General features: G+C 35.9%; 2 protein-coding genes across 9 annotated transcripts; one reads left to right on the top strand and one right to left on the bottom strand.

Annotated features, from left to right (window-relative positions):
• Nucleotides 1-26,742: 26,742 nt before the first annotated feature.
• Nucleotides 26,743-44,762, top strand: LOC111367292 (coatomer subunit beta'-2-like). Of its 7 annotated transcripts, none has more exons than XR_002697784.1 (26): nt 26,743-26,966; nt 27,216-27,236; nt 27,350-27,411; nt 27,815-27,869; nt 33,006-33,042; nt 33,144-33,469; nt 33,558-33,689; nt 33,777-33,925; nt 34,843-34,911; nt 35,240-35,390; nt 35,470-35,535; nt 36,387-36,575; nt 37,204-37,344; nt 37,443-37,517; nt 37,618-37,794; nt 37,883-37,974; nt 38,092-38,208; nt 38,836-38,950; nt 39,124-39,195; nt 40,244-40,440; nt 40,522-40,615; nt 41,705-41,811; nt 42,096-42,225; nt 42,535-42,779; nt 43,413-43,476; nt 44,428-44,762. XR_002697784.1 is itself a non-coding variant. In XM_022988093.1 (26 exons), exons 7-26 carry the CDS (start codon nt 33,009-33,011, stop codon nt 42,733-42,735), a joined length of 2,634 nt encoding a protein of 877 aa, XP_022843861.1. In that variant the 5' UTR covers nt 26,744-26,966; nt 27,216-27,236; nt 27,350-27,411; nt 27,815-27,869; nt 31,253-31,487; nt 31,643-31,771; nt 33,006-33,008; the 3' UTR covers nt 42,736-43,060. The 7 variants fall into 7 exon arrangements, 5 of the variants coding, with proteins under 5 accessions (XP_022843859.1, XP_022843861.1, XP_022843862.1 ...); XR_002697785.1 differs by having other exon boundaries at nt 43,406-43,476; XM_022988093.1 differs by lacking the exons at nt 43,413-43,476; nt 44,428-44,762 and adding exons at nt 31,253-31,487; nt 31,643-31,771 and having other exon boundaries at nt 26,744-26,966; nt 42,535-43,060.
• Nucleotides 44,763-46,573: 1,811 nt separating this feature from the next.
• LOC111366452 (thionin-2.2-like) lies at nt 46,574-47,660 on the bottom strand. Of its 2 annotated transcripts, none has more exons than XM_022987208.1 (3): nt 47,578-47,660; nt 46,975-47,076; nt 46,574-46,764 (listed from the first exon to the last, which is right to left on the bottom strand). In XM_022987208.1, exons 1-3 carry the CDS (start codon nt 47,636-47,638, stop codon nt 46,694-46,696), a joined length of 234 nt encoding a protein of 77 aa, XP_022842976.1. In that variant the 5' UTR covers nt 47,639-47,660; the 3' UTR covers nt 46,574-46,693. The 2 variants fall into 2 exon arrangements, with proteins under 2 accessions (XP_022842976.1, XP_022842975.1); XM_022987207.1 differs by lacking the exon at nt 47,578-47,660 and adding an exon at nt 47,249-47,380.
• Nucleotides 47,661-72,089: the final 24,429 nt, after the last annotated feature.

Raw genomic sequence — 72,089 nt, 5'->3', positions numbered from 1 at the left:
ATTAATTTATATTGCTTCATTGATTTTTTTATATAATAGGAGTTCAGTTTTTTGCCTTAAATGAAAAAAGCAAAAATTAATAACCAACGATATAAGAAAATTAGGTCGTTCAAAGTGATGGGTACATAAAATACATTCATATGATGTGGAAAAGTTTGACGGAAGTATCTATTTTGGCTTGTGCCAAGTGGAAGTCAATGATATTTTGACCAGTATGAATTGAGCAAGGATTCGAAGAAAAAAAAATTAGCACATGTTTTTGCAACGTGGATAGTTTGGGCACCCTAAGAAAATATCCAAAATTAGAGCGGGTGGCTAATCACTCGATTTCATAAATGGAAAAATTGGCTTTATCGCTAACAATGTATCTTCTTCTCCATCAAAAACAACAATATTTTTTGGAAAGAATATGTTCATCCTCGTGACATTTGTTGAGCCTACAAGTTGTCATGACAGAGAGGTGTTATTGTTAGCGAGTCCACAAATTTGCACATGGGCATGGTTTTGGCATGATATAGGGTGTGTTGTGGAATTTATGTCGATGGTTCATGAAACATCATAATTTTCGGCAAGGTTGTTTGATATGAGTCAATGAAATTCTAATAATATATTGGTGCTAAGTGCATATACTCTCTATGGTGAAGTATAGCAATTCTACATTTTAAGAATTTTGGCCGTAAATAAATAAATAAATAGATGTATTAAAATCTCCCAGGTAGCATGACCAAGAAGATAAAAATGACGGGATTGAATCAGACACAATTTTTCAACTTTGAGAAGACATGGAAGTATTCCCATTTGTGGTCTTAGACAATCTAAAGTGAATGTAAAGATTGTTTGAATTTTAACTCAGTATCGTCCTAATCAAACTATAAATTTGATTTTTTTTTTTTTTTTTAACTCAAGTGTCCAAACTTCACCTGATAAATTCTGAGGAGTGGTGGCTTTCCCCCCTGGTTCGCCACCCAGGTAAATTCGGATGATGTCACAGCTTATACATACTTAAGTCGGACATTCGGGAAGCGATTCTCTTTTCTATAGACCTCCCTTTACGATGTGCGGACAGGACTCCCGAAGGGACGACAAAGCTCAACATAACTTTGCCTCCACAGGACAATTGCTTTCTAACATAAATGTTGCCTTCCAGCTGCCGTGAGGATTCGAACCTCCGATGCTTCGTATATGAATTTGATTTTTTATTCTGTTTAGTGTTGGTTTTTTTATTATAGGAATTGTTTATTATTTTTCCACTTGGAATAGGATTAGTTAATCATGTCCTCATAAATTGGCGCTTCCCTTTAATATTTTATTTATCCCAATTTGTAAGGTAGTCATAAGCTACCTTAGCGTGGGCATTAGGTATCTTTTTTGTCCCACGCAGTTAGAATTTTTCTTGTGCGTTCGAGGGTTTTGCAAGGAAAACTGTAAGAGTGTGTTTGATTGACATGGAAAATTTCACCTAGAAAAGAAAATATTTTCCATTTTTTGTGGAAAATAAAAACCACCTCTACCCAAGGAAAATATTTTCCTTAAAAACAAGGAAAATTAGGCATATTTTCAAAAGTTGGAAAATATTTTCCATGGAAAAAAATGGCAATCAAACACTCCAAGTGAAAATTTGGATGGAAAATTGATATTTTTCATGGAAAATAAATGTAATCAAACACACCCTAAGTGTAGCATTGTAATTTTTCTTGTTCTCTTTGTGAGTTGTTCAAAAGTAGGAATTGATGAATGTTGTAAAATTTAGGATTTTTTTTTTCTAGAATACTTGGGGATTTAGAGAGTATGAAAGATTTATTGATTACATGAACTTTTCTTATAGTGTAAGTTTTTATCTTTGACAGCGTGTAGTTTTTCTCCTATTTGGAGGTTTTTGACATAAATCTTTGTGTTGTTATTTATTTATTTATTTATTTTCATTATTTTTCATTTTTATTGCTTCAAAAATCATGAAATGTGTAGTTGAAATCATGAAATCTTTACATTTACCTAAAAGTCATAATTCTAATAAATTTCGATAAGAATTGATTTAATGTGTAGTTGAAAAGTTAATAAAAATTGTGAATTACACGAAACATGTAGTTGAAAGTAAATTTAAAGAAAACCAAATTTTAAAAACGTCTTACTCATTAACATCTTGGAAATATTCTGTTATAGTCAAGGCAGCCAAACAACTCTCATACCAGCTACAGACGGTTAATTTATCTAGCCGTAAACTAGAGCCGCTTTTGATTCTGAAATATTTCTTCATTAATCACTCCAGATTCTTTCAATTCCATGTAAAGATCATTTCTTTCACGATTATGCTCACCCCACTTCCCCAAATACATCAATCATTCGATAACAGATCACTTCGTCATTGTCTGATTTTTGGTTGTCTATTCCCAATCAAAGTTATGTATCTACATATCGTTTTTTTACATTTGCTCAGTAGTTTTGCAGCAAGTTTTTTCATATGTTTTCTAGGAGCAAAACGAATCACTATAATAACCACCACATGCATTTCATTTCTATCTAAGAATTGCACAATAGATCTCATCGAAAATGTTTGAAGCTTCTTCGGGTTTCTTTGTCGATTGTGAAGTCACTGGACGAATTTTTGAATAAATTCGAACGTTGCTATTGCTCCGCAGCGATATAGATTTCATGGGTATTTGAACCCAAATATCCAGGAAAAAATAGAATAATTGTTGAAAGGTCAAAGAATTCTTTTGAACTACTTGTTCTAATAAGAATGTCTTATATATTGAAATTAATTCATCGAGTTGACGACAAAATTCATGGATGTTCCAGTAGACATTATGTTCTTATTAAGTGCTCACTTATATATTGAAATTTTTAATCGGTGCTTTTAGTCAATGAAAAGAAGATTATGCTAATGTAGGCCACGTAAATTTTGACAATGTACAATCACATACGAGTAAAGTTATTTATAGTGAACACTATCAGTAGTCGTCATACATGACATACACATGTCAATTTGTTATGTGATGCATTAAAGTGATCATTTTTAATTGCATCATGCATCAACTATGTATATTACGTATGACAACTACCGATAGTTTTCACTATGAATAACATTAATAATCACACGCTCCATCCATCCAATAAAGATTAATTTGCTTTCCTTTTTTTATTTGTCCCAAATTATAGGTCACTTTACTTGTTTATGGTATAGTTAATTTTTTAATTTTATAATATGCTTCTAAATGTGTCGGTCATCAAAAAATATGAACTAGTTCTATTTAAGTTATTATTTAATATAGGGTTATATCAAAAAAAATATAAGTAAAATTTATATTTTCAACTATATTATTTTTTTAATTTATGTGAAAATAAAAATAAACCTATCTTTATGATTCGAATTGAATAATATTATCTATGCCGGATAAGGAGTACTAATGTATGCCTGCAGGCCACACGAACCACCGAAAGTTGGGCAAAATGGATAATACTGTTTTGATATGGTAACTGATACAGTGAATAAAATAATGCTGAATTTTCACAAAGGTTGCAAAATATTGATGCAAACTTAAAGAAATTGGCAAATCTTTGCCATATCCCAGTTGTGGTCTAAACACTGATATAGTTTGACACCTACAGTAAGGTGGGGAATACAGGCAATTGAAAGATTTTTGTAATAGAAAATACTAAAGATTAGATACTTTTTGGTGTGTTCTTTTGAGTTTCTATTGGTGGATTGATTGTTGGTAGTGGAAAATTTATTCCATGAATATTCCACAACTCTTCGTGACATTGTTTTCGACACTTCACGATACCTTATTTAAAAGTTTACAATGTTAAACTTTTAAGAGATAAATTTTATATTGATTAGAATTCGGAGGAGTAGTTCAGTGATCGGGTGTTAGGTTTGCTCCCCAATGATCATCATTTTGAGTTCTCTCAGGATCATTGAGGTGAGTACCTGACTGTAAGTTTTAGGGTTTCGTGGAAATAGTGGAAGTACGCGTAAACTGGCTTGAACACTCACGGTCATAAAAAAAAATTATATTGATTAGATATTAAAATTACAACTAATGTGTAAGAATTTAAGATGCTCATTTGAATAAGATAAACCTTTCAATATGGAACCCCAAATTTAATATGATATTATAGACCATGGAGCTTAGTTGTTGAATATGATATGATATGAACAAGACTCAAACTAGTGCACAAATTTTAAGATTGGTGGTCTTAAAAATCACCATCTCGGAGTGGAATACATGCTAAATTTGGCCCTGTTTGGAGTGGATTAAAAAATATATTTTTTGTAATTTTCAAAAATAGTTGATGAAATGTGTGATATAAAAGTTATGGATTCCATTAAATATTTAATTATAATTAATTGTTGGCTTTGATTTAAATTTTAATCCAAATTTTAATTCACACTAGACAAGGACTTAATCTTTAACACGTTCCTACGTTTACATGCTAAATTTAGCCCCCGTTTGGACTTCATTTTCAAAAAAAAATTATCTTTTCAAAACTCATTTTCAACCGCACATACTTCATAAAATCATTATTTCTAAACACATTTTCGTCTGAAAATAGGGTCAAAGTAACACCTTTCAAAGCAAATTGTTCTATGCTTTTCAGTGCTACTGAGGTAACCATATGGCAAGTTGACCAATTTTTTGTTCATTTTAAGTCCTCAAATGAAGTCAACTTAGGCCAGTACTTGTTGCTACCTAGCTAGCTGTATATTATCAAAACAATCCCACATTTGACTTACCTAGCTAGCTTTATTGTTATCAAAATGTTCATCATAGTAACATGTGAAGATGATATCTAATGGAGATAGTGGGCATAAACCCATCAGCTTCTAGTTCCCCATGTGCCCTTGAATCCTTGATCTTACAATTATAGGTGTTATTTTACATATCAATACTAGCAATACAATTCATTCAACGTGTTTACTTCTCGTCAAATATATACGAAAACTCAAATATAGAACTCGGGCCAAATTTCTTTCTTCTCATCAAAATAAATTAACGTGAGATTAACAGCTCGACAAATAAAAAGAAGAGAAGAGCAAATGAGAGCTTCTTTACCTTTGAACTTCAATTTCTTTTTCTTTGTCATGGCTCTGTATTAAAACAAGAAATATAAGGAGAAGATAGAACTTCACTCAAGACCAAGACTTTTAGCCCATTTGGCGTGACTTTTGATATCTAAAAGTTGCTTTTGAACTAATTTTAATTTATTTTATTAAAGTGTTTCTTTTAATTACAAAAGTTTTTAGAGGAAAATGGTATAATGTGACCTCCCGTAAATTCTCTTTCGAAAAATGAAACTCTTTAAAAAAATTAGTTTCCAAATATCAAATAAGTAACAGAAACCATATCAAATAGACACAATATTGAGATAAGATATATAGAGGAAGATAGAACTTCGCATGCTAGGAATCCTCATGAAATAGGGGGTTTCCACTATTGGCGATTTTTAATGATTCCAAAAATTCTGACCAATATAAACTCCCCTTTTTACTTTATTTATTTATTTATTATTATCATCATCATCATCATCATCATCATCAAGGTTTGAATGCTTGACCATGAAAATGTCAACCAATTTTTCTTTTATTCATCGAAACTCATTCTAACCTCCGTAGAGATTAATGGCTTAGCCTCTCCCGATCGTTCGTCATTTAATTTATTGACATTTAATTTGGATTTGAAAGAAAAAGGACGGTATTTCCTATACAATTGATGAAATCCTTTCGCACTGTAATTTGGTAATATACTAGACAACATGTTGCGAACTTATAATTTCTTCATGATACCTAGTATGACAAACAAAATACTAGTAAATCATCATTAGTCTCTCTTTTTAAAATATTCACATCTTTAATGGATGAAAATTTCATGCTAATGCAATAATTAATTGCTTTAATGATGAGAATTGCACGATCAATGGATAAGTTGTGAGTGTAATTGTTAGGATCCAATCATATGATATATATGTCAATCATGTGAATGTTATAATGAACAATTTGGAAACACCTTTCCTTCACTAGTGGATATTGAAATCATGAGAAATTACACAAAAGAGATATTATTGTTCTTTTGAAATATTATATAATTTATGAGAACGCCGAATCAGATTATTGGAGTTGTTCATTCTTTTGTGGAAAAGTGCGTAACGCTTTTCTGCTTGATTGAAATTTTGGTTGTACGAAAATTATCAAATGTTTGATTCCAAAAATTGAAACTTTTTAATATATATATATATATATATATATAAATTGATGTTGTAATATATAACTTAGAAGAAGCTTTTGATTAAAGCCTTCAGTTACGAAATGTTTCCAAATCAAACACGGCTTACTTTCAACCCACTGGCCACTAATCAAAAGTGAAGAGTGACAGAGCTCTTGATGCCAACTTCTCAATCCTCACCGTCGAAATATGGCTCAATCAAAATCGGTGGATTATTGAGGTCACAAATTGGAAATCATTAGCAAAAAGGAGCAGATATTTTCAAAATTACAGTAACTGACATATTGTTTATAGAGGTAAGGAATTGAGTTTGGTCATCATCCCAAAATAATTTTGACCCTGTTCGAAGTCACAATTGGAGAATGAAACCATTCTATTGTAACCCGATCTTCCAATATTTTAGGTTACAAAATCGGTTGTTTCAATCGTGGATTACTATGAAGAAAAAATTGAAAAGTTACAATTGTCCTGAGTATGTGATTTAATATGAACTTGTTTTATGTCTAAAACCTTTGAATAGTTTCACAATTGTTTCAATTGTGACGTGTATTTAAGCTCTCTAAGACTTAGATTGTAGATATTGTGACTTGTATATAAACTCATACTTGTACTTAAATTCTATAAAATTTAGATCCTATGGCATATAGATGTTGTGACTTGTATTTAAGCTCTTTGTGACCTGTATTGTAGATATTGTGACTTCTATTTAAATCATGTAAAATGTAGATGCTATGACATGTAGATATTGTGACCTATATGTTTTTGTAACCAAATTTTTTCATCACTGTTTGCAAGCATTTCCTAACAATCAAACCATCTGTTTGACTGGTGATGGAAGCTCATCTTTTGTAATTGATATAGATCAATGTACGTGAACCTGTAGGATGCTACAATTGTGACCTATGACCAATTTATATCGACTTGTGACCTATAAGTAAATTGTGATCATTGCACATTGATTTGTGACCTGTGACCAATTTACATTGATGTGGCCTGTGACATAAAATCAAAATGTAAAATGTGAACATAAATAAGTTAATTGTGACCATTGTACATTGATTTGTAACCTGTGCACATTGTCCTATAACCTTAACTCGGAAAGTAAGATATGACACGTGACTAGTGAACTTGACTGTAAGTAATGCATGTTGAATCGTGGCAAGTGACATAAACAATAATGTAAAATGTGAAAATATGAATCAATGATCTGTGACTCATGACAAAATTAGAATGCAAAATATGAACATAACTTAGTGAACAATGACTTCAGACCCTTGACAATCACCTGTGACCTTAAATTAGAATGCAAAGTAAACCTGTGACTTATATCAGATAACAATTCAAATGACATATATGTACAAATGAAAAAGAACTTACAACCAGTTGAAAATGCAAATACCTTCAAAAATGAATAAAATTTCATCACCAACGTTAACAAACTAAAGCAATTGTATTATTCAAATCAAACACAAATCCCAGTCATAAATATTACAAATTTTTTAAACAAGAAAATTGATGTTGAAATGAAAATATAGTAGCCCATGTGGGAACAATCAATGTAGCATGGTGCTATTTTCCTTGTTCTTGCTGGCTTTGTGACCTGCTCGATCTGCTTATGTTTAAATAGTGGGGAAGCTATATCCAACCTAAACGAAACTCCAACAACTAGAATCTCACTAAGCGACCTACTATCTTGATCCGGATCTTATCAGGGTCCGACTGTTTCATATCTCTCAATAAAAAATAGTGGATCAATTGAGGTTAAACCACAATTTCATGACAGTCCATGAAATGTAAGAAACACGTATTTGTCAATATATCTCATTGGGCTTTGCATAATTTTGTTATGAAATTGGTCATAACACATTTTGACGCGCTTTTTTGTGAAAAACCAATGGTCTTCAAGAATAATGTACTTCCATTTCTACATTATTTGTATAGATCAAGACAACATTAAAATCAAATATGAAATGGTAAAACAATCATGTCACGGGTAAATGTACAATAATATTTCACTCAAGTCACATATATAAAAAAAACTCAATCAGAAGTTCTAGTTCTTAAAGCAATGTCACATAAGGTAGATCACAGTTCATCATATTGGCTTTTTCAACATACATTGAACATAGTTTATTAGGTCAAAATCAGACATGAGGTTACAATACTAGTTTATGTACACGTATAGACAATGTTAAAATCAAATATAGAATTGTAGAATAATCAAGCACAGATTATCATACAATAAGATATTTCTCAGGTCACATACATAAAAAATACAGTCACAAGTGCTGATTCTGAACACAATTCTAGATTAATGTCACAAACATTGAATATTATTCACAATACTTGTGACCCATCAACTGTGACTTTCATAAATGGTCTTCAAATAAAATAAACAACACAAAATTGAAATTACCTTCTCTGAAGTTGATTTACTTTAGATCCAAAACATTTCAATTTCTTGGTTTCAAGTTCTTTCTATATTTTATCTGTCTTTCTCTTATCTTTCCTATTTCCAACCTCATCTACCTTCTTCCCCGATCAACTCTCCTTGTTCAAACCATTGTGTAGATTTTTGTGTATATATGTATCACAGAAGATAATACAGAGAATGACATTAATAGGAGATGAAGTTGTGTATAAATAAGAGAGAGAAGTGAGGTTTGATGTCAAAAACTAAGAGGTCTCGTCGATTCTGTTTAATGGCGACAAACAAACGTGAGATTAGCGAACGCCGGGAGAACAAAACATGGATTTTGAAGTAGATGGAAGTTTTTAGAAATGGATTGTGAAAGATATTTTCCCCTTTTGAAAATAGAATCCCACTTACCCACGTCAATTACCTATAATTAGTTGAAATTGAATTAGTTAAACTTTATTATTAATTTATAATATTAATATTTAAAAAATGTTTTATCACCTGATTTGTGTATAAACAATTCTTGAATTTGATTTTTGAAATTGAAAGTTAAAAAATATGAGTGGGTGTAATTTCCTCTAATTATTTTTGCTAAGAAGTAACACTAATAAACTACTTTTAAATGGGTCCATTCTCGAGCCCATTGAAGGTAAGGACGAAGAACAAGTTGGGCCAGCCAACAACTCTTGAGGAGGAAATTAGATTATGCCTTGTTCGAGCTCATTCTTTAAATTTATTTTTTTAATTTTTGCAAATTCATTTTTAACTATATATTATTTTAATAAAATAATATTACACGTAAATTCAAAACTATTTTCTATTTTTTAATCATCTATTCTTCAAAAAATCACTATTCCTAAATTTATTAACCCAAAAATGGGGCTCAAATAAACCATGTATAACTTCTAAAGTTACATTTTCCCCAACAACTTTTCACGATTGAATTGAATACGATTTAGCAATCCAATAGATAAATGCTAAGCTTAGATTTTAACCTTTTTGTTATGAATTAGTTGAGGGATTCTTAACTCTCCAATCAAAGAGATGGACTCTTAACATGAATATATATTCATTAGTTTGCATACCATACTTCACCACATAATCACTCAACTTATATTATAGTAAAAAGTAAAAATCAAATTTATTTTATTATTATGAGGAGGTTATAACTTAATAGAGATATAGTTACATAAATTATTTTTTTGACTTAAATATCCTTAAGTATTAATAAGTAAATAATGAAACATGTCAAATTTAAGGTATAGAAATTGATAAAAGAGATAAATATATTTTAAAAATATTAGTATATTATTTATGTAGTGTTGAAAATATGTAAAGTCGTCTTAAAATTCTAAAATTTTGCTTTAAAAAATTTAGATAAATATTTTATTTAACCTTTAACGTAACATAGTATTTTTTTTATTTTTTTTTGTAATATACAATAATTAATACTGCTTGGAGCCTAGTTCCTTAAAATGGGACCTAGAAAAATTATAACTTATTTCAATGTAGAGTTTATTGTGATCCAAGATAGGATAAAAATTTAATCGCAATATTGAGCTATGTGGCCCTTTTATGTAGATCATTATTATTAGCCTCATCGGTCTCGACAGATCCAATAAATACCTCAATTAATTTCCTCCTTAACTTAAAGCAAGAGTGCATCAAAAAAAATTTCAAGAGGAAGAGTACCAACATTGAGATATTAGAAATTAAAATACCTATCCATGGGCAATGAGTGTCGATGAAAGTAAATAGATTATGAAGAGTTAAAATTGTAAGAATTATGTAGTATTGTCGAAGTGGGGCAATCTAGGATTGACCTGATTAAAATTACCCAAAAATGATCTACAATTTCAATCTCGAAATTTTCCTATTCATTGTGATGTTCAGTGTACGAGTAAACTTTCTTGAGCTAGACCATGCTGAAAAGTTGCACAAAATTCACTCATCACTACAAGTTTTCCTCGAACTAAATAATCAAATAGAATGGTTATCTACACCTACCAGAACAACCAAGGAGTCCATCAACCGAACAAGAGCTAAGGGGTCAGACTTCCTATATTTCTTGACGACCTCAAGAATCAAGACCTAAGACAAGTTTAGACCAGGATCTCCCATAGAGCTTTTCGTGAGATCCACAAAATATATCAATGGGTGATTCGTAGCTCACTGAGTTTCAATGGCTCTAATCTTCTCTATATCAAGTTTATCAATGAGATGATGTCCAACATCGATTGTCGGATTGGCCTTACATCTGAAGACTCATTGGGGTTTGATGTCCTCACCTCGATTGGGCACACTTGTCTTTCTTAGTTTGGCCCTTGGTAGGGGCTACACAAGGTATCGCCTTCTTGCTTGAGCAAAAAGCCTTTGAAGCTTTAGGGTCGAAAGTCATATCTAAATAAATAAATCAATATATGGTTAATGACAAGTGCATTTTATACACTTATTCGAAACCTAAAATAGTGATATTTGGTAGTTTTTTGACAAAATATATATTAAATTGTTGTATTTTATGTTATATAGGTAAAACTTAATAGTTGAATGAGGAATTGAAAGAAACAAACAAAATTTGGTGAAAATGTGAAATCCAAAGTATGGGGACTAAATTGCAACATTTCAATAGTTTCTTCGGGCTATGAAATGAAGATTGAAGATGTTAGGGTACAAATGGATGCAATTAGAAGTTAAAGGACTGAAATTGCAAGAGAAAATAACTTAAAAGGGTTAAGAATCAAATTTGGGGTCTAAAACGAAAAGTTTGAAAGATTTATAATTGGGCGACTGCACAGTTATAAATCTGAAAAAGCAGGGACTTCAAACTTGGCTTGGGCGGTCGGGGATCGCGGCTAATTTCCTTTTTCATTCCAAATTCTATATGGAAACCATTTTTTTGCACGATTTTTGACTTAATTTCATCTCTACAAATAGATAACATAGGTAGCCAACGTAAATCATCTCTCATGTACATATTATTCTCCAATATTCATCAATGATTATTATCAAAGGAGACAAAATTCATAGTTTTTGTAGAGAATTGAAGAGGATTTGCAAGAATTCAATCAAATGAAAATTCAAATTTAGTTCTTGGGCAAAGAAGAGAAGACGCAAGTGGAGATTTATCAAGAAACTATTGAAGAAATTTAAGATCTCAAGATTCATTTTCATCTTCTCAATTTATCAAGAAATCGGGTTATGTCTTTCCACTTAAATATGATTTCTTATAATTTTGCTATGTTAGGCTAGTTATTTAATTGTTAAGATGAGATGAGCTTTTGTTATGATATTTTTTGTTTTAATAAATTAGTTTGATTTTAATTTGCTTTTAAATTCTTGGATGTTTATTATAGTTTTTCATGTTTTTCCATTAATTGGCCTCTAGTTGAATTGTTTGTGAGTTTTGTTGTTATCAAGAGAGACAATAGCAACATTAACACAAAATAATAAATATTGTAAAGTCCGATAGGGTATAGAGATATACAGTTATACTTTACATGGTTTCTAATCTTGTTTTAGCACGTTAAATTTGTTTGCATGTTCGCATCTTCCATTAAGATATAGGAAGATTACATGTAGGAATAGATCTAATCGTTATCGAGAGACATTTTTTTATTAAAATAGGAACATTAACCAACATGAGTAAATTCAAATTATCATTTTAAATTGTTGAATTAAAAATGGATTAACAGGAGGGATTTGACATCTTTGCAATACTTCTCACATATTTGAAAAAGAAAGGAATTTTTTTTGTTTACGTGTAATATTATCTTATGAGAGATTGTGTAGTTAAAAATAAGAGTGAACAAAATTAAAATGTGAACTAATGGGGGAGCAAACATGATCTAATTTTAACTAGATCAAACATATAATCCTTATGAGTTTGACACACTATTCATCATTTTACTACCTAATTGAGATATTGTGCACTTGCGGGATTTCAAAGAGTCAGTTAAGATGAGCTTAAGTTAAGAACAGCAATACGAAAGCAAGTTTTAGGTCACTTCTCTATTCAATACTCAGTAATGGACATAGACATTTTGAGTTAGGAGGATGTTACGCCTCTGAACCGTCTCGGAATACCCACCACCACACATTCCGACCTGATAGACACCCATCCAAAGTGTTTCCGAAGTGATCTCACCAATGTCAATGACCTGATAGCACATTGCGAGACATAGACGATCCTGTTGAACTGACCGAAGCGCCCTCGCCCCCTGAGGTCGAGGCGAAGTGGACCTCTGTCAGAAGATCCGTCGCCAATTTCAGAAAAAGATTTTGGTCAAGATCCTCTCTGCACCTAAGGTTTAAATTGATTTGACGTCTCCATGAGGTTAGTTGGTGTGACTTATCAACTTTATGTTAACTCAACTCGGGAGAAACAAACTGTCCACCCACTCTACAGACGCGGCTGATTGATGCCTATAAGCACGCCTCATACCGTCAGATGTATACACGTGTCCCATATCCAACTGTTCATCCCACCTATAAATACCTAATGTTTGGCAAGAGACAAAGGTAATGAAACACTTACTACATAGCACTCCATAACAAGTTTAAATATTTTCTCCTCCCCCTTAGTATTTTTGACACAATCTCAGGGTACTGTTTCGACCACCCGAACCTGACTTGACCGTCGGAGTGTATACGGTCGCCCCACCCCCGCTAGTCCCGACCGTGTGCGTCTGACCGTGCTTTAATTGTGTGCAGGAAGTAATACGTGGAGTAGCTATCGGTTGGCCACGTGGAAGGTCCAATTTTCGAGGTCAACAGATTGGCACCGTCTGTGGGAAGTACTTCCCGTTCAAAGCTCTGCATTCTCCACCGGAGAAGTTATCGGAAAACTAGCGACTAACCCTGAAAAGGGTACGTTCTTGAAAAAGAACAAAGTTGAGTTACAATACAAGTTCTCACCACCCTTGAAAAAGGAGATAGGATGAGCTATAACCATGAAGACGACAACCCCATGAGAGAGGCCTCTGAAGAAGAGGTGCTCCATAACAATGTTACTCATCAGAGACCCCATCACCGGTGTCGCCGAGGTGGAAGAACAGCCATGCTCACTGAAGGAATGACTCAAATAGCTACGGGTATGAGAGACATCGCAGCTCAGAATATGGCAATGCATGAACTCCTCATGCAAGCCCGAGGTCACCCGGGCTCTCAAGTGCCCCAAGGATCTTACCTAGTGTAGGAAACCCCAGTATCTCGTTCCTGAGACCACACCAGTCAACACAGAGAACGCCCTCTCGAAAGAGAAGTGGGCACCGATGCCACATCTTATATGCAAGGGAGCCAGCCATCAGAACCCCACTTGGGGGATAACTTTCCTCAAGAATATGAAGAACAGAGATCCGTAAGTGTCTTCGATTGGATAGGGGAGGATCCTAGCAATAGGGTCCGCCCAGTGAGAATATCAGTTCGACCGGATCAGGAACAAGAACAGGCCCCTCCTCCTCCTAGAAATAGGAGGGACAAGAGGAACCTAGTTGATTGGGGGAGTTGAGGAGGGGCACATCCACCTCCCCAGGACATTCAAGATGATGAAGGGTCAAATGGGCCCTGTCGATCTTATGAGATTGACGATAATAATGATAACCTCTTTTTCTCAAGGGAGATCCGAAGCTTCCCAATGCCAGCAAATTTCATGCCCCCTAAGATCCCCAAGTATGAAGGAAAGAGGGACACGGAGAAGCACCTCACCAAGTACATGACGCAGATGAACCTAAGAGAAGTCTCGCCCGCTTTGAAATGCAGAGCCTTCCATTTAACACTAGGCGGAGCCGCCGAAGTGTGGTACAGCGGGCTTGCTCTCCTAAGCATTAGAAGTTGGCCAGATTTGAAGAAAGCATTCTTGAACCAATACCTCTTACACAGAGAATGAAAGGCACCAGTGCAACGCCTGCAAGATATGAGGCAGGCCCCTGGGGAGACACTGAAAAGCTATCTCGCCAGGTTTACAAACGAAATCACCTATTGTGAACAGGTCACTGATAGGGAAGCCCTTTTAGCTCTGAAAGGCGGGCTCAACATGAACACTTTGTTTTGGAGGGACGTGCACAGCAAGAATCCCTCCACGTATGACGAATTGGTGAAAATGATGAGAGTGGAAATTGTGAGTGAAGAAATGATTGATCACTGAAACCGTGCCACGCAGGGACTCCCTCCGCCTCAGAGGCAGGTAGGTCGAGGATCCGCAGCACACTTGTTACTCAGCAATGGACTTAGGCAGGTCACACAATAGCTCCTACCTCCGGACAGGCACTAGCTTCTGCCACACTAAATGCAGTGCCGGTATTGGCATATGAAAATGCTCCTGACGAAGTAGGGCCATCTGGAAGAACCGATAGCAAGAAAAAGAAGAAGAAACGATCAAACAGGCCCTTAGAAGGAGCAAGGTTTTGCACTTTCCATCAACTGTATAGGCATGACACCAATGAATGCAGAGACGCTCCTCGACGCTCAGACCGGATCGACCTACATCTCTCCAGGAGGAATGACTATCATCACAGATCTGTCTCCCTGAACAGGGGAGATTGAAGGCACAGAGAGCAGTCACCCTGGAGAAAAGAATCTCGGGATCGAGGAGAGTCCAGACAGAGAGATCATTCCCCATTTGCTAGGGGACAAGTCATCAGGGAAATTGACACTATCATTGGGAGACCTCACGTCGGTGGCAACACAAGGAATGCCTAAAGGAATTATACAAGGGAAGCGAAGGACCCACCAACGATCACTTACATTGTGAACGAGTCCCAAGAGGCCAATAGGATGGCCCCAATTACATTCTCCTAGGAAGATGCACAGGGAGTTCACCATTCCCATTGCGACGCACTGGTTGTGAGAGCCGTAGTGGCTAGAAACGGGCTTAAACGCATGCTCGTCGACAGTGGAAGTTTGATGAACATATTGCTCGGCTCCACCTTTGACAAAATGAAGATTGAATATGGGTTGATCCCCATGACCGACCCACTATTTGGATTCACTGGAGACAGTATCGTTCCACGAGGGCAAATCACTCTGCCCGTCGAGATGGGTTCAGCATCCCTAGTGGCCCAACACTTCATGGAATTCTTAGTGATGGACCACAGATCGGCCTATCATGGGGTATTGGGCAAACCCGCATTGAAAGATCTTTAGGCCGTTACATCCATCCACTACTTGTGCATGAAATTCCCAACTGAACATGGGATTGTGACGATTCGAGGTGACTAGATGGGCTCCAAGGCATGCTACTTGAACTCACTGCAAAAGTCGGAGCCCCGAACTGTTAATGTAATAAAAAAAGAAGTTCCCACTGAAGCCAGTACAGACATGAAAATGCTCGACACCCCTGAACAAGGGCATACCTTTGAGCAAGAGGAAGACATCGACATGGAAGAGGCCTCTGAACAAGGGCACCCTCTTGATGAGTTAGATCCCCGAATAATTGACTCTAAACCAAATACAACCCCAATGGAAGAATTGGAGACTTTCTTCGCCAACCCAGAAGACCCCAGTCAGGTATAGCGTATAGGGCAGGCATTGTCCCCTGAAGCAAAAGTAGAGATGATAAGCTTCCTGAAAAGGAACTTGGATGTCTTCGCATGGAAGCATGAAGATATGATGGGAATAGATTCGAGGATCAGTTGCCATCACCTTAACATCAACCCCTCTTGTGCCCTCCATAGATAGAAGAGACGTGCTCTCAATCCGAAAATATACGAAGCACTGAAAGACAAAGTGAGCAAGCTTAGCCGAAGTGGCTTCATAAGGGAAGTCATCTACCTAAAGTGGATATCCAACCCGGTTCTGGTGAAAAAGCCAAGCGAGAAGTGGAGGGTGTGCGTAGACTTCACAAACCTGAATAAGGCGTGCCCTAAAGACAGCTTCCCACTTCCAAGAATAAACCAACTTGTGGATTCCACTGCTGGACATGAACTACTGAGTTTCATGGATGCATACTCAGGGTATAACCAGATACCCATGTTCTGACCTGATGAGGAATTTACATCGTTCATTACAGGCAGAGGTCTGTATTGCTACAAAGTCATGCCCTTCGGATTGAAGAATGCCGGAGCTACATATCAGAGATTGGTCAACATGATGTTTACCGAACTCATTGGCAAAACCATGAAAGTCTATGCCCTTCGGATTGAAGAATGCCGGAGCTACATATCAGAGATTGGTCAACATGATGTTTACCGAACTCATTGGCAAAACCATGAAAGTCTACGTGGACGATATGTTAGTCAAAAGCCTCCATGCATCCGAACACGTAAGTCACCTCGACCAAACTTTTCAGATACTTAGAAAGTATAATATGAAATTGAATCCCCTTAAGTGCACCTTTGGAGTGGCATCGGGTCAGTTATTGAGGTATATTGTCAATCAAAGAGGATTGAAGTAAATCTAGTGAAAATAATGGCCTTGCTAGAGATGAGGTCACCTCAGAAACCAAAGGAGGTCCAAAGCCTCAATGGTCGGATAGCCGTACTCAGTCGCTTCATCTTCAGGGCCACAGATAAAAGCTTGCCTTTCTTCAATGTGCTGAAACAAGGAAAGAAATTCCAATGGACTTCGGAATGTGAGGAAGCATTCCAGGCGCTGAAAAAGTACCTCGGAGAGGTGCCTCTCTTGTCAAAACCTCAACCGGATGGGTCACTACTGTTGTACTTAGCGGTTTCGGACGAGGTAGTCAGCATCGTCCTAGTCAGAGAAGAAAGTGAGTGCCAGTTGTCAGTGTACTACATCAACAAAGCACTTCTCCCATCTAAAACACGCTATCCAGACATGGAGAAACTGGCACTCGCCCTTATCACAGCCTCAAGAAAACTGAGGCCGTACTTCCAGGCCCACTCAATTCAAGTTCTCACCCACTTCCCACTAAAGTAGGTGATGCAGAAAATAGACCCATCAGGACGCCTGCTAAAATGGGCAATCGAGCTCAGTGAGTTCGATCTAACGTTTCGACCTCGACACGCCATCAAGGGCCAGACCCTTGCTGATTTTATGGTTGAGTTTGTCAAAGCCCCAGAAATTGAGGCGATAATGGAACCAGCCGAGCCCCTCACATGGAAAATATTCGCAGATGGGTTCTCAGGAGAGATTGGCTCTGGGGCAGGGATCGTATTGAAAAGCCCGGAAGGCCACAAGCTAAATTGTACAGTAAGGTTCGGCTTCAAAGCCTCGAGCAACGCTGCTGAATACGAGGCCCTTCTGGCAGGTCTTAGACTTGCCAAGGAGATGCGGGTCAGAAGGCTCCTGGTGAGCAGTGACTCTCAACTTATCGTGAACCAGGTTAATGGAAACTTTGCAGCCAAAGATGGTAGCATGATTGCGTACTTGAAGTTGGTTCTGAACCTAGTTCCTTATTTTGAAAGGTTCGAACTGACTTAAGTCCCCCGCCTAGAGAATGCACATGCAGACGCCCTTTCAAAATTGGTCAGCAACAAGGATTCAGAGCTGCTAAAGGTCGTTCCTATTGAGCACTTATTGAAGCCCTCCATTTCTGGAGGTGAAGAGGTACTATGGATTAAAGGCACCCCATTATGGATGCAGCCTATCATCGCCTACCTGAAGGATCAAACACTGCCTACTTCTAGAAGCGAGGCGAAGAGGTTAAGAAGAAGGGCGGCACACTTCGTCTTGCAAGAAGATACTCTTTACAAGAGAGGTTTCACCTCGCCACTTCTTTGATGCGTGGAAGGCGAAGAGGCCACATACACACTCAGGGAAATCCATGAGAGAATCTGCGAAAATCACTTTGGAGGAACGATTCTGGCACACAAGGTTTCCCGTCAAAGCTATTCTGGCCGACCCTGAAAAGGGATGCTTGTTAGTTTGTCCAGAAATTTGACAAGTGCCAGCGCTTCTCAAACATATAAAGATAACCTGCTCAGAGCCTCTCCGTAGTAACCAGCCCTTGGCCATTCGCCAAGTGGGCTATTGACTTCATTGGTCCACTCCCAAAAGGAAGAGAAAGTGCAACTTTCGCCATTGTCGCCATTGACTACTTCACTAAGTGGGTCGAGGCTAAATCCCTTGCCAGGATCACCGAGGCAAATACTACCAAATTCGTTTGGAAGAACATCATTTGTAGGTTCAGCATTCCCCACTCCTTAGTGTCTGACAATGGAAGGCAGTTCGACAACAGGAAGATGCGAGACTTATGCGACGAACTAGGCATAAAAAAGGACTTCTCAACACCTCATCACCCCCAAGCAAATGGGCAAGTTGAAGCAGTGAACAAGACTATCAAGCACACCCTCAAAAGGAAGCTTGACACCTCAAAGGGGACCTGGGTTGACGAACTCCCCCACGTCCTCTGGGCTATCAGAACTTCTAGCCGAACTGCAACAGGTGAAACACTATTTTCCATGACCTATGGAGCCAAGGCCATGAGCCCCGGTCGAGGTCGGGGTCCCATCACACTGTCGGATACACTCAATGAGATCAGCAACGACGAGGGTTGAATAAGCGAACTGCACCTCCTTGAGGAAATGAGGGATGCCTCCCAAGTGAACTTGGCAAAGTATCATCGAAAGATGACCCTCTATTATAACTCCAAGGTCAGAAATAGAACTCTTCGCCTGGGCGACCTCGTCCTCAGAAGGGCCTTCCAATCTTTAAAACCGACCGGGTCAAGAGTGTTTGGACCAAACTGGAAGGGCCCTTACCGCATCCGCAAGGAATTTCGATCTAGTACTTTCGAAATTGAAGACATGGCAGGAAAGACACTGCCTCATCAATGGAACATCGAACACTTGAGGAAGTACTATCAATGATGAGCCTTTGTTCCAATCCGATCTCAATATTGTCTAATGAATCGATTGTTCTGATCTAATCTCAGTTGTAAATTCCCTAGCTTACTAAGTGCTGGAATTGCCTTGATAAAGTGTGGTGTAATTTATCTCAAGTAATGAAACTTCGGTTCTTGTCACATCGGTTAGTAAATAGTTTCCTCAGTCCTTCAATATGTTTACTTAAGTGATCCGATATTCAATTATTAACTGATTAACGTTAAGAGGCTCTTCATGTTTGCTTAAGTGGTCCACTTCATATTAACTTAAGTGGTCTGATCTCAAATTGTTAACCGATTAGCGTTAGAAGTCGCTTCATGTTCACTTAAGTGGTTCAACTTATATTAACTTGAGTGGTCCGATCCTCAATTATTAACTGGTTATTGTTACGAGGCGCTTAGTCTGATGTTTGTCATTCATACAAGTATAAACAGATCCAAAAGGTAAGAAAGCAGAAGCATAAACACTTAGCAAAAAATTTCATTTCATTTAATGAGAATTGAAGTACAAGAAGGCCGAAGCCATTACAAAAGATGACCCTATTCTGGTGGAGGGACCTTTGCCTCGACTGCTTCTGCATCGGCCACCTCTGGGGCCTCCGAAGCTTCCTTAGCAAGCCTATCAGGTCGACCTCCAGTTGGTCCCCCGAACTCTACCTCCAAAGAGGAGATGTCCAGAGTGGGGTGGACCTCTTTCAATCGACCCAATAAGCCTTGGGCACTTCAAGAGGCCCAAAAATTGGTGAAGTCATCATACGGGGGATGGTCTTCGAAATGGTCGATGAAGTTCTAAACTGTCATCTCCCCTGCAGACTTCAACTCCTCCTTTAAGGAGGCAATCTCCTCAGACCGAGCCTTCGCCTTCTGCCTTAGCTTCGCGTTCTCTTTATTTGAGGCCTCTAGAGCTTCGGTGGCTAGCTTGTGGTGCTCGTTGGCGTGATCAACTCGTCGAGTCATAGCATCCACTTGGCACTCCACCTCGTATAACTCCTTCTTTAGCCGCTCTACTTCTGCTTTGGTGGCAGTTAGCTAGGCCTCGGCCTCCTTCTTTCCCTCCTCCGCCTGCGTGGCCTTGGCTCGGGCCTCTCACACGACATCCCTATATTGCATCGCCTCCTCAAGGCGCTTGGCAAGGTCCTCCCTCTCGGAGTTCAGATCCTTCACCAGGCCCTCGAGTTGGATGCCTGTACTCAGGACCCGAGCCACGCAGGCGCTGTTGGCAGCCTCCAAGTCTTCAGCTGTGCAGGAGGCGGTGTAGTCCCTTCACTCCTCGATCCAGTATTTGTTGTGGACCACCGCTACTGCAACTGTTTCTGGAAGAAGGGCCTCCAACACTTCCCTCACCGGCTCCTCAGGATGTGTGACCAGAAAGTTGACCTCCTTAGAGGAACGGGCCCTCTTCCTCTTCTGCTGCCCCGGCACTTGAGCGATTGACACGGCAGCAAGTGGTGTTGTGGGCCGGGGCAGTGGCAGTCTCAGATAGCGTAGGCCTCTTCTCCGGAATGGTCACCCCGGTTGGAATTATGGTCTGCTTCAGAACGGGGGATGGCCTCGTCACAGTTGGGCATTTTGGAGGGGCAGCGCTCTTCTTGCCCTTCCTCCGTAGATCAGGCTCCGAGTCCTCTGGTAGCTCCTCCTCCGTCGGAGGCTGAAGCCTCTTACTAGCGTCCACCAGATCCTCCATTTGCTTTTTGTAGGAGGAGGATGAGGTCTTCAGTGCCTCTGCCTCTGCCATCATCCTCTGGATGGTCTTAAAGTCGAGGCACATGGGTATCTTCTTATTAAAATTATCTGCAAGGAACGAATGACGAATTAGTACAAGTGTTAAAAGTTTAGAATAAAGGGTAAAGACTTCGGTCTAGTTACCTTGGGATGCCATCAAGTCGTGTGTAACGAAGTGAATGTTCTTTCGGATCAGCCGATGGTATGACCTCCTCTTTTGAGGCAGCTGATAGATGATGCAGATGGTGTCGAAGTTTTCGAAAGACAGTTTGCACCAAGGAAGAGTACCTACAAAAGAAATGCAAATATTAGTCACGGTTCGAACCGAAGAGAAATATAAAGAAAAGCAACTACTATACTCACTAAGTGTTGAGTACTTCGTCGGGACCGTAAGAGGCACCAGGGGATCCCCTTCCATCGTGTCCCATCGCTCAGCGGCCCAACACCATGAGCTTTCCATTCTTTGATAGAGCTCGGCAGATCGAGTACGAATGGAGTGTGGGAACCCCATGAAGTAAGGTAGTACCACCCTCGGGTCTTATCTTCCCCGGCAGTTACCTTTGGTATGTAAAAGGTCTGGAAGACGGATAAGGGCATCTCCACCCCTAGTGACGCCTCTTTCCACAACATTTAGGAGCCCACCATTTGGCTCCAGGAGTTCGGATTGAGTTAGGTCGGGGCTAGCCCATAGGATCTAAGGACCATCCTAAAGAATGGGTGAATTGGCAGTCTAAGTCCGGCCCTAAGGATCGCCTCACTAATGGCCACACAACCTAGCCTAGGGTAGCAGGCCCACTCTTCGGGCTCGGGGATGATTAGATCTATGCTATCTAGGATCCTATACTCTATCCTAAGTCTCTCCAGGTCGGCCTTTCTTAGTTTAGATGAGTAGTCTGACGCCCCCCAATTTACAGAAGTATCTGTTGGGCTATCCGATCGCTTCCATTTATTTTCTCTCCTATTATCGCCTCGGCTATTTCTGAAGAGGTCGCCACAATGGGCTCGTCCATCCTCACTAGTTCTAATCCCATCCCTGAACTAGAACTCCCCTCAGAAGCCATTTTTCAGAAGTTAAAAATCCTAAAAGGTACTGAAACTTACGAGTTTAAAGGTTTTCCTAGTCGGAAATGGTGTAAGGTCACCGGATGTTGGTATTTCTCGTTGGAAGTTCAAGTTTCTCGCTGAAATTGCTTAGAAAATGTCGGAAACCGCAAATGGCTTGAGAGCAAAGTGTATTGTTTGTTTTCACAAGGATAGAAAGCTTGAGAAAAGCTCAGAGTCCGCCTTTTATAGAAAGACCCATCCGATCTCCACCGTTGAATTCAAATGTGATCAATCTAAGTCGTTCGTCGCATCTTCAATCTAGACCGTTGAAATAAAATGCCAGATTTGATCTACGCCCAAGATGTTGCTGTGACCTTCACGCTCGCTTAAAACGTGTCATCTCAGTCACCACCAGCCGTCAATAATAAGTAGCCGCAGTAGCCTTTTAGGAGAATGGGCATGGCACACAACTGCCACCTTGGAAATACACAACAGTTGTCAAATCATTTAACGTCTGAATCACCTCGGATCGAGCTTCTCACTCAACTTTACAAAGTTTAGACGCACCTAACGCGAAGTCCCCTGTGGGTCATCGCCTCGGCCGCTGCGTTCCCTCCTAACCTTTACAAATTTTTAGCCATCTCCCAACGCGTTGTCCCCTGTGGGTCAGCGCACCGGTGGTAGATGAGCTCCACACTCAATTTTACAAAGTTTGGATGCACCTGACGCGGAGTCCCCTGTGGATCATCGCCTCGGCCGCTGCGTTCTCTCCTAAGTTTTACAAAGTTTTAGCCATCTCCCAACGCATCGTCCCTTGTGGGTTAGCGCACCAGTAGCAGATGGGCTCCTCATTCAACTTTACAAAGTTTAGACGCACCTGATGCGAAGTCCCCTGTGGGTCATCGCCTCGGCCGCTGCGTTCCCTCCTAAGCTTTACAAAGTTTTAGCCATCTCCCAACGCGTCATCCCCTATGGGTCAGCGCACCGGTGGTAGATGAGCTCCTCAATCAACTTTACAAAGCTTAGACGCACCTGACGCGGAGTCCCCTGTGGGTCATCTCCTCAGCCGCTGCGTTCTTTCCTAAACTTTACAAAATTTTAGTCATCTCCCAACGCGTCGTCTCCTGTGGATCAGCGCACCGGTGGCAGATGAGCTCCTCACTCAATTTTACAAAGCTTAGGTACGCCTGACGCAAGTCCCCTGTGGGTCATCGCCTCGATCATCGCGTTGACTTTTTTTCCTACTAATCGTCCAGTCTTGCAGCGCTTCAACCTCACATCGGTTATTGTTTACTTTATGTATTAACGAAGTTTTGGCGCATTTGCATAAGATCATGGCTTCGGTTACTGCAGAAGATCGACCCACAAGCTCCCACGAGTCGCGGTCCCTAGTACCGAGGCATGGACATCCAGTCAGGAAAGTAAGTCCACCCATGATATAAATATTCATACCTGGACTTGGGGGACCACTGTTACGCCCCTATCTGAACCGCCTTGGAATGCCCACCACCACACATTCTAGTCTGATCGACACCCATCCGAAGCGTTTCTGAAGTGATCTCACCAATGTCAATGACCTGAGAGCACACTGCGAGACATAGGTGATCCTGCTGAACTGACCGAAGCGCCCTCGCCCCTCAGGCCAATGCGAAGTGGACCTTTGTCAGAAGATCCGCCGCCAATTTCAGAAAGAGATTTTTGCCAAGATCCTCTCTGCACTTAAGGTTTAAATTGATTTGACGTCTCCATGAGGCTAGTTGATGTGACTTATCAACTTTATGTCAACTCAATTCGGGAGAAACAAACTGCCCGCTCACTCTACAGACGCGACTGATTGACGCCTATGAGCGAACGTCTCATACCGTCAGATGTATACACGTGTCCCACATCCAATAGTTCATCCCACCTATAAATACTCAAGGTTTGGCAAGAGGCAAAGGTAATGAAACTCTTACTACATAATACTCCATAGCAAGTTCATATATTTTCTCCTCACCCTTAGTGTTTTTGACATAACGTCTGGGTACTGTTTCAACCACCCGAACCTGACTTGACCGTCGGAGTGTATACGGCTGCCACCACCCCGCTGGTCCCGACCATGTCCGTCTGATCGTGCGTTGATTGTGCGCAGAGAGGAATATGTGGAGTAGCTATCGATTGGCCACGTGGAAGGTCCAATTTTTGCTGTCATCAGAGGATATAATCAAACTTACAAAATAGTTAAGAAGAAATTGAAGCATTTGACATCTCTGAAACAAATTACATGAACATAATCCCTATGCATCATAATCTCGATCAAATTCATAAAAATCAGCACATACAAGACATTAGAAAAGCAAATTAAGTCGTCATTTCACAAATATACATGTGCAATATACTCCCGTTCACAAGTATACATGTGCAATATACTCCTGTTCAAACTTTAAATTAAATGGTTGGAATTTTAAATTTGTTGATATCATCTAAGAACAGTCAATAAATACAGTTTTGATTGCCACATTTCCTTCTCTTCAAGCTTTACCACACGTTTTCATCGGCCGAGCATAATGAGAATAAAGGTAGCTTCAATATATGTTGATGACTTAGCTTAGGAATGGAGAAGTTAGCCTCTTGCTTATTAATAATCAAAGTTTGGTAAGCAAAATATATAATCTCATTCATAAGAATAATAATAGTATTATTAGGAGCTAATTTGGCTCTTGGTCAAATTCACGAAAGTAATATTTTGATGCTTCTAATCTTGAGTTCAAAACTTGTGTACTAGGCAATTTACTATGTAATGGTTAATTGTGCTTCAATGGCTCCTATTATTTTTTTTCTCATTTAAACAAGTACTTCTTGCATCTATTATTTTTCACACACTAAGAAACAAGCTACATAACAACTCAACCCAATTCAATTTGGAGCTTTAAAAGAAAAAAAGAAACAAATTTTGCAAATTTGGTGGGTCAAGTGTCCCACTATGTCCCATAATGTGTTCGCCCCTGACCAACTACTCGTGTACATCTTCTGTCAGCAAGTGATCGACATTGGAGGCTAATAGTTGCAATTGTGTAGTTTCTAAGCACCTTGGCTACTACCTTGAAATAGATCTCTCCTTCAATATAATTATCAATAAGAGACATCCCAGTTCATCCTAAATAAATTCTTAGGTTCTCTCTTGCATGGCTTATGTAAAAAAAAAAAATGCTTATAACCTTGCAGAAAGCTCAGTACCCTTGGGATGATGAACCTTTCTTCAACGATGAATATACAAAAATATTTTGGTGAGGGAGGTGCTTCACGTTGAGCACTTGCCTAGAAAGGTTAAGCCTAGCGATCAGGAATAGGAAGCGGCAAAGATGAAGAAGTAGGTAACAACCTCAACCTGCTCAAGGCAATCTACCCTGAGGTAAGATCACGAGTGGTCAGAAACTCAATTACAACAGCATGGAGGGGCAATCTAAATCTCCTTCTTTAATCTTTGAAAACAATTGTCTAACTTGGCCAATACTAGCGTGGCTTATAATCGAGCCTCAAGGTTCATACCTCATATATATTCATTAGATAAATTTCTTGGCCAGGACTATCACTATGTGGTCTTTGTCAACACACACTGGGCGTTTTTAGCCCCATTTTTTCTGGTTAACAAATTTAGAAATAGTGATTTATTGGAAAATGTGTGATTAAGAAATAAGAAAAAGTTTTGAGTTTAAATATAAAATTATTTTGTTAAGAGAATGTGTGATTGAAAATGAATTGAGAAAAAAAAAAAAGAATTTTATAGAATGGAGCTCAAACAAGGGCTTAAATTCATATCTTTTCAAGTAGCTATTAATGAACTCGACTGGACTCATATAAACCAAATTTTCATAAATAAGCTTACGTCTGTTAAGTTTTGATCGATCATATTGACCTATTTGAGCCATATTTCGGTAAGAATGTTTTTTTTGGAAGAGCCTTTTTTCCTATAATATATAGTTAAAGAAGAAGGAAAAATTTTCGAATTATAAGAGAATACGTGATTGAAAATAAATTTTGAAAAAATAAAATTTTAAAAAAAATGGGAGCCAAACAAAAGCTATTATTAACCTCAAGTTGCGCAATAGTCATTGACATTCAACTTAACTCTCTCTTAAGTGAGATAATTAGTTGGAAGGATAAATAAGTCCTCGTTTGACCCCATTTTTTTTATTCGTTTTCATTATTTTTTTACAATACTTATTTTTAATCACATATTTTTTATTAAAATAATATTACATACAAAATTAAAAATTTTCTTTCTTTTTTAATTATACATTTTTCATCCATTTAATATTCTATAATACATTACAAGAAGTTAAAGAGTCTAAAATTCACAGGAGGCCCAACTTTTTTGACTTGTAAGAAAAAGTTCGTGATCGTTAGCAATTTCATTTTGTTCAATAATTAATTTGACCAAAAATACAGCAAACATAGATCTAGACCGTCAAAGTAATATTTGAGACTGATGAACGGCCAGAACAACAACAGATGACATCGCCATTTTTGCTTCTCTCTGAAGCATCATCCGCTTTAAATGAGCAAATCCTCTCTCTCTCTACATAAAATTTATAATAAAATAAAAATTCTTCCTCCTCTTCCTGTCTTACGGTCTCGCTACACCCAGACAGGAGGTCTCCGTATTGTATGATGAAAACCTCTCTTTCTACGCACAATTTATACTAAATTAACACTTTCTCTTGATCTCAGTATCTGAGTGAGTGTTTGACGACTCATTTAATCTTCGGTCTTACTCTCGGGCTGAAAATCTGTGAAAATGGTGAGTTTAATTGATTTAGAATTTTTTTTTATACGTTAGATCTGGTTGGGATCTGATTCACATTTCAATCAATTGAGTATAGCATTTTTCAAAATTTCGTAAGAAAATGGATATTCTATTATTTCAGTTTGAGTCAAATTTTTATCTATTGTTGATTCACTTTTTTGCGATCTGGAGCTTCTGTTATTATTTACTAACTCAAGTTTATCCACTGTTTTTGTTTTGAATTCTATTATTGGTGTGATGCAGCCGCTCAGATTAGAAATTAAGGTACTGAAACTATTAACTTTGGAACTTTTTAAGTTTAGTGTTTATTGTGTGTGAATGTTGGGTGCTCCTTATAAAAAGGATGTTGGATTCTGACATGGAATCATTTTATTCAGAGAAAACATGCTCAACGATCAGAAAGAGTAAAATCCGTGGATCTACATCCAACAGAGCCATGGTAAATATGTTTTTCCATTTAACCATGTAGTGTTTTTCATATTTCTTTGATATGTAGTAGCTGTGGCATTGAAAGTATACCATTTAACCTGCATTTTTACAATGTTATCCTTTTGTGTGGTAAAAGCACGCAATTTTTCCCTACTTTCTATTTTCTGTTTTTGAGGGATAAAAGCTGCAAATTTTACGGTGTTGGAGTTAATGCTGCAAATCTCAGTATGTTATTTATTCTGTTTACACTGTTTAATCTGGGTTCTGTACTTTCCATTTCTCGGTTTGTGCATGTGTATGAGGTGGAGGCAGACCTACTAGATATAGGAGAATGATTGTGGATGCTAGTGTCTTTGTTCGAAGTTAAATGTATGAAAATTCCCATGGTGAGATCATTTATTTTCCTTTTGCAGGATATTGGCAAGTATGTATTCAGGGACTGTTTGGATTTGGAACTATCAGAGCCAGGTATGGGAAATTCAGCTGATTTGATCATTTTCTATTCTCGTTGATGAATCATAACAATATTAGTAGAATAGTTTTATTGGATACACTGTGTTCCTTCGTCAACTTATTGCCCTTTTAATCTTCTGGAAATGTTAAAATATTTGGCAAAATTATGGGAATCTTGTAATCTGAAATGATGAAAATGCAATTCATAAGTTTAGATAAATTCTTTACGAATTGGATGAAGGTATACTTACGTATCTTTTAGATTTTAGCGGTTTAGTTGAAATGTAATCATTTATTAATATATAGATGAAAAAGAAGAGCTGCAATTTTGACAGTGCTGAGTCAAGCTTATCGACATTATAATCGACATGGTGGTTAGTTGAGACCTTCAACATGGATCAACCGGGATAAAAATATGATCACTTCTTTACATCTTGATAGTTTTTGTTTTTATCGCTCTTTTTTTCCCTTTAAAAAGGTGGTTGGAAAAGTATCTAATTTATTCTGGAAGAAAACAAACAAAAGTATTAGACTAATTGGGATATAAAGAAATCCGTATTGGGGATGTTCTTTTTGAAATCCTTGGCTTTCTTCAAGAGTTTATTATAGAAGAAATCACGAAATAAACGATGCCAAGTCGACACCAAATTTACTAAAAATTTCTCTAGCATTTGCTAATATTCTGTATACTCTCTTAGAATAAATAAAAAATGCACAAAAACAAAAATGTATATCGTGTTCTATCATCACGGAAGACTTGGGGTTTTTATGGCATTCTCTGCAGATTTCTGTGTAAAATGACTTCATTTACTGTTTTTTATAATGACATTTATGGACAATTAATGGTATTACAGTTGGAAGAATTGTAGGCTACATTTTCATGGTTCAAAAGTGCTTATGGTTGACTGCAGTTTTGGTGAAATTTGAAGTTGGCCACAAAACTTTAATACCGATTTGGTTACTCTACACCAGTAGTCAATCCTCTTGAGTACAAAGTACAAACCCTTAGTGGAATGCCACATCTAACTGAATCGCTGTAAAAAACAAAATGTCCAAAGTCCTACCCTTACCCCTTATGAAATAAAGAGCAACCTCAATACCTAGTCCAACTTCTACCCCCGTTTTGCCATCAAAACCTTCTACAGGGCTGCATGGTAATAAAGTTCATCCACCCAGAGAATGCCTCCAACCATCGTGCAGGCGCAATTTATTGCAGTCTATAGCATACAATTAGATGAAAATAGTTATATAGTTTAGCGAATGTTCAAACTAGAACTTGAATTGCCTCGGCATTTTCCTTTTTTCATTGTTATTGACCATAATTAATTATATATTTGGACCCATAACTACTACGCAATTATGATCCACATTAGGGATGTGGATCATATATATTTGGGCGAGCTTGGCTCGGTTCCGAGCCCGGCTCGTTAGTAGACGTCGTTTTTATATATATATATATATATATATATATATTTTTTTTTTTTGAGAACAAATAGGTAATTTGAAAAATAAAAATGCAATTTTTTTTAACTAAAAGAGAGAAAAAATAAATAAGAAAACTTTATTTTTTTATTTTTCTTTTTAAAATAGATAAAATATAAACCCTCCTTCTTTATCCGGGTTTGGGACCGGCTACTTAAATTTTCAATAGGCGGAGTTAAAAATTGTACACGAATAATTTTTTGTAGCGTGTACAATTTTTTAAAGAAAATTAAAAGTAACGATAAGAAAAGAAAAGTTTTATCAATATAATTAAATCAAATATCACTTACTTGACGACATGCAATTTCGGCATATTTATCTTGTAGTCGAAAATGAGCGTCTTGCTAATCCTTAACGCACATTAACGCTTCTAAAATATCTTCTTTCAGTCGGCTCCTGACATCGTTCAAAACTCTTTTACCTGTACTAAAAGCAGACTCCGAAACAACAGTGTTAACCAGAGGTGTCAGTAGATCTTTTGCAATTGCAGATATAACTGGCCAACATCGTTCATACCTTCGTTAGAATTCAATTACTTTGTCTGAACTTTTTTTAATTGTTTTATCTGTTGACATATTCTGGTTGAAGTAATCAATTAATTCAGCAGGCAATGCATTATGGCTTGAGCCCGTAGATGTATGATGAGAATGAGATACAGATGGTGATGACATGGCAGTGGCAGTGGTAGTAGATGAACACATTACAGATAAATCAAATCTATACAAATTAATGCCTTGAAATAAATTAAATATTAGCGCATCTTCTTCTTCAATTTCAGTGGAAGGAGTAGGTGCAGATGGTACCCGACTAATATTGGTACCCATTCGGTTCGCAAATAATTCATACATTTCACATAATGCTTGCTCTAAATTTCTATATGTGATAGGTGTATCAAATGTTAAGATATTTGAAATTTGATCAATTATATATTTAGTTCCCGATAAATTATATCGGGAGTCCATCACGCATGTTAAAGGAAATAACATAGGCAAATCTTCCCAATATTTTCTAAATTTTAATTCCATAACAATTATAATTTCACTAAAATTAGGGTCATTTCTGTATTTATGAAATGTTCTTGCAATTATATAAAGACGTTCAAGCACCATACAGTTGGTGGGATAGTAAACGCCCGATGAAATTTTAGTGGTTTTATAAAAAGATGTCAAAATTTTTTTAATTTTCAAAGCTAAATGCTAATCACGTTCAGTCAACATACCCTCGTCATCACTTCTAAGATGTCTATTATTATAAAAGTCAGTTATTAAATGTTCAAAATCTTCACATGAATTTAATAATAAGTAAGTAGAGTTCCACCTATGACCTACGTCGCTAACAAATGTTTTAACATTTTGCACTCCTATTTCGGCACAATAATCCTCAAATGCTTGTTTTCTACTTGGAGAGATTGTGATATATATTACTGCATTCTTAATATTTTGAAGTTCATCCTTTATATATTTTAAACCATTTTGGATAATTAAATTCAAAATATGACACACAATGAATATAAAACAAATACCCACCAAAATCAAGTTGTAGTATCCTATGCAATTTTTCAGCAACTACTTTATTAACACTAGCATTATCAAAAGTAAATGAACGAATTTTACCTTCGCGATGATATTCTCTAACAATACTAATAATAACATTAAATATATTATTAGCATTGTGAGAAAACTCAATAATTCTAAAAGCAATAATTTTTTATGCATGCACCAAAGTGAGTTTATATAATGTGCAGTTGCAGCTATATATATTCTTTTATTAATTTCTTCCCCTATATTTGAAGTTAAAGATATGACACACTCATATTTTTGCAAATTCATAATTAATTGTTGTTTTGTTGAAGTAAAATGCTGTATTGTATTAGAACAAAGAGTGTTTCGACTTACCCCAATGTACCTTGGCTGCAGATATTCTTTCACATACGAGACGTAGTGTTTGTTGTCAATTAATGTCAAAGGCAACTCAGCACCAGCAACAAGTTTCACCATTCCGGTTTGAGCTTTCTCCTCCGAATACACCCGTGTGGATAGGGGTGCAGTAGAACCACCGGCGTCTGGATTGCCAAATTGCATTTGTGTTTGACAGCCTGAAATAAGTCCGTGTTTGGCCGCACATACTTTGTAATGACGGTTGAGATGGGTGGTACCATTCCTCTTTGCCATGCTAATCTTTGTTGGCAGTATTTATATACTGCTTTGGATTTTTGGATTCCATTGACGATTTTTCTCGTTGAAATCAACTTAAAGTGATCATAACATTTTGCTTATTTTTCCCCTTTCGCTTTCCTTTCGCATCAGGAATGTTTAATTCAATCTCTTCTTCCTGATCGTGTTTCTCTTTGGGAAGGTCAACATCATCCAAATTAATTAGATAATTTGGGTTGCCGTTTACATGATGATGAAGATCCAAATCTGGAATATTTTCAGGCAGGGATAAGTCATTTAGACCTTCAAATTGATTCTGAAATTGACTTTGCGGTGTCATAGGCGATTCGTTTTCTCCCACACCGAACAAGTTTTCGACAAATGAGCGTGGATCTATTTGTTTAGTTGTAATAAGTAATAACTAGTAGAAGAATAATTGTATAAATGTAGTGAGAAATGAAAATTGGATGAAATTTCAATAAATATAATGAGAACTGAGAAATGAGAATTGGATATTGTATAAATTTTATATAAAAATTGCAAGTTATCAACATAATACAAGAAACTTGAGAGAAAGATAATTGAGAGTTGAGAGAATTGTAAAAAAATTTGTGGCTAAATGCCACTATTTATAGAAGAAAAGGAAAAAAAATAAAAATAAAAATAAATTGAAGGACCAAAACGGTTTCAGTGATCGTTAACGGTCAAAAAACATATTAAAAAAAAAACATAAAAATAAAAATTAATGAGGGACTGAAACGCAGTGACCGTTCAAAAAGTGACTGAAATGGTCACATCTTGGCTCTCCCACCGAACCGGCCTGCTCGGCTTGCGCTCGGGCTTGTGTTTTTACGAGCCCGAGCCGTCCACGAGCTCCGTTTTCGCGAGCCGACGAGCCGCTCGGCCCATTTGCCACCCCTAATCCACATATTCTATTGGACTAACAACTTAATAATCACTTACCAAACATGCACTAATTTTTGCCTACAGAAGAACACTAGTATCTATATTACCATGCTTAGGAAGATAACTATTATACAATTCAATTAACATGTTTTTAGTTCACAATTAATTTCTTTTATCTAAATTTCTTTTCCTTTTTATCAATAATTTCAACAAATTTTATATCATATCGATATTATGAAAAGTCATAGAAATATGAGAAAAATGTGAATGAAAAATGTAAGTACGAGGACAACAACACTAGAAACAGATAGCTTTGTAAATAGGAAAACTTTCGTTAAAATGAATGCGATGTGGCAAACACCGTTATGTAGAAAATGTTGGCTATGTATCGGATGATAGTAAGCGGTAATGGCATGTTCACATTCCTTAAATGAAGTAACAGTAGACACTTTGAATCCTATTTAGTTTTTTGCTTATCAGCAAACTTTTTGTTTTTTAATCTTAAAGTTTTACAAGTCTTGCAAACTTTTGTTGGTGTGAAAGATGAGAAAAAAATATTAAGAGCTGCCCTAGTAATTTGCAATTCTGAACTTCATTTTTGCTGGTGCAGACAATGGTTAAATCTTTTGAGGTCACTGAATTACCAGGTATGCTTGATTAAAATTATATGTTATTATTTCGTTTGCTAAATAAATCCTTCCACTAGAGGAACAGTTTCCATTGTAATGTCTAATATATCTGTTTACAGTTAGATCTGCAAAGTTTATAGCACGTAAGCAGTGGGTTGTTGCTGGTGCCGATGACATGTTCATTCGTGTGTACAATTACAACACTATGGATAAGGTCAAAGTGTTTGAGGCCCATACAGATTATATTAGGAGTGTGGCTGTTCACCCTAATCTTCCATATGTGTTGTCATCATCTGATGACATGCTGATAAAGCTCTGGGACTGGGATAAGGGGTGGGCATGCACTCAAATATTTGAGGGGCATTCACATTATGTGATGCAAGTGACATTTAATCCAAAGGACACCAACACATTTGCCAGCGCATCCCTTGACCGTACAATTAAGGTATGAGTAGGGTTCTTCCTAATTAAATTTTGCAAGGATATTTGTGTGCTTGGATGTGCCATTTATGAGCCTGTGTTTCTTTATGTAGATTTGGAATCTTGGCTCCCCTGACCCAAACTTTACTCTAGATGCCCATCTGAAAGGGGTAAATTGTGTAGATTATTTCACAGGTGGGGATAAACCTTATCTAATCACTGGTTCTGATGATCACACTGCTAAGGTATGTGCCTTATTTCTGTTTCTTCTTTTTCTATGTTAAGTTTCTCAATATTAGAATATAAATTTGCTTCTTAACAATGAAAAACAGGTTTGGGATTATCAGATGAAAAGTTGTGTCCAGACGCTAGAAGGTCACTCACACAATGTATCTGCTGCATGTTTCCATCCTGAACTTCCCATTATAATTACAGGTTCTGAGGATGGTACAGTTCGTATTTGGCATGCCACCACCTATAGGTAAAACTGATGCTCCGTGATTGCTTAGCACTTAACGGTGACAATGTCTTTTATTTTTTCATCTCTACAAATTAGGATAACGATGTAAACAGAATCCACTGAAGAAAAGCAAAAAATGATTAACTAGAAAACTCTATATTTTCTATTTTAACTGATTTTCTAGAAAATGTTTGCATTTGCGGACTTGACATTTTAAAATTGGGAAGGAAATGGCTGAGAGGAAATGGGTACGCATTCGGGGAGAAGGTTTTCTCTTGGGTTAGCTTGTAAATGAGAATGGAAATTCTGATGGCATGGATGGCTTCTGCGACAATGAAGAGGTTATTGTGGTCTGGAACAAGAAACCGGAGGAAGATGTGGGCAGCCTTGGTGGGGGGTTACCACCAGGAAGGCCTTCGCCTTGGGTGGTGGTCGCTTTTGTTTTAGTTAGGGGCAAGGAGGAGACAATTGCTGGTGGCTGACTGCTGAGTCAGGAGCACATGTGGTGGGACACGTGTGTTGCAGTGGTGAGTTTGGGGCGGTGATGGTTTTCTGTTGTGGTTGTTTTTTTTTTTTTTTTTCCCTTCTCTATTAAACTAAGTGTTGCCTATAAACTCGAATGCGTAATGTTAAAACCTATGTTTTCTGTCATTGCGACCAAAGTGATACAAAATGAAAAGATGCGACTTGCTTGCTACAGATTGAAGGTTGAGGACCTACTTACTTTGTTTTGAATAGGCCAGGGAAACCAGCTATTATTTTCCATAATAATTGTTCTCGGGGTCCACCTTTTTCATCTTTTATTGTGTCTGCTTTCTCTTCTTTTATTGAGCTTACTTTGTTTAATTTGTTTATCTTTAATGCTGCCTACAAAAGAAAATTAATGTCTGTCACTTATCCGAATATAATATCTATCAATCATTTGTATCATCTTGCAGACTTGAGAATACCTTGAATTATGGACTTGAAAGAGTTTGGGCTATTGGCTACATAAAAGGCTCAAGGCGGTAAGTTTGTTTATAGTTCATTTTATGTGTTACTATTGGCTTATCTTAATCTGTTCGAACTCTGGGCATTCATGCTGGCAAATATTGCGCTTCTATGCTTTGTATTTTAATGTTGCAGAAAGTCCTTAACTTTCGTCTTGTTCAAAAACCGTCATTTTTTAAAGCAAAGGGTACAAAAACAATGGAGCCTTCAGCTAATTGTCAATTCCCTGATGATGGTCAACCGTTCTGGGAAACATTAGGAAGTTTTACAAGTGAATTTAAATATTAGTTATCTACACTTTTTTATTGGAAGACTGCATTTCAATTTGTTGTATTTGCTGCACAGGGTTGTAATTGGCTATGATGAAGGAACCATCATGGTCAAGCTTGGTCGAGAGGTACCTGTTGCCAGTATGGACAACAGTGGCAAAATCATATGGGCTAAGCACAATGAGATTCAGACTGTTAACATTAAGAGTGTGGGGGCAGATTATGAGGTATATGAATTGACTTATTAAATTGATACAAAGTTGCTCGTGTCTAGTAGGAAAATTACATACCTACTTTTTCTCTCAGGTTGCTGATGGAGAAAGGTTGCCTTTGGCGGTTAAGGAATTGGGAACCTGTGATCTTTACCCACAAGTCAGTTTTCCATGATAAATGCTAATATGTTAATTTATTTAAGAGATGTTCTTTCACATCTGCAATTGTCATATGTAGAGCTCATGACTCTCCATCTAGTTTCTGTTCAGAGCCATTTCGTGGACTATTGAATCTTATCTGATGGATATTATGGATTTAATTGTTATTATGTTTATCTAAATGATATATGGTAAGTTTTAGTCATTAGATTATTGCTGCTTTACAGTTTTAGCAGTTTCTTGCTGTACGAATAGGCTAAAACTAATACTGAAAACTTCAAAGATATATATTTTTGAACTTGTGTTCTTAGCTTGTTCGTTATTACTTTGCTCGATGCTTAAGAGATTGTCATCGACGCAGTTTGGATTTTTGTCTGTTTCTAGCTCCCCTTCCTGTCTCATGTGTAATCTCTGTAGAGTTTCCTCTGCATCTAATTTTTCTGCACATCATGGACTATGGTATGCCTAGAGCAACCTATACACTTAGTTTTAGGAGAGACAATGTTGAAAAATATTTTCTTATCTACTTTTTGTCGTATGTCTCTTTGAATACTGATTATTGTCCAAAGAAACATGCTCTGTAAACCCAATATCCGTGTTATTTGATGTATATTTGAACCAGCCAAGTTCTGGCACCTTGAACCTTGGCTGCCTCTCTAACCTACTTTAATCAGTATATGTTCTTTATATCTTCTTTAAAATGTTCCTAATGCACAGAAATTCAGACTCTCTTGCGTAATTGCAATTGTCTTGTTCATATCTCTATTTGAAAGATTAATCTAGCAGTTGTAGTAATTGTGTATCACTCCGTGTTGGCATAGTGTTGAATTCCTTACTTTTTTTTCTTTGCAGAGCTTAAAGCATAACCCTAATGGTAGGTTTGTTGTTGTGTATGGAGATGGTGAATACATTATATACACAGCATTGGCATGGAGAAATAGGTCATTTGGATCAGCATTAGAATTTGTTTGGTCAACGGATGGAGAATATGCTGTGAGGGAAAGTACATCAAAGATTAAGCTCTTTAGTAAAAATTTCCTGGTTGGTTATATTCCTTATATTTATTTTTGTTTCATCCTCTCCTTCTTGCAGGATTGATTTGAATTTAAAAAAAAAATGTCTGTTACCTATTATGCCAGTGTTCAGCCACCCCTGCCTCCTTGTCCTACTACATTTTATTTTTTCAATTTTAAATAAAATCTCATTTAATTGATGTCGAATTTAGCTATAACTACGTCTGGGTGCTACAAAAAGCATTCTACTTGGCCCTCATTTGGCCCCCATTCTTGCCAAATTTTAATGGTTAGAATAGTGTTTTTTTTTTTTTTTTGGAAAAATGTGTGGTTGAAAAAGAATGAAAAGTTTTTGATTTACGTGTAATATTATTTTATGGAAGATTGTGTGGTTGAAAATAAGAGAGAAAAAGAATGAGAATGAGAATGGGGGTCAAATGGAGGCTTGACATCCATTATGAATGTGTTCTTGTTACAGTGACTCTGTGGATCTGGTACAACATATATTTAGCTGTTCATGTATGTTGCTTGCAGTTTCTCAAATATTGTAATCCTGCATAATCCTTTCATGGCTTTTCAACTTGGTCCAAAACTATATTCAAAGTCTTTCCCAGCACATATAGGGGGATGACATTTAGAATGATGTTCTCTTGCAGGAGAAAAAATCCATCCGGCCGACATTTTCTGCTGAGCACATATATGGGGGGACTTTATTGGCAATGTGCTCTAATGATTTTGTTTGTTTCTATGACTGGGCGGAGTGCAGGTTGATTCGACGAATTGATGTTACTGTCAAGGTAAAAATGGTACATCTTGAGCTATTCTTTTCTTGTGCTGCAGTTTTGAACATTGATTCTGATCATTTTTTTTTTTATCATTCTCATTAATTTTCCAGAATCTTTACTGGGCTGACAGTGGTGATTTGGTGGCCATTGCTAGCGATGCATCATTCTACATACTCAAGTATAATGTGAGGATTCTACTAATCTTACTCTGTTATGAATCTGCCTGCAAGTTTATTCCTGGGATATCCTTCTTTCTTGGACTTGATTGGCTTTTATACACCGCAGCGAGATGTAGTTTCTGCACATCTGGATAGTGGGAGATCAACAGATGAACAAGGTGTTGAAGATGCCTTTGAGCTTCTTTATGAAATTAATGAACGAGCAAGGACTGGAATTTGGGTGGGGGATTGTTTCATTTACAGTAGCTCTTCGTGTAGACTCAATTACTGCGTGGGAGGAGAGGTATGGTTTCTTTTTCATGCATTTTTACAATCACATCTAATTTTATTCTTCTAGAGTGTAAGTAATGTGTTTTTATGTAATTTTCTAGGTGACAACAATGTTTCATTTAGATCGGCCTATGTATCTTTTAGGATACCTTGCTAACCAGAGCCGAGTTTTTCTCATTGACAAGGAATTCAAGTGAGTGGGCTAGCGCATGCTTTAAGAAGCAAAACTATTATGATAATATTTATTTGTTTTAGGATTGGGGATTCTATTTTTGCAACCGTTGAATAAGTGTCTCTTTATTCTTTGCAGTGTTATAGGATATACTTTGCTGCTCAGTTTGATTGAGTATAAAACTCTTGTAATGCGTGGTGATCTGGAAAGGGCAAATCTGGTTTTACCGTCAATTCCGAAGGAGCATCACAATAGGTTTTTTACTTCACTTATTTTTTGACTCCTGGATAAGATTTACGTCTTAAAAGTGATGGGCAGATGAACATCTAACTAATTATATACCCAAGGAATTACCTTTTACATGGAATGACAGTCTTAAATGGGCATGATTTGATTTCTGACTAAATTTTGTTGTGCTACTTTTTGCTCTCATTTTTATCAGATATGAAGTGAACATTAGCTGTTTCATAGTTCTTTTATGAAGTATCACATTCTTTTTGTTTACTCACATTTGTAGAATGAATGCAAGCGAATGTTCTTTTATTCTTGGGAGACCAAAGATGCTTCTTTTGTAATTATAAGTCTTCCAGTCTTCTTTCAGTGGGTTAATTTACGTGGTCCAATACATTTTAAACTTCTTCCATGACATGCTTGGAAGATGACCATTTGCATTCAGTGCAGCTGATGCTATATGACCATTCTACGTTTCTTAAGAAATAATAATGAGTTTATTGAAAATAAAAGAAGACAAATAGGGAATAAGTGCTCGGGAGACTGTTCTTATGTTCTTTTCTCTTTTACCATGTTGTCCAACTTTGATGCACAAATTGCAAGATTCATTTATTTATATTGATTTTGAATATAAATGAATGCTGTCCCCAGTGTGGCTCGTTTCTTGGAATCACGAGGAATGATGGAAGATGCACTAGAAGTTGCTACGGATCCTGACTACAGATTTGAGTTAGCCATACAACTGGGTAAACTAGATATTGCACAGGTAAACATTGCCAACTTGTAAGTTTCGGTGTTATGATTAGCAGCTATGAAAACTTGCTGGAGCACTTTCAGTTTTCCATGCTATTGAGGTGCTAAAATTTGGATCTCTCAATATTATGATTTCGAGAAGCATATGTTGCTTACTAGTGCAGGTTTTTCTGATCTTTTCTACAGGAAATTGCCATGTTAGCACAGGGCGAGTCTAAATGGAAGCAATTGGGTGAATTAGCTATGTCCACCGGAAAGGTATTTATCTTATCCTCCATCATTATCATCTAAGCTTAAAAAGCATAACTGTTTACATAAAAAAATTGTGGATGATGTGTTTTATCATTTATGTCTTATAATACTTTTTATAGACAAGTAGCTTCAGCTGTTTTCCAGTTGTTTGGAAAATATTACCCCTTCTTTTCTCTGTAAGAACATCTTTGATTGTATTAATTAGAAAAGCTATAATTTCATGACTTAGGGTTGGACATGGTCCGGTTCAGTTTTAAAGAGAATTGATTCGAACCTGAATTTTCGGGTATTTAATTAGTGAAACTGTCGAGTCCAAATTTAATTATTGAACGGGTTTGGTTCGGATCTCGGGTTCCGTAAAATAATTAATTTTTTTAATATTTATAACGCTATATTAATTCAACTCATGAGATGTTCAATCTTAACTCTAACAAAATAACATAGTCTAATTACGTGATATCTTTTGTGTCTCTCTTCATTGAGTTTTTCATAGATTTGACTGTTAAAATCGTCTTTTGGTAGCGAGCTCACAATAATGAAGAGAGGCACAATTGAGCTTTCAATTCAATTTTTCCAGAACGACAGAAATGACACTGTTAGAATAAGAGATTAGGGTAAAATTTAGGTCAATTTGATTAAATTGGGCTTGTGCTGCAAATTAGAAATAGGAAAATTATATTTTGGGTTTTGGGTAAATTAATTAGTTAGCAAATTTATTTTAAAAAATAAATTGATAAATTTAATATGAAAAATTTAAAAAATTAGGAAGATTCGGTTCTTATTTGGTTTTTGGTCCGGTACTGAGAACTGAACTAAATAGACAACCCATCGATTTGGGTATTTAATTTAAGAAGAACCGCTCGGTTCAATCCAGTCTGTTTAGGAGTTTTGTCTATCCCTACTCTGACCGCCCAAATGAATTCAGTTATGCTGCATAATAGCTCGGAAAGGTCCTGCTCTTATTTCCATTTAGTTGATTTGATTAGATATATCTGTTTATTGTTTCCTATCTATAATCTTTTTGTAACCATATGTCTTCTATCTTCTACTGCAGTTAGAGATGGCAGAGGAATGTTTGAAGCAAGCAAATGACTTGAGTGGTTTGTTGCTACTCTATTCTTCTTTAGGAGATGCTGAAGGAATAACTCAACTTGCCTCTCTTGCCAAAGAGCATGGGAAAAACAATGTTGCATTCCTCTGTTTATTTATGTTGGGCAAATTGGAGGACTGCCTTCAACTGTTGGTTGAGAGGTAATTATAGTGATCATCTTTGTCTGGCTGTTGTACGTATTGGTCAGGGTGATTATATTATAAATCACAATTTCTTTCCAGCAATCGGATACCTGAAGCTGCATTAATGGCTCGCTCCTATCTTCCCAGTAAGGCGTCAGAAATTGTTGCTCTTTGGAGAAAGGACCTCAATAAGGTTGTCATTTATTGTATCATATTTGCACTTGTTTTGAATGTTGGGAGTTGTGGGTCGTGCAAGTGAGCTTCTGCAGTGGTGTATTTTAATTCTGCATGTTTGGAAAAAGGGTAAACTAAAGCAAATATAATATTGGAAATGGTGAAGCAATTATCTCATTCAGAACTTCCAATTTCATTCTCTCTTTTCTTAAAAAGTTGACCCTTACTGGTTTTCACTGTGAAAAAATATTATAGCTTCTTTCTAATTAATTAATATTTCAGTTAAAATTTAAAAGAAAACGACTTTTGCAAGTTCAACCAATATCTACATTCTGACATCTATGTTGTCATTTCAAACTCTAACATGGAAATGTTTCATTCATCCTTGATTCAGTCCTGAGTTTTAACAGATGTTGAGTATACTTCCCCTCTCTCTTATATTCTAAAGATTCTGAATAAGGTGAAAAAAGATAATTATTTTTTTGGAGTTGGGTTGAAACTAGGCACAGATATATGATTCTCTAATCTTCTCTTCTACTTCCGATATGAATAACTAGAATGCAAGAGTGGAATATCAAGTCTTAAAGAGTTAGCAATTAATCTCAACCACTAATCTCATATGGATTTTATGAGTTGTTATAGTAAAATTTTCGAGGTCTTCTGTTATGTCATGGGAAGACCTTGAGTCGAGAGGTTAAAAACAGCCAAACGTGATCCCTCACCACCACTTGAATATGAAATGTTTCCATGCTACATGCTTAATGTATTTTATGAAATTGTACATCTCAGCACATTGCTTTGTTCTTAGTGTCCTGGTAGAAGTATTCCATACATTCAAGCAGCAGATAAAAAACAGGGTTACATACATCTAATCCTGTTAAATTTAGAATTACATTATGATGTTGAAACATATCTTTCTTGGATTTTGTTTGAAAACTTCCTGCCAGCTTTTCTCGGTTTACCTTGAGAAACGATTGCGAGGGGTGCATTGTTTACTTTTCTTCATACAAGTGACTAATATTAAGAACCATTTGTGCTTTTCTAATAATTTAGCAGTGATGAATTCTTCATTGTTTGATCGGGTTGCACTATTGAATACAATATACAGATAAATCCAAAAGCTGCAGAGTCCCTGGCCGATCCTGAAGAATATCCAAATTTGTTCGAGGATTGGCAAATTGCGCTTGCTGTTGAATCCAGAGTCGCTGAGACGAGGTGTCTTTATATATCTTTTAATTGATAAGCTACTTGTGAATAATACACAAATTTGAAATCATTCCAGTTCATTTCTACAGCCTTATATCTAATTTCCAAGATCATGTTCATTCCATTCAATTTAGCTGTATTATTTTTCTTGACTTCTTTCTGAAATGTCGGTTTCTTTTATACTAGCCGTCCTTGCATCATTTTCTGGGGGGTATGGGCTCGCTTGCTTTGGCTAATTTTTGAAGCATGGTTATGTTAGGACTCAACATTAAGTACTTTCAACTATTTTGCAGGGGTAATTATCCCCCGGCAGCTGAATATGTTCAACATTCAGATAGATCAGTTGCAAGCCTTGTGGAGTCTTTCAGAAACATGCAAGTGAATGAAGAAGGACCACTGGTAAATGGAGGTTTGGATCACGAGGTATGAAAATGTTTTTTGGCAGCTCTACGGAAAATTCTTTTCCCATTATTTTGATAAGATAACATTCGTAAACACGACAGACACTACAGAGCATGTCTTGCGTTTAGTTTAGCTTTGTTTGATATCTTCCAATTTTTTATGTTTCAATTCTGCGATGCAGCAAGTTAATTTCAAACTGGCAAAAAATCTCATTACCTATTAAATTTGCTCCCTGTACAATATGAGAATATTACAAACTGTGTTTTTTAGACTTTGTATAGGTTTTCTTCTTGGATCTTTATGCTGGTGCTCAGTGTTTGTTTCTGTTAGTTTCTCCAGGTTCCAGAACAGAATGAAGATGAGGTACAAGAGGAATGCAAAGATGAGATCCAAGTAGTGGAACATGATGATGGCCACGAAGAGGCAGTTGTTGTGGATGCTGACTCTACAGATGGTGCCGTACTCATGAACAGTAAGGAGGTTGAGGAAGAGGAATGGGGTACGAATGATGAAGGAAATCCGTCAGACTAAAAGCAATTGGTCTGGCCGGTGTGAAATTCCCAATTTTGTTGCTGGTAGCTACCATTTTGACCCATCTGTTGTAGTTCAGAAATGATATTATTTCATTATTATCCATCGTATTCTATTCGTTTGTACCTAGAGTGCATTTTCTCATATAATCTACCTAGAATTTTAGAATGTAGTTGTCATGGGTGTACTTGGAATTAACAAATTGTTCCACAAGTTTGCTGCCTGATTTGGTGGCATCAAAACTTGTTATTTACAAAGAAAATATATTTAAGGTGTAATTATCACTTTGAAGTCTATTTTGGATTCACATGAGAAGGAATTATTATATGAAAAATTATCGGATAGAATTTATGGGTCTGTGCTGTGTTATGATCTCACTCGTTTGAATTATGCTGTATCTCTACAAGAGTGGGCTATGAGTTACATAGCACTTGGATAAAATAAAATTTTGCTATGTCTCATGCATTTACCTCACAGGACCTTGAAATGTCTCTGTTTAAGTCGCTGTTTGAAGATGTACTTGGCGTGCAGTCTAGAATTTTGATAATCATTTTATTGTTTTCATCGGTTATTTGTTTTATACTTTTGTCATTAACCATATGCATTAACTAGACAATTTGTAATCCTAGTACAGTAACCTTGTTACGTTTTTCCCTCCCTCTTTGCTGAGTTGGCAGTGCTTACACATCACTAGATCCACTCAAGAAAGACAGTTCCTGCTGTACCGGATGACTTCTTAAGGTGAGAGTGAAACTATTTTAGTTAGAGAGCTTTTAATGCCCTCACCATTTTTGAATTCTTTTATGTGGTGATTTTATGCCATCTATTGTCTTTGTTCAATCTATCTTCTGTTCTTTAGCAGACATTTGACTGAAATAGCTAAAACTGCAGTCCCTTCTTGTTGATCTTTGTAGGTGTATAGGGTGTTAAAAAATGTATTTTGAATCTCATTCGCTACATCTCTTATCCATAGGGGGAAAAAGAGCTTGTGTTGTCATGTTTGACTGTACTTAGATCTATTTTTATTTATTTGTTCAAGTGTATACTCGTAAACAATTTAAAAAATAAAAAAAAAAAACTTGGTAACTGGCGATTCTTAATCTATTGAGCTTTTATATTGTCTAAATTGACTGGGATTTTCACTTAGCTCATGTTTGGCTTCAAAACTCATTTTCAATCACACATTCACCCATAAAATAATTTTACACGCAAATCCAAAACTTTTTCTTATTTTTAATCACACATTCTCCAACAAAATACTATTCCAAATGCATTTTGTCCCAAAAATGAGGCTCAAACAGGTTTAATAGTAATCTACTGTAACTTTGACCACCTGGTTGGTTATTCTTCGTGTGTGGGTCTGTCGACCTTTAGGTTAACCATTTATTTAGCTGATTTGTTTTTATGGAACTTTTTTTCCGATTGAAATTGGTCGACTTTAAGGGAAGCAATGTTTTGTCATCCTCTACTATCTTTTAAATGAAGGGTTTTATATTGTTCTTTAGAAATATATTTCTTTAATTTTGCTGTATAATAATTCTGAGCATGTTGAGGACATAAAATCTTCCACTTCACTAGTTCAGAGAAAACATGCAATCCTTCTGTTTATTGCGTTTCTTGAGTTGCATTAGATGTCAGATGATTAAATTCTCTGTTTTTACACACGACTTGAAATATAGTTATTGTTCCCAGGTAAGCTATAGGTTGCCTAAAAGAGGCGATGATCAAAGGACCCGATGTCAAATTTTGACTTCTCGAGCACAGGCTATAGATTCCGATACTTATAAATTGAGCATAGATGTATTTTCTTGTATCCTTTGACGCCAGTTTTACCCTTTAAGATGCCACATTGTGAATTGTAGATAAACAGTCAATGTTGGTTGATGTTCTATAGGTTCAGCACATCATACCTTGTGCCAGGTTAGAAGTTTCGGTTTTGAACTTTAGTACCGATTTTCGATGTTTCATTTAGATATATTTTTTGGTATCTTTTATTGTTTTCCAATTCGTACATCTCATTCTGTATATCAATTGTTGTTCAATTCTTCACTTGCCAGTTTCAGCATTGCAGTCAAGCTTTGCATATTTCTTGGGGAAAGTTAGGATTTAGTTCTCTTAAGCTTTCACGTGCTGTAATATTGAGTCCCCACATGACCAAAATTGTAACGTGGATGTCAAAATTGCTCCAGACTTTCAGTTGTCCAGATTCTTTAGTTTCAATAGGTTGGAATTTCAGAGCTACAATTTTGAATGTTGGGGAGAATAATTTTATTTATTTATATATATTTTTTATTATTATTATTATTATTATTATTATTATTATTATTATTATTATTATTATTATTATTTAACATATCTGATTTATGCAATAAATAAATAATTTCTGATATAGAAACTTAAAAACATGTCCCTGTAAATTTATTTATTTATTTAGCCCTATGCATTTTTAAGTTCATTAGTCCAAGTCCATAGTCCTAAAGCAGAAACCTAATGAATGTCCCAAAAATGGTTATTGAGGAACTCAAAATCACTAGGATATAAATATGTATATATATGTTACTTATTATTACATTCTTTAAAAATAATTTAAATATTTCCCTTGTCTTGAGAAAATAATATAATTTATATAGGTCTAGAAAATTTTAAAAAGGTTCAATTATTGAATGAAATTTTAAGCTAGAATACACATTAATTTATAAACTTGTGATTTACATTTATACTATTTTTGATAAAAAAAATTATTATTTTTTATTTTCAAGAACAAGAAGCTCCAAAATTTGTTTTTATTGCCCCACTTTTAAATTTTTTTTATTCTTTTTAATTTCTTAATTTTTGTTTTTTGTTTTTGTTGTGGTATTTTTTTTTTTTTTTTTTTTTTTTTTTTTTTAGTCTGCTCATTTTTATCTTAGATTCTTGAAATTGTTGTTGTAGTGTTGAATTGTTGACGTGTCACCGAACCGTTTGACTGTGAAAAAAAAAAAAGAAAAAAGAAAAAATGCCACATGACATCTTCGACATGCCGATAATGATAACAAGTCCATTTATAATTGTTTCACCCCCTAACTAAATTCCTGAATCCGCCACTAAAACTAATCCCATACTTTTATCATATCATAGTGTCTGCTTTCTTCACACGATAATTATAAAGTCTTTGCATGTTGTTCACGGGTCATGTAGACATTTTTAGAAATAGTGTCTGCTGAAACTAGGGTTCCAAAGATATCAAGACCGTCCATGTACATATTACATAGTATATTAACCAAACCTCCTAATGTAAACATGAATTCTTACAAATGATTATTGTACACCGTAAGAATTAGAAATCTTATCAGTAACTCGAGATTTCAATATCCTCCTAGACAGAAAAAGGTATGGAAATCCACCTAGTAGAAACTTATTTCTAAGATGAAAATTGTAACTTCGAAAAAGAGACATTCCTGTGGTTGTTTGGAGTAAGTTCAAGAGTGGAAACGGCTGAGAAAATGAAAAGAAAATCACTGCAGGGTACTGATAACATCATCGAATTGAAGTTAACATAGACATGCTTATATCACTAAGTTAAGAAAATTTAACGTCTTATAACATTGACGAGTTGAGTCGAGTCGAATATATGACCAATTTCTTCAGGGTAATGAGTAGTTCTTAGTGCACTTTGTTGAGCAGGATCCCACACAGTTATCAACCTTTTCTCCGTCTGAAAAACACAGAAAAACAACATCAGAACTCACAAAACCAGAGATTACAAGAAATTTTACTATTAACAACAAAAACTTTAGTCCTAAAAAACTATTTTTTTATGTTATTCCGTGAAAAGGGGCCTTTCAAGAGACTTTTTCTTGGGTACTGATAACATCATCGAATTGAAGTTAACATAGACATGCTTATATCACTAAGTTAGAAAATTTAACGTCTTATAACATTGACGAGTTGAGTCGAGTCGAATATATGACCAATTTCTTCAGGGTAATGAGTAGTTCTTAGTGCACTTTGTTGAGCAGGATCCCACACAGTTATCAACCTTTTCTCCGTCTGAAAAACACAGAAAAACAACATCAGAACTCACAAAACCAGAGATTACAAGAAATTTTACTATTAACAACAAAAACTTTAGTCCTAAAAAACTATTTTTTTATGTTATTCCGTGAAAAGGGGCCTTTCAAGAGACTTTTTCTAGACGAAATTCTTTACTTTTCGTCGGTAAAATGAAATTTCATGTAGTGAGAGAGAGAAGATAATTACTTGGTTTCTGTTTAGTGCTAATAGTGGAGCACATGGAGAAGGCACATCCAAGTTTGCAGAATCCTAGATTTTCCACATCTTCATTAACGCCTTGTGGGGTGTCTGGAAATATGCATTGTTTCAAACAGTGTGTAGCGCAGGAACAAAGGGTTTAAGAAGGTTCAATCATACAAAAAATAAAACATTTTGCATAGCAATCTTTGAAAGAGGCACAACCCTGCCCAGTTAGCATTCCCAAAGCCAAAACCAAGACAACTGCTTTTAGAATCCTCACCTCCATATTTGCTCTTATCAAGATGGAAATGGGCTAAAGAGACCTTATATTCTGGTTTCATTCTTTTATAGAATTGTAAATTCCTTTAGAAAACAATTTTCTTTTATGACTCCACAATGGTAGGTCCCTGACCTTCATAATGGTTGACTGAATAATTATCGACCAGCTTTCTATGTTTAGAACTTTCTTTATGTATATTTAAACGGCAGAGAAGGTTCAATCATACAAAAAATAAAGCATTTTGTATAGCAATCTTTGAAAGAGGCACAACCCTGCCCAGTTAGCATTCCCAAAGCCAAAACCAAGACAACTGCTTTTAGAATCCTCACCTCCATATTTGCTCTTATCAAGATGGAAATGGCCTAAAGAGACCTTATATTCTGGTTTCATTGTTTTATAGAATTGTAAATTCCTTTAGAAAACAATTTTCTTTTATGACTCCACAATGGTAGGTCCCTGACCTTCATAATGGTTGACTGAATAATTATCGACCAGCTTTCTATGTTTAGAACTTTCTTTATGTATATTTAAACGGCACGTGGAAGGTGGTTTTATGGCATTTTTCGAACATGTTGACACTGGACTTTGTCCAAGATAGACAATGAATCAGGTACAGTTAATAATTGAACACGATTTAAGTAAGATGAGATCGAAAATGAAAATCTGCGATGCCAATAGAGAGATTAAAGCGAAGCCGCATCTGAATCCAAGCACAAGGAGATATGTTCTGAACGCTTTTATGCATATTCTTGGAGACTTCACTGAAGCTATAGACTTCTCGAACTTGAGGTACAACAATAAATTCATGAAACTTCTTCAATTAGTGAGTTTCGATAACATTGAGAATGAATAAGGCGAATGAAGATAGTTCTTTAACTTTATGTTGTATTTATCTATCTTCTTCCTACATATTATTGTAGTTTTAACCTTTGTATTAATAAAGCATGTCACTAATAGAAGTGCAAAAATAATAACGCGCACATAAAGTGAACATGTGATTGTTTTTTGTCTTTTCCTTGGTAGGTAAGAACTGCAGAGTCACATTCTAGTGGGCATGATCTCAACCAAAATTTGGATGAAAGATTCTACATTTTCCTTGCAAACAATCATTTTGTCCCATCCTAAATGCTTTCTACTCACGGGTTTGTGTTATACACTACTATAAATTAATTAAAAGATAAAACCCACAGTAGTTAGTGCTAATCTAATATAAATATATCATTATGTAATTCTTTATATCTAGTAGGTGTTAGGACCGGGTGGAAACGAAACGTAAGAATTGAGATTTAATGAATACCAATTTGAAGTATAATACAAGATCGTAAAATACCACGAACAAGATTAAAATAAAAGATGAATTAAGCAGAGGAACGACGAATTTTATTAATATGGAGATAATTACAACTGGACAGTAATGATACTTCAATAAGACTGACGGATGAGCCTTGTATTTATAGAACACTTGATCTAGCCCTAAAAAAGTCCCAAAAAGATAGAAATATATAATTCAATTAGACTCCTATTTGAGTCACACTTCTAACAGTAGGTAGAATTAAATAATATGAAATGAAGTATGAAACTAACATTTCACTTTAGTTATGTCCAATCCAGTTCAACCTTCTCGATTAAATATGTTATATATACCTCAGTAAATTCTATGCAATCATTGAACTTTCACTGAAATCTCAATTGGGTCAATCAACTTTAACTTATATCAACTGTCATTGAAGTTTAATTTAGTTTATAGTCATCGAGCTTTTAATATGCTCACATTGGTGCAGCAGCAGTTTTACCATTTTCGTTTATAGTGTGCCACAAAGAAAATAGGTGGAAGATTAATTATTGTATGATATGTTATGAGGTGTAGAGAAGGCGATACGAGGGTTTTCTAGTTTATGTACTTCTTCGGATAGCACAAAAATGAGTTCTGGAAAATCAAAATCTTTCAAAATTTTGTTTTCATATCACACCCGGAAAAGAAGTGGTGAAGCCTAGGCAGGACTTAGCCTCCTAGGTGCTAAATTTGATTTGCAAAATATTGAGAGCAAGATGTGATTTTTGCTGCGGGGGCACCCATATGCTACCTAGACAGCAAGAAATTGCAACCCAGGTAATCCATGTACCAAACCTGTACGTTTTGGTCCCTAATTCAATGTTTCTTTACAATTTAGTCCATCCAACTGTAAATCCTCCCAATTAGGATCTTCCATTTTCAACTACCTTCGAATTGGTCCTTCATTTTTAAAATCTTCCACTTTGATCTTCCAACTTAATATTTCCTTCAAAATTGATCCTCCAAAAGTGTTGAGAATGGTCAAGTTAGTCCTGAAACTTGTGAATTCAATTGGCACTTTCAAAGCTTCCATTCAAGCTCAACTTTCTGGTTGCTCCTCAAGTCCGCATTTACCATGGAATTAAAGTCCAATTGATCTCTTTTTTCTTTTTCTTTTTTTCACCTTTGAGTGGATTTTTACCTACAAGCACAATATTTACATAATTATGAGCATAAATCTATGTCAAATCAATATTATTAAAGTTTAGAAGCCTAGATATGTGTATAAAACAAACTTATCAAGCAATCGAACTCTCTATTTTGCTAGTTCCAAGCAAAACTATCGACTCAATCATTCTAACACACAAGCACGTGAATATAAAGACTTTAGTCATTAGATAGCTTTTCATATTTTTCTAAGGCTTAAAACTTACTTCATCAGATAGCTCAACTTGTAGCTATCATATGGTGGTTTGAAATAGGACATAGATATCATTGCAATTGCCTATGATGCAAACTTCCTTTTTTCCATAGTTGATCTAGCTATACACATTTGCTTTGTTGATTTCCATGAAACAGCATCTCCACCAAGTGTAAACACATAATTAACTGTGGACTTGGAATCCTCATATCGGATATCCAATTTGCGTTACAATATCCTTCCAATATTGCAGAAAATCTTGTGAAATGTAATCCATAGGTTGAGGTATATTTTAAATACATAAAAAACTCTTGTCAATGCCACCCAATGATGATGGCTTGGATTACTCGTGAATCTGTTACGTTTATTCACAACAAAAGCAATATTCGATCGAGTGTAGTTCTTAACATACATTAGATTGTCGATTACTTGGGAATATTTCAATTGTGACACGCTTTCACCCTTATTTTTGACCAAGCGTAGATTTGTATCAATAAGAGTTTTTGCTGAACTTTTCTCTAATATGTCAAACTTCTTAAGTATTTTCTCAATATAATGAGATTGGGAAAGTACAATTCCTTTCGATGTTCTAGAGATATTTATCCCTAGTATTACATTAGCCACACTCATGTCTTTCATGCCGAAATGTTTCGTTAGCATTTTCTTGGTGTTTAGCAACATATTGTGGCTATTGCCTATTATTAACATATCGTTTACGTATAGACATACTATCACATAGGCATATGGTGTATTTTTCACGTATATACACTTTTAACAGTCATTTATTTTGAATTCATTTGACAATATTATTTTGTCAAACTTCTGGTGCCATTGTCTAGGAGTTTGTTTCAATTTATATAAGGATTTAACAAGTTCACACACTTTATATTTTTGATTAGGAGAAACAAACCATTTAAGTTGCTCCATGTACATCTCATCTTCTAGCTCATCTTTTAGGAATGCTGTTTTTACATTCATTTGATGAATCTCAAGGTTATCTATTACAGCAATTGCAATTGGTAACTTTATTAAAGTGATTCTAGTCATGAGTGAGTAAGTATCAAAGAAGTCAAGTCATTTTTTTTTACCTACATCCTTTCGCAACCAATCTAGCCTTATATTTGTTAATGGATCCGTCAGGTTTCAACTTCTTTTTGAATATCCATTTGCACTCTAAAGGCTTATTTTTGGGAGGCAAATCAACTAACTCCTACATATAGTTTTGCATTATGGAATCTATCTCGCTGTTGATAACTTCATTCCAATGTGGTGCTTCTGGAGTAGACATTACTTTCTCGATAGTCTTTGGTCATTTTCTACCATATATGTTAGAAAATCAGGACAGAATGATGTGGACGTTCTAGTCCTCTTATCACGCCTTAGTTCTTCCTCATTTGAAGATTCAGTTGGAGTTTCATATGTTCTTTTATTTGAACTTGTCGTTTCCTTATTTTTGCAAGGAAACTTATTTTCAAAGAATATTGCATTCCTTGATTCAATTATGGTGCCCTCGTATACATCTTAAATTTCAGATTTATGCACAAGGAAACGACATGCGTTACTATTATTGGCATACCCAATAAATATTCAATCAATCATCTTGGGACCAATTTTAATTTGCTTAGGCTTAGGAACTTCTACCTTCGCCAAACACCCCCACACTTTAAGTGTTGGTAGGACAGATGATGACCTTTCCATAGTTCATATGGAGTCTCTTCCATTTTCTTGAGAGGTATTCGATTGAGAAGACTATGTGCCGTTAAAATAACTTTCCCACATAAGTTCTGAGGTAAACCCAAACTTATGAACATCGCATTCATCATCTCCTTAAGAGTTCAATTTTTGCGTTCAACAACACCATTAGATTGACGAGATTATGGTGTCATTATTTGATGAATGATTCTATGTTCGGAACAGAATTCTTCAAATGGTATCCCATATTCGCCCCCTGAATCACTACGAATATTCTTAATTCATTTATCAAGTTGTGTTTCAACTTCAACCTTATATTGTTTAAAGGCATCTAAGGCTTTGTCTTTACTTATCAAAAGAAAGACATAGCAATACCTTACACAAGTCATCGATGAAAGTCACAAAGTATTTCTTACCATTCTTAGATTGAACAAATTTCAAATCACACATGTCACTATGGATTAATTCTAGAGGTATCGTGTTCCTTTGAATCGAATGGAACAATGTTTTAGTTATTTTGCTTCAACACATACTTCACATTTATGATTAGGATCGACATTATGCACTGGAATTAAACTTTGATTCATAAGTTTGCATAATGATTTATAATTCACATGTCCTAATCGATTATACCATAAACAAGATATCTCGAGCAAGTAAATAGAACTTTTGATTTTATTCATAATGCCTTATTTTGGTACAACAGTGAGAATGTTCATCTTGAACATTCCGTCACACATGTATTCCTTTCCTACATATATCTCATTCTTAGATAGCACAAATTTATCGGATAGAAATACAAGTTTAAAACCATTTTTACAAGAGACCAGAACACAAGATTCTTGCGAATATTCGGCACATGTAGGACATTGTTGCGGATGAGTTCTTTCCCGGACGTCATCTTCAAAGTGACCTTGCATTGTCCTTAAATCTTGGAACTTGTAGAGTTTTCGATAAAAAGTTGTTCCCCGTTCAGTTTTTGATAGTTGGAGAACATTGATTTGTCTGTACATACATGATGGGTTGCACCAGTATCAACCCACCATTCCCTCGAGTTTCCAATCATGTTGCATTCGGACATAACTGTAGACAGACTCATCTCCTACATCTCTTTAGAATCATTGTCCATTACAACCATGTTGGCTTGTACATTTTTTTCGGCTTTCGACACTTGAATGATGTCCGGCCTTACCACAATTGTAGTATTTTCATTTGACCTTTTTTGTAGTCTTGGACTTATCTCTAAGCAGTGCATTATCGGAGATTTTTCGTTTCTTGTTCAAATTCCTTTATTTTGTTTCAACAAAGTTTTTTCCAAATTGGTCAATAGGTTTCCTTTCATTTTTCCTATCGTCTTCCTCAATTCTCAAACAGACGATCAATTCTTCCAAATTTATCTCTTTACGTTGTACTTGAGATAATTTTTGAAATTTCTTCACATAGGAGGGAGTTTCTTAATGATGGCATCCACTTGAAAATATTTACTCAATTCCATCTTTTTGGCATGTATGTCGTGCAAAAAAACTTGAATTTCTTGCACTTGGCTTATCTCAGTTTTGGAATCCACCATCTAGTAGTCCAAAAATTTGCTTACAATGAACTTCTTATTTCTGGTATCCTTGGTCTTATATTGTCTAGTCCATCCAATATATAGTTTTTGCATAGAAAGTCCAAGTGCTTTTATGCATCCAAAGAATTGATTCATGATTCTTTTCTCGCTCTCGTATGGTAGGCGAGGTTTCTTTTAGGAATTTTGCTAGATTTAGGGTATTGGGATAGAACAATATATGCTGCCATCTCTTAAAGTCCACCCATCCAATTTTTTTTTTCGATTTTTCCTGATGCGGGATTGAGGTATTTTGTAGTGGTATAGTCATAGGGGAAACCAAGTTGTTCGTACCATGTTGACTTGAAGCAGCTTCTACGTACTCATTTTCGTTATGTAAACTGAAGATTATCACACAATTATGTATAGGGAGAATAGTTCACAAAGACTATTCCAACTAATGATCAAAATCTGATTTGAAAACACCAAACAACCATAGTCGAACATTGTCTTAAGATTGTTGGAACTGGAATAGTATGTGAGCGAAAAAATGGTTATTTGTGTATGAAACAAATCAAATAATGTTTAACCTACAGGAGCGTAATTAAACCACAATTATATGGATGGAAACGTAGTATCAAAGCTTCAAAGTGCAAAGTAAGAAAGGGGAAGAAGAGATAGGTAGAATATAATTCGAGGCAAGTGATACCACTTTCTCCTTAAGACAATATGGCCCCTCTATGGAGCTCCCAGTTGACGACACTTGTCTTCCAAGATATAATATATTTTTAATCTTGTGGTAGCAGGACTTCAAACCATAAGAATTGGTGAACTTCCAACATAATTTTCCTTTCTACGAAGAAATGATATGAAATGAAGAGGAAGAGAGGTTTTACAAGAGAAGAAGAGTGCACAATACAAATTATTAGATGGTATGTCTTTTAAGGACATCTAAGGGGTCCTATTTATAGAGGAAGAAGGGATGTGGATGAAGTTGTGCGGGCTAAATCATGCACTCTTTCGAATGGAAGCAACACTTCATTTTCGCTAGATTTTTTGCTCGAGCAATACTGTCAAAATTCGAGCAGAATCTGTTTTGCTTGATTTTTGTCGAACCATTGCTCGAGTGATAACACTGTTGCTGCCAGTTTTCTTTATTTTTTCCTCTAACTTTGGACCGCGATTTTTCATTCATCTGAATTTGGTTTCGAAATTCCAAATATACCATGACGATCTACTCGACAGTAAAATAAGTTGGCTTATTTACTTTCGTAATTTAACCATTGGATCGAGTCCAAATATTTTCGGCCGAAGTTGACATGTTAGTCACACTTTTCGATTTTTGGTTTTTATACTTAACCAATTTTTTAGTTATTTTCCAACCACTTTCAACAAATTTTCGATTATTATTCAATTGTTCATCGTATCATTTGTTTGCTCGCAATTAAAAGCATTTATGTTTTTCCTGCTTCACTGATTGTTGTGTAATGTATGTCAAGCTTGGAATTTCTTGCTTTACCAAAGATGTCAATTTATGTGGAGTTGTATTGAGATTTGATAGTCTAGTCATGAATGAGTTCGAGTGGAAACAAAAGTGACGGTGATGCCCTTTGAAGCAAATTTAATGACAAGATTGATAAAAGGGATAAGTGACCTTTTAGATGGAACGAGATCATTATGGCATGGGCTCTCAATGATTCTTTATCTCTGCTATTTTCGAACAAAAGACTTAAAACAATGTCACATATGCGCCTAGTTAATTATTCCAACGAGGCACTACAACTTTTTCACGGAATCACATTTTCATTCTCGCAAACACATTTGATGCATCAATTAAATTGATTCTAAGAAATGAATTGAATGCGAGATTAAAATCAAGGTTTGAATTTGTATATTTAAATTTTCAAAAGCACTCATATATGTATCGAGTTAATTGCTCCAATGGCACTGCAACTTTTTCTCTCATTCTCATTTTCGCAAGCACCTAGATACATAAACTAAATTGATTTAAAAAAATATGAATTGAACACAAGATTAAAATAAAGATTGAATTCGTATATTTAAATTTCCAAAGACTTATTAGCACAAAATGTCTTTTAGTTTGGCCTTTAGCGTGCAAAAAAGTCCATACGTTTCCTTTCTTTTCTTTTTTTTCTTTTTGCATTTTCAACCCTATTTACACGTTTCATTGTGGAATTCATAATTTTATCCAATTTCTTAATTAAAAATTGTAAAATGACAAATACACCATCCTATTTAAATGAAACAAAAAAAAAGAGAGAAAAGAAAAATAAAGAAAAATGCAATCATGCTCTCAAAAATTTCAAAAAAGTATGAATAAATTCCAAAATGGATTAAATTAGTAAATTTGTATTTTACTATTAAATAAAATAAATTTTTGTTTTATATTATAAAACAATTAAAACAAAATAATTAATTCAAAAATTAAAAAACCGAAACCTAAATCAAAAGTTGAAGATTGTACCCTTTCGGAAGATTTCCATCCAAGATGTTGTTAGTTGATCACCAAAATTAAGTTCGACTACGATTTCAACATTTTAAAGGAGCAAAATAGTTATTTTATGTATTTGCATATAAAACAATTAAAATAATAAAACAAAAAAACATAAAATATTTCTTTTGAATCTTCTTTACCAAACACCCCACCCTAAACCAGTGACTTCTTCATTGCCACCACCCACTAAGCACTTACATTTCAACCACCATCGACTCCAAACCATTGATAGCTTCTTCTGGGTAAAAATCAACTCCAAGCAAGTTCCTCACCATTATTTTGAGCACCATCAACTCTCTAAATTTGTAGCCAATCCTTGCACCAATACCCATCTATGTCGTTGCCTACCAAATCACAGACGTTAAATTCTTCAAACCCAGTTGTCGACATCACCACTCAAATCACACCCGTCATTTCATCTTTCTCAAACTCATCAACTGACTGTGCAAGGTCCCTAGTCACCATTATCATGACTACCATCATGACAATTTTCTTCTTCACACCAATCTACAGTCATCGTATCCCTAATTAAAATCACAATATAGTTTTTTTTCCTCCATACCAACCCATGCTGAAAATACAGAAGGTGGAAAAACAACCAGTGATGTTCTTAGCCCCAAATAATCATAAAAGTGTTATGGTTGGAGCTCAACTTCAACCAATAACTAGCTAAACTCTACTCAAGATCAACGCACAATTGAATATAATTAGCTAGGAATCAATAACCAACTCAACTTCAACCAATAGCCAACTAAATTTCAATCCAAATCAACACAAACAGTTTAATATGCTAAACTGAGATTCAATAACCTAGCTATAATTTCATTGATTGAACTAAAATTACATAAAATGACAAAAATAAGCACAAAACAAAGAAAGTGGAAGACAGAATTAGAGAAAGAGAAGAAAAAAAATGAGAACTGAGAAGAATGAGAGATTAAGAAGCAGGAGAAGAAGAAACTTGAAGAGAAACAGGGAGAGACAGGGAAGAAAAGGAAGAAGCTGGTAAGAGAACAAACTTACCAGAGAGGGAGAAACACAGAGAAGAAACATAACAGCAGAAGAAGAACGGGAGAGTAAAAGGAAAGACAACCGACAAAAGCCACAATTCAATCCATCAATCTACCCCCCTCATCGTCTTCAAAGCCAACTATATGTAGAAGAAAACAACCTAAAGGGCTTGGGCTAGTCCACTATACAAGCCCAACCAGATAAATAAACGTAAATGGCCCAATTGAAGGAGGTGAGTCATGACATCCCTTCCCTTTAAATTAACCTTGTCTTCAAGGTTCAACATCGTGATGTCTTCTTTGTATGTTATTAGCAGCTACCTCATTCTCTTCACCATCCTTGGATTAAGCAGGTAGTGCAAGGTAGCACGGTTGACATTACCTGCACCACTCTTTTCATCCTTAAGCCAAACTGTTGGTTTGGTTGGAATTGGATTACCAAACTCAATTTTAGTTTTGGAAGTTGAAATCTCTTCTATAGTTACTTCGTCAGCAACCTTCTCTTTGTAGTCTATAACATCACCTGTCGGTACTTTTGTATAGCTTCCCACCTTTGGAATTCCATTGGCTCAACCCACTCTACTTCCTCGTTTTCAAACTTTTCTCTTTCACCTATCTCTAGATCAATCTCTGTCTCTATCTCAGTTTTAGCATCTAATGCCTCTGATTCCTCCCTTACAGCCACTGTTTCCACTCTTGTATCAGCCGGTGGCACTAATTCTTCTATCTAATTTTCACGATCATCCAACAAAATTCCTGAACCATCATTATTTTGGGATTCTTCCTCAATACACATTTCTTCCTTGGTATTTGCAGCAAACCTCTTACACAACTCTTCAAAGAACATTTCCCAATTTGCATTAGGATTGTTTGCAATGAATCTATAAAACCATATATGAGCTTTCCCTTCCAAACACTTCTCAACTATTCCTAGCCTCAGTTCATCAGAAATCTGATGGAGTTGGAAGTAGTTTCCCACTTTCATCAGCCATTCTCTAGGTCCTTCTCCCTTAAATCGAGGGAGCTCATTTTTAGGGAGTCTATCATTTCCATTAAATTTACCTCTAGCATGAACATCGTTCACATTACTACTATCCTCATGTGTAGTTATCACTCCCAGAATTGAAATCAACATTAGGCCCCTCTATTCCTTTCTTTTTCTATCCATTTTCAGATTTAAAGACATTTGGGTCATCATGGCTACTAAATTTTCATATTTTCGATTCAAGTCCAACATGATACCCTCAAATTTCTCTTGCCTATGAACAAGTACCTGGAGTGTTTGATTTGTGGAATCCAATTTATTCTCCAATGTGTTGGTAAGGGCTTTAAAGGATGTACCTAAATCCCCTATTTCCAAATCCGGCATCTTCAAGTGTTTGTCTGCCATTTTAGCTCTAGTATCCATGATTAGCAATTGCCCAGTAGTGTACGCCCACTCTCATACCATTTGTTATGGTTGGAGCTCAACTTCAACCGATAACCAGCTAAACTCTACTAAAGATCAACGCACAATTGAATATAATTAGCTAGGAATCAATAACCAACTCAATTTCAACCAATAGCCAACTGAATTTCAATCTAAATCAACACAAACAGTTTAATATGCTATACTGAGATTCAATAACCTAGCTATAATTTCATTGATTGAATTGAAATTACATAAAACAACAAAAATAAATACAAAACAAAGAAAGTGGAAGACAGAATTAGAGAAAGAGAAGAGAAGAATGAGAATCGAGAAGAAGGGGAGATTAAGAAGCAAGAGAAGAAGAAACACGAGGAAAAGCAGGGAGAGACAGGGAAGAAGAAGAAGAAGCTAGCAAGAGAAGAAACTTATGAGAGAGGGAGAAACACAGTAGCAGAAGAAGAACGGGAGAGGAAGAAAGAAGACAATCGGCAAAAGCCAGGATTCAATTCATCAATCTATCCCCCTCATCGTCTTCAAAGCCAACTATATGTAGAAGAAAACAACCTAAATGGCTTGGGCTAGCCCACTATACAAGCCCAACTAGATAAATAAAAGTAAATGGCCCAATTGAGGGCGGTAAGTTGTCTAAGTTAAATTAAAAATTGATTTCCCGATGAATGGTGGGTGCTTAGTGGATGGCGGGTGAATAAGTTTCTGGTTTTGGGGGGTGGGGTGTTTGGGGGAAGAAGATTCAATTTTCTAGTTTTGGGGATGGGATAAGGTGGGGGAAGAAGATGAAATTATTTTTGTTTTTTCAATTTTGATTTTTAATTATTTGTTTGAGACTTATTTGTAATTTTTTTTGAAATTTGGGCCTTTGTTGCAATTAATTCTTTATTTTTTCTTTTCTTTTCTTTTTTCCTTTTTATTTTATTTAAATTAGAGGATATATTTCTCAATTCATGATTTTTTTGTTGAAAAATGAATGAAAATTAACGAAAAGGATATTTTTCGCAATGGAACGTGGAAATAGGGGGTGAAAATGCAAAAAGGGATGTTTTGCACATTAAAGGTTGAACGTAGGGACGTGTTGTGCTAATAAGCCATTTTCAATAAAACACACGTATGCATTTAATTAACTACTCCGATGAAATACTTCGACTTTTTCAAAGAAAAACGACAGAATGTCACTTTTTTCTATTTTCATTCTGGCAAACACCTTTGATACGTCAATTGAATTGATTCAAAGAAATATGAATAGAATGCAAGATTAAAACAATGTTTGAATTCATGTATTTAAAATTTCAAAAATACATATGTACACATCTAGTTAATTGCTATGATAAGATACTGCGATTTTTCAGAGAAAAGTGACATAATATTTTTTTTTATACATTTTCCTTCTTATTCTCGCAAACACTTTTGATGCACCAATTAAATTGATTCAAAAAAGTATGAATTGAATGTAAGACTAAAATAAAGTTGAATTCGTATATTTAAATTTTAAAAAAAATACACAAATATGTATCTAATTAATTGCTCCAATGAGATAGTACGATTTTTTCAATAAAAACTGACAGAATCTCATAAACATTTTTGATGCATCAATTGAATTGTGGGAAGGAAATATGAACTAAATGCAAGATTAAAACAAAGGTTGAATTTGTATATTTAAATTTTCAAAAATACACACGTATGCATCTAGCTACTTGGTCAAATGAAATACTACGACTTTTTAACATTCTCATTCTTGCAAACACCTTGGATACATCAATTGAATTGATTCAAAAGAAAAATGAATTGAATGCAAAATTAAAAAGCGGTGTGAATTCGTATATTTAAATTTTCAAAAAGATACACACGTATACATCTGATTAATTGATCCAGAGAGATACTAGCTACAACTTTTTAGAGAAAAGTGAAATCACATTTTCATTCTCATAAACACCTTGAATGCATCAATTAAATTGATTTGAAGACATATGAATTGAATACAAGATTAAAACGAAGTTTGTTTGTTAGGTATTATAGATAGTGTTCACCAAGTATTAACATCACCATCGATGCAAGACTTGCTATTTAGAGATGCACCTGAGATGGTATAGGAATCTTGCTCAATATAGCCCATTCCAATAGATTACATTGTAAATATCCTAAAATGCATAAAAGTCCTAGAACCGTAAAACATTCAAATCTTCAATGCACAATCTGGCTCTAATTTAGGAGGTCCTTGGAAACCTGGTGATCAATCAACCCTCCACACGTCTTTCTTGACCAACTTCTTCCCTGCACGCATTGTGTACGAAATATGTCTCTAGCTTAAAATGACGGAATTGGAGATCTAATTTAACAAAAGATCCGAAACATGAAAACCTGTAATTTTTGTTTGTTTATTTCCAGAATTGGGAACGAAAACTTTAAAGATTACGTAGTTGAAGCAAACCGTGATCTTGTTTGTACTTTATTTGTGGAAAATTTCCTCTTTTTCCCTTTGATTTTCCTTGTTATCTCTAGCTTGGCAGATGAAAGTGTTGAAATTTTGGAAGCTACTATTGGTTTATGTTTGAACATAAAAAATACATACAAGATTAGCTATTTGTCATTTAACCCAACTTTGTCACGAGTTTACAAAACCCTAAATTAATTAGGGCATTTGGGTAGATTGCCCTTGATTTTTCTTAGTTGGAAATTTTCCTTTAACTAAGTTTAGGGGATTTTTTTGTAGTCATCACGCTTTGATCCTTCAATAGCTGGGCTGGAGATTTTTAATTGGGAATTAATTTGGGTCGGGTCCAAGAATAAGGTGTTGGGTTCGGTTATTAAGGCGGGGTGGAGAAATAATACAAGTTCTTTTCGCAACATACACCAAACGTTGCAAAAGAGTCATATGTTATTTTCTTTCTGCGAGAGGCAATGAACTTTGCTAAAGATATTTTCAAAGAAAGTTTTAACAACACATAAAGAACATTGCTAAAGATGTATTTTCGCAATAGCCAATGAACATTGCAAAAGTGTTATATAGTATTTTGTTTTAGCAATGGGAAATGAATGTTGCTAAATATATTTTACTAAAAAGTTTTAAGAACAATCGGCGAACGTTGCTAAAGATAGCTACACATAAATTTCATCGACATATTTTGAACGTTGCAATAGATTGAGGTTTTAGCAACGTTCATTGAATGTTGCAAAAAAATGTGATATATGTAAAAAAATTTGCTGCTGTTAATGAACATTTTAAAAGATTACATTAGCAACATGCATAAAAAAATGTTGTCAAAACTCAATTATGTTAATGAACGTTGTAAAATTTTTGCAGCAGTTGATGAATGTTATAAAAAATTACATTAGCAACATGCATCAAAAAATGTTGTCAAAATTCAATTATGTTAACCAATGACGACATATACATGTTAGAATATTGCGATAGTCCCCTTTAGCGACATTCAATCTATGAATGTAGCATTTTATGTGTTACAAAAAGTCATTTTTGTTGTAATGAATATTAAATAAAAATACCTTAGGACAATGAAAACAAAATCTTGTTCCAAAAAAATTAAAATTGTACGATATCAATAAAAAGTAATATGCTAATGAGTTGAGTATCGTTTTCAAAGTAAACTAATATATCTAATTATCTGCCAAATTATACCTAGCCTCTATTTGAGTGAAATAAAAAATCAATTTGACGTTCGCTTATAGAGCAAATTAATATGAAAATGTCCTCAACAGTTCTGGAATTTCAAATGATGCAAAAAGTGAGAGGATTCATATTTATTCCCTCAATTCTAACAATGAAATTCTAACAACAATTGACTATGGGTATTGGGTCAAATTCTTATGAATTACTCGATAACTTTTCTTGTCTAAAGTCAATCATGTTCAACTAAGCTAACTCATTATATTTCTACGTGAATCATACTTATTTCTGATTAACAAATTCAATTCAATTCAATTCTTTGAAAATAATTGAATCAAAGACCGCAAAAATAGCAAAAAAATATATCTATATCTTTAACTCAATTCTCTGTTATCTAAAAAAAGAACTCACCTCTTGGTTCAATATCATCCACAATTCAATAAAGGAAAAATTCCATTTCTACATAATAGCCCTCTCACAATGTATGATGGGCCTCACGTGGATTAAAAAATGTCGGTCCGTTGTTCACAACCCTGTTGTGAGTAGTAGATAAAAAAATTTGGTACGTTCAATAAATCGGCGGCACTTGCATTTCTGTGATGGTTAAGGGATAATTTCCAACCCTAAATTGTCAAAAGGCTGTGATTGGTCCTTTGAGGTGGCACTATCGCAAGTATAGAGACAAGATATGCTTATAGCAATCATTAGTTCTCCTCCTATTTTGTTTTGAGGTGTCCCTCCTTTTTATCTCAAGTATTTTTTACAGTTGAATTTAAGAGAGAAAATATGACAATACAGAGAGAAGAGAATTGTATTGAATAGTGTGATTTGTTTACAAGAGATGTATCCTATTTATAACCTAATTTGAGAGGAATGTTTTCCTTTCTAACCAATGTGGGACTAACTAATATTTACATTGTATATACATTAACAGCCCCCCTCAAACTCAAGGTGGTAAAATGGAGACCAACTTGAGTTTGGAAACTAAATCCTCAAGGCGTCCAGGACGGTACGTTTTAGGGAAGATATCAGCAGTTTGATCAGTTGAAGAAGCTGATAATAGTCCAATAGTCCCGCGGGTGAGATGATGACGTATAAAGTAACAATCATTTCAATGTGTTTTGTGCGTTCATGGAATACATCATTGTGAGCAATTTGGATAGCACTTTGATTATCGCAGTTTATGATAATGGCAGTAGAATGGGTGACGCCCATGTCTTCAAGTAACCAGCGAAGGCAAAGAAGTTCTTGAGTTGTATTAGCAAGGGCTCGATACTCAGTTTCTGTACTGGATCGATCGACTACTATTTGTTTCTTGCTGTGCCAAGAAATAAGAGAATCACCAAGGAAGAAGCAATACCCAGTGGTAGATCTACGATCAGTGGGGTTACCTGCCCAATCTGCATTTGAGTAGGCACGAAGCTCGAGTGAAGAGTGAGATGAGAAGTGGAGACCATGAAATAGGGTCCCTTTGATGACCTGAGAATGCGAAGCACTACAACATAATGGGATGTGCGAGGAGCAGAGAGAAATTGACTGACAATATGGACAGCATAAGAGATATCAGGGCAAGTAACTGTAAGATAAACAAGACTACCAACCAACTGGTGAAACAAGGTGGGGTCATCCAAAGGTTTACTATCCATGGGAGTGAGTTTAGAGTTGAGCTCTAGAGGAGTGGTACATGTCTTACTATCTGTGAGTCCTGCTCAAGTAAGAAGATCAGAAGCATACTTTGCTTGCGAAAGATAATATCCCTCAGAGTTAGAAGTGATCTCAAGTCCCAAAAAGTAACTAAGCTTTCCAAGATCTTTCATTTCGACATGTTGGCTGAGATAATTCTTGAGATCCAAAAGATGATCATATCATCAACATAGAGGAGAAGAAGGATAATACCCTAGTCTATTTTACGAATGAAAAGAACAGAATCATGTGAGCTGGAAGTAAACCCAAAATCTCCAACAATGGTGCTGAACTTGGCAAACCAAGCTCGAGGAGCTTGCTTGAGACCATAAAGAGCTCGACGAAGTTTGCAGACTTGATGCGAAAGATGATGAGAACCAGGAGGAGGGCACATATAAACTTCTTCAGTAAGTTCACCATTAAGAAAAGCATTTTTCACATCCATCTGAAATAATTCCCAAGGACGGATGGCGGCAACTGCAATTAAGCTGCGAACTGAAGTGAGGCGGGCAACCGGGGCAAAGGTCTCCTCATAGTCAATCCCATACTCCTGGGTAAACCCTTTAGCCACCAAACGAGTTTTGTATCGATCAATGGACCCATCAGAGTGAGTTTTGATTTTGTAAACCCACTTGCACCCCATGGCATGTTTGTCTTTTGGTAGGTCCACTAGATCCCAAGTGTGAGAGTTTACGAGTGCCTGTAGTTTATCATTCATTGCTTTCTGCCAAAGAGGATCAGAACTAGCTTCATGATAAGACTGAGGTTCATGGTGAGAAAGAATAGTAGAAAATACAACAAAGTCACGAAGATTAATAGAAGGAGTTTTTACCCGGTCACTTCATCGAGTAGAGAGATTAGAAGTCGTTGGAGCGGATCCATCAGAAGAGACAAGTTCCTCAGAAGAGGGCAAGGTGGATAACTCAATTGAGGTATCTGTAGACATGTTAGTTGGTAATGACATATCTGAGAAAGAGATAGGATGTGTTGGTGGAGGCGTTGACTCAGAAGAAGAGTTTGTCTCAGGAGTGTCAGGAAAAAGATCTGTGGAGAGGTTAGTGAATAGGATAGAGGTATTGTTATGTGACAGGTGAAACTTGGATATAGAGGCGAACATCTTGTGTTCCCAGAAAATGACATGACGAGATACTCGGAGGCGTTTGGAGTAAGGATCCCAACATCTGTAGCCTTTGTGTTCAATACCATATCCCAAGAAGCAACATAGTCGAGATCTAGATTCCAATTTGGTGTGCTCGTGAGGCTGAAGAAGAACAAAACAAGCAAAACCGAATAACTTAAGAGTGTTATAGTCAGGAGGGTGACCATAAAGACGCTCAAATGGTGATTAATTCCCAATGATGAGAGAAGGCACGCGGTTCTTGGTGTAAACAACTGTAAGAGCAGTTTCACCCCAAAAGCGTTCAGGACACGAAGCAGATATGAGAAGAGCACGGACGGTATTGAAAATGTCTCGGTGTTTGCGTTCAGCACGCCCATTTTGTTGAGAAGTGCCTGTACATGAACGATGAGGAAGAGTGCCATGTTGGCAAAGAAAGGTAATGACTCTAGAGTCTATGTATTCAGCAGCATTGTTAGCACGAAACACTTTGATATTGCAAGAAAATTGAGTTTTGACCATGGTAGCAAAATCAAGGTACTACTGAGGTAATTCAGATTGATTAAGCATAAGAAATATCCAAGTGTAATGAGAGTAATCATCAATAAAAATTACAAAATATCTAGAGCCTTCCATAGTAGCAGTGGGAGATGGGCCCCAAACATCAGAGTGAATCAAATCAAATGGTGCAGAAGAAAAGGAATCACTTTTTTGAAATGACAATGCCGATTGTTTTGCAAGTTGACAAGGAAGACAATCAAATTGTTCTTTATTAACAAGCCCTAAATAACCACTAGATGCTAAAAATTGAAGACGACTAATAGAAGCATGACTCAGACGAGAATGCCAGAGACTGATGGATGGGGTAGATGAGACTGGGGCTGCTGTCTGAACTGATGAGGAGAAGCGGGATGGAAGGTGAAGATTGATGAGCTCAAAGAGTCGTCCAACCTTATGGCCTATTCCAAGAGTTTGTCCCGTCTTTGGATCCTGCACACAACAACCAGAAGCAGAAAAGATGACAGTTAGACCGAAGTCACATAATTGACCAACAGATATAAGATTGAGAGTGAGTTGGAGAATACAATAACTATCAGGAAGTGAAGTGTTTAATGTTGAGATTTTTCCGTTATGACTCACGGTCATAGAAGAACCATCAGCAGTTTGAATGGTCGGAGTATGATTAACAAGACGTTTGGTGGCAAAATATAGTGGAATCAGGTGTCATGTGATTACAACATGCAGAGTCAAAGAACCAAGATGAATTACTCGAGCTGACTAACATAGCAGTAGAGGGTAAATTACCAGAATGAGCAAGGACTTGTTTGACAATTTCCTTTATGTCAGAAGCAGAAAATGTCTCACTAGTAGTAGTGGATGATGAACCTTCAGCGGTAGTGGCGGTAGATCTAGAAGGAGTACCGCGAGACTTGTGTTGTTGGGAGTGTCTGTTGGGGTTTTCGAAACAATCACGCTGAAGATGACCAGGGGCTTGCTTCTGACAGAATTGGCAAACTCGAATTAGGCATTCCAAGAGAAAGTGTCCTGGTTTCTTGCAGTAATAGCAGAATCTTGAAGATCCAGATAGATGCCCTTTGTTGTTGGATTGAAAAGATCCAGATGGATGTATTTTGTTGTTGGGTTGAGGTCCTCTAGGAGTGGCGAAGACAGCATTTGTAGAGATAGTCTTGGGAGGGGCAAGACAAGTTTTTTCCGAAAGAAGTTCAGTAACAACTTGATCTAAAGTAGGTAAGGGACTGAGGGTGAAGGAGAGATGCACGAACATGCTCAAACTCATTAGTGAGGGCCATGAGAAAGAGAACCAAGTGTTGCTGATCTCGATAGTTAAATTTTTTTTTAGCATCGTTGGCATCTATAAACTCTGGTTCTGAGGAAGCAAGTAGATCCCAAACATAGTGCATCTCAGATAAGAAATTATTAATGGATTGCCCAGGCTGTTGTTGCATACGATGTAGAGTGCCTAGAAGTTGGTATTGATGAGACAGATATGCGGTGGTGCAGCGTTTTTGTAGAAAATTCCATATTGACTTGGCAGTCTTGAATCTACCAAATTGGAGATTGATGGAGCGTATGCATGTGTTGCGAATCCAAGTGATAATTTGATGGTTTTTGCTATCCCATTCTTCGAGACGATCTATGTATTTTGTGTTGTCTTCTCCAGCGATTTTCTCTGGTTCGGTGATATCACCAGTAACATAGCGCCAGAGCTTTCTACCCTTAAGAAAGCTTGACATAACATGAGCCCATATAGTGTAGTTGAGTCCTTCCATGATAATGGCAATAGGTTGTGAGGCCTCAAGATGCTCCATAATGTGCATGAAATTAGAAGGAGATAGAGATAAAAATAACAGGAATCGAACTGAACTGGTCAGGAAATGATTGATGGAGTGGTGGCTGAGATGATGTCGATGGAGAATAAGACTCCAACTATAGCAACGACCTAACATGTATGAAAATGATATACAAGAGGTTTTTCTGATGTGAAGGATCCACTAATAGTGGTAATCACAGAGCATACTCAACTCTTGATATATCGAGAACACTAAGAATAGTAGCTTTGATACCAAGTTGAATTTAAGAGAGAAAATAAAACAATACAAAGAGAAGATAATTGTATTGAATAGTGTGATTTATTTACAAGAGAGGTATCCTATTTATAGCCTAATTTGAAAGGAATGTTTTCCTTTCTAACCAATGTGGGACCAACTAACATTTACATTGTATATACATTAACATTTACTAATCTTAATTGAGATCGCTTGCGTTGCATCTTCCCCTTTGAGATCTGAATGTTAACTTCTTCCATGTCATACTCCGAGTCGGAGAGTTCCAACTTTAGTGCCAATCTTCCAAATTTTGTGTTGCATAAACTGCATGGAGCCCAGAAAAATAACAAAATCACTCTCAGGGACTTTGATTGCAGACATTGTAGAGCTTGTGATAAGCAATATAATGGATTTAAAGAACCCATATCAGCTTTTTGATATTATTGTAATATTATCAATTGGATGTTACACTAGAACAAATTTATCAAATAATTTTGTCACCTTCATAAGGCGTTCGATGATAACAAGACAAAGTATTTGAAGATGAACTTTTTCAAATTCTGAAGAATGATGCATTCCAATATGTAAAACCCCAAGCCTAGATTCAAAATTAGCGTTGTATTTATTTTATTTATTTAGGGTCAATTTATAGTTAATAGGAGTTTAGGGATTCATGGTGCAATTTTTTAAAACACTTGATTTTTTAAGTAATCTTAGTCATCTGCAAGTAAGGATATAACAACCAACCCTTACTTAAAACTCAATAGTGCATTTCCACCAAAAAAAAAAAAAAAAAAAGAAGAAGAAGAAAAAGATTAAAAAAATTGATGTCTTGTTATGGTATAAAATCCAAAATCAAATAAAAATAAAAACATAGAAAACTTATAAGGATTTGAATTACTCTTCTTGATAATGTTAATATTTTAATATAGAAATATAAGTCTTAATATAGTGTCAAAGTCATTAAACTCCAATTATCATTCAATTCGATTAAGACTAAAAAATAAGTACACGAATTTCAAGATTAATCTGTTCAACCGAGTCACCATCTTGTAAAAGCATGTTAAGAGGTAAAATCTCGCATCGAATAAATATAAAAATATAGATCAACTTATAAAGAGTTTGGCCACTCCTCTTAATAATACATTTTAAGATGGAACCATAAAGAACAATTTGATAGATTAAGACTCAAAAAATGAGCATATGTATTTCAAGATTAGATTGCTCAAATGAACTAGCATCTTGTAAGACATGTTAAGTGATAACATTATGTATCGAATAAAGATGAAAATATAGACTAACTTATAAAGGTTTGTACTATTTCTCTAAATAAGATTGACATTTTAAGATGAAAACTCAAGTTTTAATACCTTTAACCATTAGGTACAAATTTTAGAAGAGAAGGATTTGACATTACTTAAAGAAGAAAACCTTGATTTTAAAAAAGATTAGGGAAATCTATTCTGTATATTACGTTAATTCTAATATATTTAGAAAATTTTCCTCAGATTTTATGAATCCCATGGGTTTGAGTTTATGAATTATGTTAATAACTACGAATTATGACTTTAAAGAAGATTAAGGAAATCTATTCTAAATATTATCATAATCGGTCAAAGTTAGTCAAAACCAACTTCTACAAAACAATCACCCGTAAGTACGACTTAAAGGCAGGCACGAGAGCTGATCATAGTCTGTTTAAATATAAATTGATTGGAATGAGTGATGATAAGTGGATAGCACTTGTATATTTTATGAAATATGTAGATAAAAGTGGTTTGACTGATTATAAAGAGTTTACAAACATGGGCTAAAAGTGGTTAGTGTTACAAAAATTGGTGTTTTTGACCATTACTTAAAAAAAATACTTGACTTTAAAGAAGATTGTGGAAATCTAACCTTAAATATCTGTCTAATTTTGTTAGTTTTGGTTTCATTATAATGAGGTCATAATGAAGAGGAGTAATTCCACTAATAAGTGGACAGTAGTTGTGTATGTATGATAAAAATTAGCTACTTTTTAGTGGGGATCAAAATCAAATTTAATAAATTTTGACAAAAGTTGGTGAAATACATGATTGAAAAGTTGAGTCCCATTAAATGTGTAGAATTAATTGTTAACATGTTTGTGGAAAATATCAGTAATATGACCATAGTGTGGCAATTATAAGGCTACACTTTAAAAAAAAAATGTTTATGTTATCTTGATCTTGTTATATATTCATTTTGTTTTGATAAGGATTTGAATGCAAGACCAATACATAATCATTGAAGAATTATCCGTGATGACATTATGTTTAACTTCAAATTATAAGAATATTATAATGAAATCCAAATAATCTGCTTGATTAGAAAAAAAATATAATGAGATTATAATGAAGAGTCCAAGAATTGCATGGATAATAAGTAAGTATTAGTTGGGAATGTATAACATAAACAATGTTCACTTTTGACTTAAATTATAAGGAAATAATAACTTCTTTGGGATAAATTATATTGAGTGGATATTAGTTGTGAATGTATGATAAAAGTAATTCATAATTTTGATTTTAAAATGAGGAAATTGTAATTTGTTTTGGAAAAATAATAATGAGACTATAATGAATTAGATTAATTTGTGAGGATAATAAGTGGTAATAGTTGTGAATGTGTGTTTAAAATTAGTATTTGATTTAATTTTAAATTAAAAGAATATTATAACAAATCCACACTATATAATGTACTTTCTAATAAGTATATAAAATCTGCCTCGGATTTATGAATCCAACGCTTGCCAATTTAATGTTAATGAATTACAAATAGTGTCTTCGAAAGCATAACAATTCATTCATAAAACCAATTAACTAAGAAGTCAGAAGCATGATGGCCATAGCAAAGATGGAACTTGTTATTGCCATGCTGTTGCTGATGATCTGTTCTTCGCATGGCAGCTGTTTTACCGAATGCATAAAGGGCTGTTATAAGACAAACTTTTTTCCATGTCTAAGGTTTTGTGTATGGCTTTGTTCTTCCAGTTCGCCCCACGTTGGCGTGCTGTCTGCACACAAATCTGATCTTAAAAGCATTGACCATGGTGAAGAGCAAGTCAAGAGGGGAAGAAAAATTGCAGGGAGGATTGTTTGAAGGAAAAAAGAATATATTTTATGTCATGTTTGTGGAAAATGTCTATGCTATTACAATAAGGTCATATGCTGTAATTATATGGCCACACTTTTTATGTTGTCTTGTTTTGATTCCATGTCCATTTTAGTTTTATAAGATTTGCTTGCAAGTCCAGTTACAAATAAAGGAAGAAGAGATTCATCAGCTTAAACATAAAGAAACTCTAGCTAGAATTATTGAAACTTTAAAACAGAAAACAAGGGTTTCGTTTGGCCAAACCTGAATAATGCTATTCATAAGTAGCGGTAATGAATAATCGTTTTGATGATGTCATGTTGTCAAATGAATTAAAATCAGATAGCGATCCCATTGCCACACAGAATGTACTACTGATGGAAGTAGTTACACAATATCATTACAAGATGATATTAGCAAACTTTGTCTTATAGAAAACTTCAACAAGATAAGCATATTGACGCCGGGTAGGATAGTGATTATCCTATTGGCTTGTTGTAGCAGATGATTCGCAAGAAAAGAACGACAGAAAACGCCCAAAAAAAAATAGAGAAAATACTCTGAATTCAACTCAATATTATTAATAATGCAGAATGATGAAAACTAACCCACAAGCTGGGGTTAAATAGCTGCGAAATACGAAATTAAGGGAAAATTACCAAAAATGGCAAAATCCCAAAATTATACCAAAATAAAATATTAAGTAAAAGAAGTAAGTTGCCAAAAATTTGGCTCAATTTGAGTTTTCTAACATATGGAAAAGAGGAAACGAAATATTACCATATATAGTAAAAAATAACATAAAATTGAATTTTGGAAAGGAAAACAGTGGATTTTGGGCTCAAAATTGACGCCCACTGAGCATAGCTAGGTGGCCAAGACGTGCGCGCCGAAAAGAGCTTTCCAGATTGGGGTCATAATAGCGATTCCGATAACCGTAGCCAAAGTTATGGCCAATTATCAAAGACGCGTCAAATTCCTCCAATTAAGGAAATAATGGTTTTTCACTTTCCATCTTTGCGCCGATCCGCCATCTCATGGTATCTCAGCGCCATTATCGTGCTATCTGAAAAATCAGCATCACTCGACTCAGATCCTCCTGCATCAGTCGTCCCGGGTTAGAAAGAACTCGCCCTCGAGTTCACAGTAACTTCATCGGACTCCATAAAACAAGGGCTTAGGTATTTTACATTGAAGACATCAGAGGTCTTCAAATGGCTCGGGAGGAGCAATCTGTAAGCATTATCATTGATCTTCTGTAGCACTTCACAAGGTCCAATCTTCCGCTTCTTTAGTTTATTGTATTCCCCAGCTGGAAAACGATCACGAGTTAATATTGCCCAAACAAAATCACCAACATCAAACAACACCTGGCGTCGATGACTATCTGCCCGAACTTTGTACTTAGTATTACTATCCTGTATGGACAGCTTTACCTGCTCATGGATATCTCGAAGATGTTCAGCCATCTCATCAGCTTTGTTATTGAAGCGACCCACACGTGGAAGTGGAGCTAAATCAAGTACTGTGGATGGGTTCCGACCATAGACAATTTCAAAAGGACTCAGTCTGGTGGTTCTATTCCTCGACCGGTTATAAGCAAACTCTGCTCGAGGTAATGCCAAATCCCACTGCTTCGGTTTAGTCCCGAATAAGCTTCTCAAAAGATTTCCCAAACTCCGATTCACAACCTCAGTCTGACCATCTGTTTGGGGATGGTATGCGTTGCTAAAATTCAATTTCGTTCCAAGTTTCTCCCACAAACTCCTCCAAAAATGACTCATAAACTTAGTGTCACGATCAGAAGTAATTGACTGTGGAACACCATGTAAACGCACAATCTCTCTGAAGTA

This window comes from Olea europaea, chromosome 18 (genome assembly GCF_002742605.1).
Source record: "Olea europaea var. sylvestris chromosome 18, O_europaea_v1, whole genome shotgun sequence".
Lineage (NCBI taxonomy): Eukaryota > Viridiplantae > Streptophyta > Magnoliopsida > Lamiales > Oleaceae > Olea > Olea europaea.
The sequence above is the reverse complement of the archived record's forward strand: the minus strand, read 5'-3'. Positions and strand labels throughout refer to the sequence as shown.

Coding starts and splice junctions, on each gene's coding strand:
- LOC111367292 (XM_022988091.1), top strand. Junction 33,690..33,776: donor CTGATGATCACACTGCTAAG/GTATGTGCCTTA, acceptor AATGAAAAACAG/GTTTGGGATTATCAGATGAA. Junction 37,518..37,617: donor TCTACATACTCAAGTATAAT/GTGAGGATTCTA, acceptor TATACACCGCAG/CGAGATGTAGTTTCTGCACA.
- LOC111366452 (XM_022987208.1), bottom strand. CDS start 47,638: ATGAAACCAGAATATAAGGTCTCTTTAGGCCATTTCCATCTTGATAAG. Junction 47,077..47,577: donor TGATAAGAGCAAATATGGAG/GTGAGGATTCTA, acceptor GCATATTTCCAG/ACACCCCACAAGGCGTTAAT. Junction 46,765..46,974: donor TAGCACTAAACAGAAACCAA/GTAATTATCTTC, acceptor TGTGTTTTTCAG/ACGGAGAAAAGGTTGATAAC.